Here is a 72,089-nt window from a genome sequence, read left to right as displayed (position 1 = left end):
TTTTGGATTTTTCTTTAGTTTTGACTTTTGTTCTTGAATTTTGTTTGCTTTTATTAGTTTTTGTCAAGGGAGAATCATCCCAGTGTGGAGGAGCGACTCCCTCCTCGGCAAGTAGGAATTCGGACACGAACCGCAGTCAGCAAGTTTCTGGCCAGGAGAGATGAAACCCCAGTGAACAGGTCTGATCTCTGAACCTCCAATTCTCCCCGGGCCTTTTATTGAGAATCATAAGTCACGTCGACATGTGCCGACACATTACAATCAATACAGGTTTACACAACAGTATCAAAGGTACATTCAATCTCAAAGGTATGTGTATTCTGGTCCTAGCCGATGTTTGTCCGGTCCACATCTGTCTCCTTTCATGTTTATTTCGAGTGGAGTTTGTTCGGTTGCCCCGACCTGAGTGGTTGCCTCAACCAAGGTGCAGGTGGCTGTGTTGTTTAGTTCCCAGATTTGTTGGTTAATGAATGAACCGAAATTAGCAACAATATCTCATAATATAGTGTTGTGTGGTGTGAGACTTTATTCTTTTGTAATGTTGAGTGATGTTTAGACTTTGTGTGATATTAGAGTGTTGTGATATTTGACTATGTGTGATATTAGGTTTATTCCTGATTACATTTGATAACATGATTGCTCCTATAATATTCTTCACAGTTTTCAAGGTCCTGACTGGTGGCGCACCCCCTATTACCCTGTGCACACCCTCAAACAAGGAAATGAAAATCCTGTTCTGAACTATTTTGTACAAAGGAATTACTCCTATTCAAACAATTCTATTTGTGACAAAACAATCCACTTTTAACCTCCTGCACCCCCGGGACAGCATTCACCTACCATAGTTTGCTTCTCATTGGACAACTCACCGAATGGACTTGTTCCTCGCTCTGGCTTTGGGCACCTCTGGCGTCAAGGGTGTGGGGCTGCCCATCCACTGCCACAAAGGCGACAGCGGTCCTCGTGGTTTCGTGTCCTGCGAGATGCAAAATGTTTTCCGACAGCGCACAAGATAAACCCAACTCCTTTTTTTTTTTTTTCCGTGGAAGAAGAGCAACTAACCTTTGGCGCGATGAGATTGACAATGTCGGCTATTTCCAAGGTTCTGCCATTCGGACCCGCCCCTGAAAACAAGAGGCAGTTTAGGGGACATAATATGGACAAATGACTTTTGAATAACTCAACTACAAATAGCTCCATCTTTGGAAGGCCTATTCAACATATACATATGTCAAGAAAATTGTGGATTTCAGATACAATAGGGAGCAAATTTATCAGTAATGATTGCACACACACACACAGACACTTACATTTTTGCTTTAGCACACACACACTTACATTTTTGTTTTAGGCTTTCATTGTCAGTAACTTTCCAGTCTTCTGATAATTAGTTTATGCACAGAATGTGTTCATACACTTGGTGTTCGTTTACTGTTCAGTAGATTTAATGCCAAAAGTGTTTTTGTGATTTACCAGCGTTGGGAGGTGACATGGCACCCCATACGATGTCTTGTGATGGCTCCGGGTCACTCGGAGAGTCTCCATGGTTGGATCCGCAGAATATGCTGTACCCTTGACGCTGAGGACTCTGCAGCTCTTTGTGGTAGCCACAACAAGAAATTGAAGATAATGTGATTTGGAGTAAAAAAAAAAAATCTTTCAAAGCAGCTTCTGTATTTCAAAGTGTGTCACCGCTGACGTGAACCACTTACACTCGCAACATGACAGTTAACAGAAAGGAACTACTTTCAGAGAACGATCAGGGTGGGAAATAAAAACGAAAAAAATATTTAACGCAGTAATTTGATGCCTAGGAATCGTTTGTTTACTTGACCGATGCCTGTTGCGACGTAAATGAGTAATGACGTCACACACAAAAAGTGTACTGTAATTAAGAACTTTTTTTTTATACATCTTGTACTTGGTTGTTGTAGCACTGTGGGCACTTGAGGAACACAATTTCAACCCTATGTATGTTTTACACATACTGCAAACTTGACAATAAATAAGCACATAATTCATGACTTGTATTCCCCAACGACCCTTTCCCCACCACTCCTGCTCTGCTGTAGATGCGCAAGCGACACTTAAAAAAAAAAACTTTGATTAACAAACAAGCACGTTAATTTAAATAATAATTACCTTTACAGACTGTCGCTAAGGGAACTACGGCGTTTTTCTTATCCTGGCTTTTTCCGTGACAAACGTTCGAAACGGACCTCGGCGGATCACTGGTAGAGGCGCACGGAGAAGACGACGAAGCGGTCATCGTGGAGGGCGTCCTCGGCTTGGACATGGTGAGTTAAGCCGGTGGGAGCGATGCCGCTTCTGCTCAACATTATTTTATTGCTCGATTCGAAACGATTCCAAATGGCGACGATACTTTTTTGTTGTGTTTTCGCCTTCAGTCAAAGGACTTCACGCGCGCCGCCATGTTTGTTTGTGGTGTCGTACGGAAGCCTCGAAGATTTTGGGACGAGCAAAACGCGAAGCTGAAAAACAGCAGTGGATAGGAACAATACCTTTATTTTATTTTATTTTATTTATTTAGTATTTTAATGTATTCAATTTTGTACTAGTGTCTAAGGTGCAGGGGATTGCAAAGTATTTCTTATGTTGACAACATTATTTACCATTTAGAATGACCTGAAAAGCAGTGATTTAAATCCACTATCCAATTTCAAACTAATTTAATGAAAAAGATGTAATAAACCGACATTTTTACCATTCTGCACAGCTATTTCCTAACTAAAGCACTAGATGGTGCTTGCAAACTGTATCTCTTTTGCTATTTTGTGCTCTCTTACAGTATGGGTGTTGGAGAAAATTACATACTGAAGACATGCTTGGTGACTTTCATTTTGATTATTAGTTTATATTTCAAAAAATATATTGTAATTGTCTAAATCAAATGCCAACTAGACATTGACTGACTGAGACTCATTTTGGGAAAGAAAATAACAAAAACGTTGAATTATATTGCGTATTATATTTGCATACAATTAAATAAAACAGTAGTGTTTTATTAAGTGCAATATATTTCATTGAAACATGAACAATGTTGTATTCGTCAAAGTAAAAAAAGAAAAGAAAATGAAAAAAGTTCTTATAAAGTTAAACATAAAACAGTTTGAATCAGTATGTTACTGTTTTAAAGAAGTAGCGATAACACATTGATAAAAATGCCAGAAAATGTGAATTTCTCAATCAATTGGCAACAAGGTACACTCTCTCATTTAATGAAATGCATATAGATTTATAAACTATCTCATATATTAAAAGTGTGTGTGTATATATTTATATATATATATATATATATATATAATCTATCAAAGTGAATATAGATTTATAAAATCTATTTTTTGAAGTCTTTAGGAGGCACCTCCTCTCGCTAATTTTCGCATTCATTAGCTACTGTACTCCTCTGCGATTTACTTTGAGATCTTTGCTGGTTTTGGTCCTTTTCCAGAAGCTTTTCTCGAGTCTCTCTACCTACGCCACACAGCTTCTTTTTTATCGTTGACGCCTGGCTTGTTTAGAGGCAATTAGGGAGCTAATTGTGCTAAATTTCTTTACGGCGGGCGGGCTTTGCGGCAAAAAAAAAGAAAAAAAAAAGTCAAGAATACGTGGCTGCTTGCCCGAGCAGCTGCTGGCGTTTATGGCGGGGAAAAGCGGGGACCACGTCGTCGGGGGATCGGGGCAGGTGTAGGTTGCGAAACGGGAAGAGGAATGTTTTGGGTGGACGCCAGTTCGTTGAGATGATAAGAAGCTAACAAATAATAACCCCTCTGTAGGCCTGCGGCAACGCATCCCCAATGAGTCACAGTGAAGGCTATGCAGTGAATTCTTGCTATTGAATAATTGTTGAATTATACTGCGTTTACATTATATTTTGTGATGTTAAAATTAAAGGTGCAATGAATATTTGATAAATTAATCGACAACTAATCAACTATCAAATTAATCGCTAATTATTTTTGATAATCGATGAATCGTTTAGATCCTATTTCTGATTTAAATAGGTCCAGATGCACAGAATTTCATCTCTAAACGATTTCTGTAGTCCCCTTTGAAGACAGAATGATTGAATAACAAGATGGAAATTTAAACATGATTTTATTTGATCTGACTCATTCACTGCCGGGCCCAGTAAAATGAATGTACTTTTTGGTTTCTATACACGTCAATGGCTGTGAATGTTAATTGACAGATTCCTTGATTATTTCATTAATTGTAGCTCTATTCAAATTATATGGTCTCTCTATTAGGGTTGAAACATTTTCACAAAACTAATTGAGATTCCCCCCCCCACCCCCTTCAATATAGCCATCGTGATTTAACGTGATTGTCCTACCCCATTGCGATGTCTATTTGAATTCGATTAAGTTTTCAGCCCTACTCTCTACCTACATTGTGGATTTTCTTCTACCCTGGGTGGGTCCGCAACATATCCCCCGCGATAAACGAGGCTTCTCTCTCTATCCCCACGTCGGCTCCGTCTTCGAGTGTGCCAACATGGCCTCGGGCTCTCGGGTGACAGCTAGCATGTGCCGTGGCTCCTCTGAAGTGGAGAGCTTCCAAAGGACCGCCACGTGCCAAGTCACTCTCCGAGCTGGGATTTGAGCCGTCTAGCTGCCAACGAAAAGCGTCGGAAGCGAGCGGCCTCTTCTTCCCCAGACTCCCCGTCGGGCGGCACGGTTGGACGCCTATAAGACGGAATCCCGCCGGCTGTTTCACTCGCGTGGAAAGGAAGAGCTGAAGGCTCGGGCAGCTGGCGATTGGGAAGGATCGGGAAGAGGGAATAGCCAAGCAAGTGTGAGGAACATTCTGAACAAAGTCAACGAGGACATATCTGTAGCCGACCTCTTACTTTTCTGCTACAAACCGGTGGTGTTCAAAGTCCGTCCCGGGGGACCATCTGCAGCCCGATGCATGTTTTTTATTTGGCCCGCCATATTTTTCTGTGTTTCCTCAAGTGACAAAATAAGTGCATTGCATTTGTTTCATGTGCGGAAGTCATGATGTTGAGGAACTACGTTCACTACGTTTGTCGCCTTCGGATATCCGTGGCAAAAAGATGGCGGCGAACAATGGGGAGGAAACTGTAGGGGAGGCGCGCCTTTTAGCTAAAGTGATTAGCAACTATTATTATTATTATTATTATTATTATTATTATTATGATTATTTATTATTATTATTGTTATTGTTATTGTTATTATTATTATTATTATTATTATTATTATTATGCTCTATTATTCTTGTTTATAATAGCACAGCCGATGATAAATGTCCCGTAGAGTGCTCTTGTGATCCAATATTCACATTTATTTACAATGAACCAATAAACTAAATCTTTGCGATCAATGAGTAAAAAAAATCAAAAATGAATAAAGACATTTTAATGAACAATTTTTAGGGGTATACTCAGATTCATGAACGCAACAAATTAATATTCTTTTTAACGCTCATACAAGTGTAAAAATAAGTTATTCCTTTGATACATGAGGCTTATTTTTCATGAAAATTCCCAATTTCTCTTTATTTTCATTTTCTGTTTTAATGTGTGTGTGTGTGTGTGTATGTGCAGGGGTGTGTGTGCGTGTGTGTGTGTGTGTGTGGTGTAAGAGCCCCCTTGCAGAGCCAACCCCCTCCCGGGTTAATGATGACAGGAAGCGGGCCAGATGGCAGCGGCGTGCGAGCTCCTCTTGGGAGAGACGGCAGCTGAGGAGGATGAAAGATGCCAGGTGAGTGCTAACAGTGATACATGACATCAGGAGCTGTGATTTATATGGTCACCTGTCTGGGTTTTACCACCCCCCTCGCTTAATTGCATTTCATGCATTTCATATCACATATATCATAATAATAATGATTATTATTATTAAAAGTTTTAAAATCAAATCAATTTGATAGAAGAAGTCAATATTTTAATATTATTAGTAATTTGCTGCTCTGCTGTTCTGCCGTTGAAATTATTGGAGATCGCATAAGCCGTTTCGGCTTACCAAAAAAACTCCAGCAATTTTTGTTTGATGTTTAGTTTGACAGCAAATGAAAACCTCGCATGTGGGTTCACACGTATCTCAAGGCACCACCGTGTTATTTTTCATCTTTATTTACAAATCACTTTGTGTATTACCATTCCTCCCGTCAGTCCAACAGCTCTATATTGCAATTTTACACTCATTCACGCCACTCGAGTCAACGCAGATGTGTGTGCGCGCGCCCTCCCGCTCAGACGCCAACACACAAACGAGGAAAACATCAAAATGTTAATTTGCATCCACATTTTGCCAAATTCACGCTGGTACAGTATGCTCTCCGTTTATTTCGTTTACAGTATGAGTGACCTGGAAAGGACACGACATCAACGACTTCCAAATTGGTCGGGAGAAAATGAATTTCGTGTTGCGATTAGGAACATGAAGACGTTTCCTTGGACAAATGCATACCCCGGCGTGACCCCCCCCCCCCACTTCCATCCAGTCTGCAACCCGCCTTGCCCAGGCTGCGTTTGATCTAAATTTGGCTCCAGTAACAGAAGTCTTGTACCCGCCGTGATGTTGATATTTTCATACGTCGCCTTTGATGGAGGGCCCTCCGCTGACTTTTATCATCCTGCCGAGCATATGGCACACTCCCCGCACTAGGAGAGTCCACTTGTAATGCACGTAGCCCAACTGATGCTGGAATTCTTGTAGTCATGACGACAACAGCCGTCCCTTGGTCCCTTTATGGGGAAAAGCAGAGTGGAGTGGATTTGGTGACTTAAGTGGACCTTGTGGTGCTCATTATGAGATGTAATTTCTCTCTGTGAATTGGACCCCGCCACCACCACCCCAAAAAGCAATGTAACTTTTTACAAATTAGAAAAATATGTTTTTTTTCTGTATCTACAGTTCATTTTTGTGTGCCTGAGTTTTAAAAAAAATATTTTTATTGCACAAATTGGAGTCATTTTATTTGTATTTAGATGAGTAAAAAAAAAAAAATCCTGCATCTTTTGAATGGTTTTTGTACAGTATTTGTTTTTAATTTTGTTCCTTAAGTTTTATTTTTGACATTTATTATATATATCACTATTTTTAAATCCAAAAGGAAATTACATTTTAAAATGCTGTACTTACTTTAATCACCACATAGTTTTTTTTTTAATGTTTGTATTCTTATGCTAATCTCCAAAGGCAAAATTAAATTTTTAATCTGTTTTTATTATTTTATTTTTATTTTTATTTTGTTAATTCTAATCTCCTAGAAGAAATCTATTTACCATTATTTTATAAAAAAAATTAGTCCTAAAAAGGCAAATTAACTTTTTTTAGTCTTTGTTGTATATATATATATATATATATATGTATATATATATATATATATATATATATATATATAAATTACTTAAATGACTGCTCCAGGTTAACGGCCTTTAATGGCCTTTATTTATTTGTAATTTATTTACAAAAATGATATAATGACATTTTTAATTCTAGACCAACAATATTTTGAATGTAAAACAAAAAACAAAAAGAAAGAAAAAGAATCATCTTTTCTACAATTCAATTACTAAAATTCAATTACATCCATTAAGGAAAATTGATATAAGATAAGATTGTAATTCATCAAGAAAATGTCCCCGTTGAATCTAGTGAGAGAGGGATTACAATTTAAACGTCTAAACAAGTGTACGCCGAAGGGGTTTCACTACTTATCTGATTAGCATTTATAAAATATTTACAGCCAATCACCACAAGCACACATGTGTGTAAAAAAGCACAAAAAAGCAAAAGAAAAGTGCTGCTGGGCTTGTTTTGTTGCTTCACTCTTTAAATACATTCGTGTCCAGATTGTGGAGCCCGGGAAATGACTCATTAGCATATATTAGCACCTGCGCCGGTTGCCATGTTTGATGTAATTACATCGCTCCCTTGTCGTCGCAGCATTCGCTCCACAAAGGAAGCCTGGAACCTCATGCCATGCATTTTCTAACAAAGTGAACTATTATTTGATTTTTTTTTTTTTTTTATTGTGGCAGGCTACTCAATAAAAAAACAAAAAAACAAAACACGTTGGACATGATGGTAAATGTTAAATCACATTTATTCTGCTCAATATGGAGGAGAAGCCGCAGAGTTGGCAATATTTGTAGCGATTTTCCTGTACGATCGCTAAATCAAGGACATTTTGTCGATTGATTGGATCTCCAAAGCAGAAAAAGTGGGAGAAAAGATTCTGCTCAATTTTTATTTTTTTTCTTCAAAGTTGAAGCCAAGTGGAGCAGTAACCCACCAGACCAACGGATGGCGCTGTGGTGAAAGAAGCTAGCTGTGTACGGCAGTTCACAACTAATTTATCCTTAGTTAGTTAGCTAGCTAGTTAGTTAGGCTTCACAATTTTAGCTGTAGATAAAACTATTGTTGTTGTTACAGTACACATTATTTGGACATGCGCGCCCCACAGGACAGGAGGTCAAAATTACTCGTTAAAGGTTTTTCAGTCAGTAGGGCAGCGAGCCATCAGCTGTGTTGAAAAACGGCTAGCTGTAAAGTCAACCCTCTGAATAATGCTAAGCTAGTTCAACAGACGTGCAAATACAGCAGGTGGTGCTCTCTTCCTGTTCACCGGCTCCTTCCCGTACCACACGATATTCAAGGCCCCAAAGTCGCACTCCAGCTCATCTTTTCTCCTCATGCTCATTTGCAACCCTTCGCAGCTTCTAAACTCAACGCGGCGCCGCTCGAGTCGAGCGAGGCTCCCTGGGCCAGATTTTTTGGCAGGTTGCGGCGGTTAATTTATGAAAAACAAATGTGAAATATGCAGATGTCTTTTGTTTGAAGCAGATGTTTGTTGCCATTGCCAGGTTTCAATCGGGCGGCCTCAGAGGAGGACCCCTCCGCCCCCTTCCTGCCCCCCCCCCATCTTTGATGTCTGACAGCAACGGAGGGACAATTGGATGTAGTGTGAGCCATCCACAATTACCCTACTCTCATGTGCGTATGCATATGTTACCGATAACAGATTCAAGGCCGCTTGGCAATACGGTGAACGCCAGCACTATGGATCCATACGATACGAAATTCTACACTCGAGTCGAGTCGTATGCAAATATTCAACTTGAGATGCAAGAATCACGCGCCCCATCACGAGCTACTGCACTCATTAACTATATCGTATTTGTCCTGGTAATTTAAGATTACATACAAAAATGTACAAATATTTTTCAAAAACATTTTAAGTGTATTGTTCCAATTTTTCTTGAAAGTTTTAATGTCTTAATCATGTGAGGAGTGAGGAGCAAGCGAAATAATGCCCTGTCAGATGACGTGCGCTTCAAAAAGTCAACAATAAGCTTTTGTTTTCATTGTTCTGACAAGGAGTCATGTGCATCGATTTGGCGACGGCAGCTAAAAAGTTCATCTCAATTATAAGAGGACAAAGCAACATTTTCTATCTGATATTGACGCATGGATATGCTAGCATCAGCGCTAACCTTGTGATATTATTCGCTCGATTTATTGTTGGTGGGCTTCAAACTTATCCTTCCATCTGAATAATTGTTGTATAATATTGAAATGATTCTTATTATGATAATGCACCTTTGCCCTTTTAATGCATGCAACATAACGCTGGTTCTCCTGATTGTGATTCTCTTGGTTCTCCTCCTCCGTCTTCTGTCAGCTGCGTTGGAGGCTAATTGATGGTGCTCATTAAGGTCGTGCGCACCACATAAAAAAATGGCAGCAATTATCATTTATCTTGATAAATTATTTAGTGGGGATCATTTTCCTGCTTGGAAAGCGTCATGGTGGGCAACGGGAGGCGCAGGCGGGACTGCCGAGCTCCCACAAACACTACGATACACCTTTTGGCTCTTTTGAGCAACGTGTAACAACCTAAAATGTTTGTGGTTATCGATGCTAACATGTAGCCACTTAGCACCTGCAAGAACTTTAAACCACAATGTCTGTTGTTTTATACAAGATTCAAAGATGACAATATTATTTTTTAGACTTTTCTCATGTTTACACATATATATCTGATCATATTTGTATAAATAAATTATACACAGACATGTTTTTAACTTTTGGCCAAAGACACCAGTCATAAATAAAACAACATTTTACTTTCTAGTTCTAGTTCAAACCATCAACCTGTAGTTATGGTAGTTATCGCAACATAAACGGGGAGTCCTCTCACCTGTTTTCTGAGTGGCGGATTCAGGACTGGAGTGAGTGTCGTTTTCATTTACTCTCTTGGTAGTCAACTATTATCGCCCCCAGCAGGACTTGAGTGGAATAGTATTGACCGTCGTACGAGTTATTGATTTTTGGAAAATGTGGCATTATTGCTGAGCCTTGGTGGAGGTTTGTGAGGGCTTTGGGTTATGGGTCTTGAAAGACATTCTTGCTGTCTGGAGGACTGTTAGTTGCAAAAAAAAAAAAAAAAACAGGACTGCTGTTTTTTTTTCCCTCATGTGGACTATTTCTTCCATCGTTTTCCCGCAAAGTCTACTTCCTTGTTGCTGTAAATTACTTTTGCATATTTTGCCATGTGTGCGTGCGTGTGTATGTGTGTGGGGGTGTGTTGGGGTGTGGGTGTGTGTGTGTGTGTGTGTGTGTGTGTGTTCCGGCGTTGACAGCGACGTAATTGAATGATGAATGTCCCTTTTTATTATTATTCTCTAAATGAGCTAGTGGCTCTTCTGATTGGCTCCCTACCTGGCGGTAGCGCCTGATTGGTTACGGGACAATGGCGTTGCTCACTTGCAACTCCGTCTCCATCTGTTCTCACACACGCACACACACACACACACACACGCACACACCCCCACACGTTATTGCAACCACCCTTCTTCCTACTTCTCAACAAATAGTGACTGTTGAGAAGCAAAAAAAAAACACATATACACACACACACATATATATATATATATATATATATATATATATATATGCTAATAATATAATAATTATAATAAATAATATTTTTTTTTATATAATATATTTTTATATATATTTTTTTATATATTGACATTATTCGTGCTATTATTGTCTTTTATGTTTTGCTCTTGTCAAGACTGGTGTTATTTTTAACACCCTCACACATGCCTTTAATCTACACATTCACACACAATAAACCAACACGCACACACACACACACACACCCCCACGCACACGCACACACCCAGGAAGCTGCCCTGAGATGACAAGAAGCCAACAAAGATGAATGTGTCTTCTGTGAGTGACAGGTGCTGCGGTGGGGGGGATTTTAAGGGCAGAGGGCCTCGTTAATCAACAGGCTGACAGGTGCCATTCAGGGCCTACCCGACAATCTGTAAACCACACACACACACACACACACACACACACACACACACACACAGCTGCGTATATGGCATTATGCTTTGTAATTTAAAGCCGCTGTTCCACCAAATGGTCGAGTACCGTTCGGTAAGTCTTTTGGATGCATATATGGAAATGAACTTAATAAAAACAGGACAGTCCTGTTTTTGGATTAAAAAGCCAAAATAATCTTACGTTTTGTTTTTTTTTTACTAAAATATGCATGCTAGGTGGCGCTTTACTTCACTTAAATAAAATAGAAAAATGTACATTTCTTCTAAAAAAATCCATCATCGGATGAAATCCCCAAATCACTGCTTTGTCCTGAAATGAGTGTAGCATGATGATATAACGGCCTACTCAACACCTGACTCCTATTTTTATGTTCATGTTTTCAAATTATGGATCATCATTAACCATGAACAATATCTTTTTAATTGGCCGGTGGAATATTTGAAATTGTATATGTTTTCATTTTTGTATTCGACGGGGAAATTAAAAAATCTTCTTGCTATAACATTTTCTATGAGACTAAAGCTAATTACTCTAACCTTACAAACATCACATGACCAAACCCTGAGCCCTTCGGCACTGTGATGTCATTTTCCGTCGACTGCAAGTGGAAAAATGGCCGTTCATTCCGAGATGGATAAAAATGGTTGGATTTTGCTGCTTAATACATATTCCACAAATCTGAATCACAATACCGTGTAGAAATTAATTATTGGCCATATTTAACTCATTCACTGCCATTGACAGGCATAGAAGCCAAAAAGTCCTTTCTTTTTACAGGGGCTGGCAGCGAATATATTGTTTGCATTTTATTTTTTCAATACAATATATATATTTTTACCACTTTAAAAATTAGAAGCTTTTATTTTGTTGGCTCACGACATGTTAAAAATGTCCTTAAAAATTATAATGCTAATTATGTTTTTAAAAAAACTCAGAACACACACAATAAATAAACATCTTTGCATTTCTTTTTATTTTCAAATTCGATATCGGTAAATAGAAATTATAGTTGTTTTTTTTTTTTTAACTGCAACATATTGTAAAAACGTACCAGCTTATTATATAATCACCTCATTATTTTATTTCATTTTATTTCTAATAGAGTTTTGAACCATCACCCATATTTTTACATTTTCCTTTGTGTAGGTGGAATGTGTCCCAATACTTTTTGTACTTGTACACATCACATCAACAATCCGATCTGTAGAACAGTAAGTTACGAGTGGCGTTCCCCAGGAAACTGTCCGAGGTCCACGTATCATTTATGAAGCTTTACCCAAATAGCAGAATAAATGATCCATTATCTAAGCCGCTTTTCCTCACGAGGGTCGCGGGCATGCTGGAGCCTATCCCAGTTGTCTTTGGGCAGTAGGCGGGGTACACCCTGAACTGGTTGCCAGCCAATCGCAGGGCACACAAACATAGACAACCATTCACACTCACAACAATACCGGTACATATTACTCGCTCGGGCAATGAGCAGCCTCCGTGTGTGTGGAAAGTGTACATGAAGTTGATATTTTATGAGCTATTAATTGTGAGGCAGGCTGCTAATTAGCACAGTTTCATGCATCATCATTAGACGTCGAGCGACATCTTTCATCTTCATTACCGAATCGCCCGCCCGTCGTTCTTCACACTCTAATTAGGCCTTTTGTTTTACTTTCACGTGTGCAGCCCCGCCACATATATGCTCGTTAAGAGGCGGGGCGATGCTCCCTTTATTGGCCCGTAGCATATTCATAAAAATATTGATATATATGAAGACAATTCTGAATAAATATATTAGCCTATATGACATAATAAAAGAACAGAGCGGAAAAGGACCCCAGCAACTACGTAGCAACTGATACATTAAGATACGTCGCAACAGTTTTTTTCCAAATGAAATTCCTCAACGCACGTCGACATAGTTCATTGGCGCCACGATTCCACCGGTGAGTTTTTCAATGTATAATGGAAAATAGGCTAAAAAAAAAAAAAGCGAAGGCCCTGCTGGTCCTGACCGCTCACCAATGGCAGTAATGCTACGCAGAAGTGGAGGGCGGTGAACCCCTAAACTTTTACGCCTTGCAAATTTTTATTTTTACAAACCCTCCAGCCCGTCCCCCTTTTGATTGTGCCCGATGATGAGGGCACGCATGACAGTGCGCACGCCGCCATTTCCCGCCGTGTTATCTTAATTGTCCCGCCAAGTATGTTCAATGGTTATATTATCAATTTATGGCCACTTTTGCCACCCCATTAATCCCGCTGTTAAAACAGGGTAACTGCACTGGCTCCAGCGCATAAAAAGCTGTCCCGCCGTCGCCTGCGGCTGCCTCAGCTTTTTTTAAAAAAAATTCTTTTTTTTTTTAAACTCATCTACTTGAAGAACAGTTATTGTATGCTAAAATAATAATAGGTAAGAGGAGATTTATGGGCATTTTTCCTTCTATTTCATGCTTATTCTTAAACAAACCATTGTACACATTATTCAAAAATAGACGCCTTCCTTAAATAACACAAATTCTGCCCAGCAACCCGACATGACGTGATCAGGGAATAAGAGGCTAATTGATTTTAAGGAGCTGTGATGCTCAAACTAACATATTAGTAAATGTTAAAAATACTTTCTAAATATTACAAACATTTGAATACAAATTCTAATTATTATTCAAACATAAAAATTGTACTCAAAGGTTTTTAGTAATTTTCAATTATATCTTGCAAAAGTGTGTACCAATTTTAAATAATTGTCATTCTACTTCCACATGAAAGGTATTTTACAAAACATCAGACAGTGCATTTGAAAGAAAACAATTTATAAATATTTTAGATTATTTATAAATCATGAGAACATTAAAAGTACTTAAAATAATGCATTTGAAAGAGAACAATTTATAAATATTATCCATCATATATCATGAGAACATTAAAAGTATTTAAAATAATGCATTTGAAAGAAAAATACCACTAAAAACTCAGTTTTCATTTGCCATTTACAAAACGTACTTATGAAATGTTTTAATAATTATTTTAAATCAATATATTGTAAAGCCGGACAATAAATTCAGAACCAATTTTAATCATTATTATTACAACGTTCAAAATATTGTACCAAAAGAAAAAGTATTTCAGTAGAACTACGTTAGACATTAAGCAGAGTGGCATTACCTGTTGTGCATCCCACGGAAAGTTTGCTTCCACAATTTCATTCAAATCATTAACAATTTAGTATGGTTGACGACATGTGATCATTATTTTTCATTTTTTTCAGCCAAAACTAAATGACCCTGACGTGATTTGAACACGCAACCTTCTGATCTGGAGTCAGATGCACTACCGTTGCGCCACAGAGTCTACTCCCCCATATTGCAGGCAAGCATCCCATGCCACCAAGATGCTCACCTTAACGTGCCTACAAATCATGGTAAATTTAGCTCCTCCCCCTCCAGTCAGCAGATTGACCATTTTCTTTGATGTTTTTTCGACATCTTTCCGACACACAAGCTTCCTGCCGATGTCACAAGGTCAAAGTTCAAAGGTGGTGGAAGCTTGATCCAATTACAGGCTTGTCATATACTGCACATGATCCACCTGTGCCATTTGCTGCCTCCTAATTTCCGCAACAACGACAAAAAAAGGTATTTGACACAAACGCGTTGTTGATCTTAAAAATACAGTGAGACACCATGTAGTTGCCGTTCACAAAACTTCAGAAGCTAAGGTTGGACGCTAATTTCAGAAGCGTATGTTGCGACTAACTTTTGAAGCTGGAGGCAATGTTGGAAGCTAACGATAACATTGGAATTTACTGTTAGCGGCAAAGTTGAAGCTAATATAAGCTAACATTAGAGGTGAAATTAAAGCAGACAATAGATGGGTAGATTAGAAGCTTATGGTGGGCAAGTTTGGGAAAATTCACTTTGATGCTTGTGCACTCCTCTGAATGTGTGTGTTTGGAGGGACTGAGCGTTAACTCATTCAATCCATAAGACATACATATATGTTTTCAAAAATGTAGTCCTTGCCTCCCAAAGACGTATTTATACGTCTTTAGCCTTTTTTTTTTTGCGTCCTAGCTCCGTGTTTTTATTGCATTAGAACACATTATTCTGTTGGCCTCGCAAAATCTGTCAAAATCCAGAAAAACGCTGGTATTCTGTACTGCGGCACACAATCCCCCCAAGTTGGAGCCCCCTCTGATTTTGTAAACTCTTGACTAACCGAATGGCACATTTCCTCAACTCCGAAGCGTTGCGCGATTGTAGTGTATTTCCAAACGCACCAGTTATAGGCAACGTTGGAAGCTAATACTAGTAGCAACGCCGGGAGCTAACATTCAACTTCCTTATCAGCAACCTTAGTGGCAGAGCTGGGCACTTGACCCTTGCCATTCAGTCCCCCGCCCTCCTGCCGCGATCTCTGTACCGTTCCGGCCTCGACTCTCCGGCCTTATTCATAAAAATTGTCTGGCCCCGACCCATGCCCCAAACACTTCAGATAACATTATAAGCTAATATTGGAGGTAACTTTAGAAGCTAATGCTAAAGCTAATTTGCGAAACAAACGTTGTCCAGTCGGAAGCTAACTTGAGGCTAATGTTGGTCGGCAGTCAAGTGAGGATCTTGTGGTGTTGTCAATGGAGAAAGCGAGTTGGTAAACTTGGCAAGGTGCAGAATCAAACATCAAACTCATTTGATATTTAAATTTTTGAGATTGTAGTTTGTTGTATATTTACAGTTTAAATTATTAATATAACAAATCAATTACTCATTACTTTTTTTTTTTTTTTGCGACTTGTGTCAGGGCTTTGTCTCTAACGTTACCCGTCACTGTGTAAATAAAGAGGTCATCAAACAGTGTCGATATATGTGCGTGCGCATGCGCTTGGCTGCGTATGTCAGAGGCGGAAAAACTGCTGCAGCAGTAATTGCCTGACCTTTACGGCAGGCGGGATAGTCTCATTAAGCCTGATGGATAATGATGGCGCTGCTACGTGAAGCACTGCGATAATGAAACAACACAACAGTCTTCATGCTGGAGGCTTGCTGGAGGTGGCGGCGGGGGGTCGTGACAGAAGGCTGATAACCCAGAGAGAGCGGTCCTTTCAGGGATAACGACGCGACACCGTGTGCCCCCACCCTCCCGGTGGTGTCGGCCTTTCCTCACACATGCGCCCAGGTCAAGGCCGTGTGTCAGTCATGTCGGTGACATCTCGCTTTTGATTGGACACCTCTGTCTTGCTAAATTGGCGGCTGTTGCCATTAAGGCCAACGAGTGGATGCGCAGCGCTTTTGTATGCAAATCAGCTTCCAGTGGCTGTAAAAAGACCCCCCCCCCAATATAAATTCAGTAATTTTATTTTCTATCTGTCTGTCTGTCTGTTCGTCCTAATCTATCTGAGAAAAAAATGTTTGATTCTATTTTTATTAGTGATGACCATAAAAAATGAAATCAAATAATACATTGAATGAATGCATTATATTTTTATTAAATAGTTAAAAATGTCCACATAAAAGGAAAACAAATCAACAAAATATCAGTACATTTTTAGATTATTCGTCTTACTATTAATATTATTAGTAGTGTCATACTTGTATATGACAGTTGATATGAAAATAATAATAAAATAAAATAATTTTTCTTAATTTAAAATCAAATTTTCATCATTTCTTTCAAATGTTTTCATGTAAATTAGAATAGATTTATAGACACGTATATAAATGTATTCTTTCTCAAAAAATGTAAAAGAAAATTACATAATATAAAGAAAAACAATCATCATAATTTTAGCACTCAAAACAACCACATAATTGGTTAATTTATAAGTTAGTAGTAGTGGTAGAAGCCGTAGTAGTAATACTACAGTAGTAATACACCAATTAATATACTAATATAACAAACGATAACAGATATAATAATAACTAAATATGATGAATAGAATATAAATACATATATTGTTTTTTAATGTTGCCTAGCTAAACGATCATTGTTCAAATAGTCATTTGCAAAAATAAGTATGATGGAATCATGTGCACAAGCTGATGTCATGATGGTGTTAATTTTGGCTTGTGGTGGGAGGGGGTCCACATGAGGGTCCCAGTCAGTCCAGTAGCCAAAACCAGCAGGGGGTGCTGAAACCCTGACAATTTCTCCAGGCTAACATCCCCCTTTCTTCTCATTTCTTTGCCCCTTCTTCCCCTTTCCTCTTCTTCTTCTGCTTTGTTTTTTTGCTTTTTTTAGTGTTGACACACACAATTTTGCAGCATGATGCAGAAAGCAAACATCCGAATTTATTTTTGAGCTTCTTTGAGTTGATTTCTTACACAAACAAAGCCTCAGGCAGCCAAATAGATGACATTTGTCAAATTCTAAAAATATCATAGCAATAAACTGGGGTGGGGGGGCAAAATGTGAGTGCACGTTGATGTGTATAATTTGTCAAATGTCACATCTCTCCGTCTCTAATGATTAAAAAGTGCGTTTTATTCACCACGGTGAACTATTAGGGTCACATGAAATGTCCCATTAATTACACAATCCTAATTATTATAACTTTCAATCATGCCCCAATTATTCAACTTGTATCATTGTGTGTGCTGGTAATTAATCCACGTTTTAATTATTATTATCCCCACAGTCGACACTCAAACGTAACTGCCGTGTGACATTCTAGATGATGATTTGTGATGTTGTTTAATAAGATTGATTAAAAAAAAAAGTAAGGATTAATTAATGCGACAAACTTTTCTACACGATAAACAGAAACACACAAAAAATAAAATGAAATGCATCTAAAATACCTTTTTACTAAATTAAAATGGAGACAATCAATTAAATAATAACTATAAAAGTACTAGCACCTAATATGTTTTTTCTAAGTAATAATTCAAAATGAGTAAAAATAGGATTTTTAATAACATCACCCTGAGGTGCTATGAAACAAGTTAAATAGTCTATTTGATATTTAAAATGAATTAACTGAATATAATAGTGGTAATACTGATCATTCCAACTATTATATGTATTGTATTTTTATCAGGCCAGTGGTATGAATATTAGCAGTATTTATTACTGATATTTAATAATATAATTTAATATGGCACTTTAATATAGATGGCGCTTGTGACGTCATTACATTAAAAGTGGTGAATTAATAATTAATTGAAAAGATTGTTTACCAATAGAATTGTTCATTTTTCTGCATAAGAAATATAAAAGTGACTTGTGTGTTTTTTTTATGGCATGATTGAATTGACCCGAAAAACAATTCATGACTCTTTAAAAATACATAAAAAAAAAAAAAGACAAAAAGTTTTAAGACGTAATTAATATAAGCGTCTCTATATTTTGCTGCCCTGCCGCCGCCTTCAAGGCCTGCGTTTGATAAATGTCGCTTCCACTCAAACGTGCACGCTAATAATTCTGAAACGTCTTCATACACACACGTCATATCTCTCATCATAACGTATGAACGCCCATAAGTGTCCCTCACGTGAATTATTTCAACGGTGCAAGTTCCATCCTGCTCTATTAATTGATGTTTGATGACAATATTACCTTTATGACTTCATTGGGCCTCATTTGCAGCAAATGTACACTCCTGCGCATGATTGATGACGTGCCTTTAATGGTGGCGCGTACATTTGCTAAACTCGCATTGTCAGACATGTTATATGGAGCGGTATCAAAAATGATGCACTGATATTAATACTCAGTGTTCAATGCGCTCAATTCACTTGTATTAATTTATGGTTTTCTTTCAATTGAGCAGGCCTACCTGGTTTAGGACGATATCGACATATATTATCGTATATTCTATATATTGTGGTATCGTCCGTATCGTGATATTACCATGTTGTTATGATTCTATCGCTTATCAAAGTATTAAAAACCATTTTCGCATTGTTGCTGTTGATGTTTTTTTGCGACACTCTCAATATTATGATATTAGATACATTGTGTAATATATAATATATATCTCAAGGCAAGTCTGCGTTGTCGTGACGTGTTTTGCAATCGCCGTGTCATGGTATCATCATACAGTTGTGAGTCCCATCAAGAATGTCAATACTGCGAAAATATCGTAATAAACTTTCGTCAAGACATTTTCACGCAATCTCTGTATCGTGATAATGTTGATATCATGCGCTTATTACCACCACAAAATTCCGTGATGGTCATACCCTCCTGTATCTTGATACCGTCAATAATATGATGATATCATGTTGTGAGTTGCCGTATTGTGATACTGTCATGATATTACCAAGTTGCTATTAATATTTCTTCTTAGCATTTTTTTGTACAATCGCGTCATGTCACGGTACAGTGATACTGTCGATATCGTGTTATATATACAACGCACGATCGTTTCCCACTGCTGTGTATTGTGACGTGAATTTTTTTTTTCTAGTTCTTCATCATGTTGCTAGTAAGATGTTGTAATATTTGGTTATCCTCCCATTTGCAGGGTGAAGCAGTGGGAGTGAAAGACAAGTCGACATCAGCTCATGTGGTAGGTACACCGTGTGCTGCTCCATGTGTGGGAGTTGGAAGGAGGGAGGGGGAAGGGGGGGGAGGTTGCACGGAGTGGATCAGCTCAGTGATAGCAGAACACACTGAGGACCCTCCTGCCGCTGGGCCTCACACCCCAGGACCCCAGAGAGGGTCACAAGTTCAGCTGCCTTTTGTGTGGCAGCATGTTAATGCAACTACACAATACTCCGTCTTCACCGTTGAGTCCACAGTCTCCACTTGCTGTAGTCTTTCCTATTCTTGCTGCCCATAGTCTCCTCTCGAATATAAAACTGGAGGGTCATTTCAGCAAATACATGAGTAGAAATGACGAAGATGCTAATGTTAGTGCCCAGTGTCTCCTCTTTATTGTTGCGTTAGCTTTCTTTGCTGCCCATAGTCTCCGTTGCAGTGTTTTGTAACACGAGCATAGTCGAGTAGAAATGACGATTAACCCACACGTTAACGTTACTATCCAAAGTCTCCGCTTTGTGCTGATGCTCCCTTTTCTTGCTGCCCTTAGTCTCCATATGGATAAACCATTGCATGTCATTGTACTATTTGAAGATGATTAGTCAAAAATGATCACAAGACCATGTTATTGCTGTATCCAACAATCTGCACTTTGCTGCACGGTATCTTCTTGGTCTCCTCTCTAACAGAATTCCAATGTCATTGTAACATTTACGGAAAAGACGAAACAAAGAATACATATGCTGAGGTTAGCTTAAGTTACCGTTTTGTCCACAGGCTCCACTTTTCTGCAGCACTCCCTTCCCTTCCTTGATCTCAAGTCACCATTTAAAAGTAGAGCCTCATTGTAACATTTGCGGATACTGAAGTAGAAATGAAAACGAGGAACATGTGCTATTGGCATCCGCAGTCTCCACTTTGCTGCAGCACTCCTTTTCCTTGCTCGCCTAATACTAACAGTCACAAAGCCACCTTGGAATTTTGGATGACATGCTGAATTTCATCATGTATTAGCACTGAAGCAGATTTATGTCGCTCGGTTCTCTCCTCAGTGTGTCGGACTTGCGGGATCAGACGTTCGCAGCTATCAATCTGGGAGGCTTTAACGGAGGCCACTGATGGATCTTCTCCATATTTCACGGGCCAGGCCTCTGCAAACAGAATAGCCTGCTGTGCTAAAGAAAACAACGTGCTTCTGAGCTGAAAAATATCATCCATCAACCCAAGGGGCGGGCAGGCAGGCAGCAGAACTCGGGTGGAAATGTTAGAGACTGTGAGTGGGGGGGGGGGGGACATGTGGCTTGGAGGGATACCTGCTTTTCACATCAGAGACGCCTCGGCGCACTCGCCAGCCGCAATTGGTCGCTTCTGAAAGCTCTGACCCGCTTGCGTATCCTGAAACCCGAGTTCCTGAGCAACTCGGACGCGCCAGGCCCGAGCCGGCCGCCATCAATCAGCCGTCGCGGCCTATGCGAGGAGGCATTCCGGGAGATTAATTGTGGCCTGATGTAAACAAGGAAAGGCTCCAGCTCTGAGGGATCAGTATGCAGCACTGGTGAGACGGGTGCTAGGGGGTGTTGCTGGTGGAGTTTGAAGTAGCTGAATAGTTGTTGAACAAAATGAGCGGATCGCTGGAAAATCTTATTTACTATTTACTCCAAAAAGGTTACGTTTTATTCTTCATGTTGTTGTTCTGAGTGCAAAATACCCACGTGGAAAGGGTCATGTCCTTTTCCACCTCACTGTTCTGTGTGAAAGGTACCAACACAGAACGGGTGTTGGGTGGGTCCAAATATATCACATGCAGAAAAATAAAAAGAAGCATTTTTTTTTACTTACTTACTTTCTTACTCAAAACAGTAAAATATGAAATGATACATTGTTTATTCAAAGTATATTTTTAAAAACTGATATCAAGGCTTTCTGTTAAACGTGATAATGCAAAGCTGAAGGTTTCCTTTTTGGTTTTGGAGTGTTTCCCACGAGAATCAATCCGCTCGTCTTGTGAGTAGCAGCTGAATTCCATCACCACATCCAGAACCGAAACAACAGAAATCGGACCTTGACACTATAAGCAAAAAGTGGAAGCAAACATTTTTGAATCATCTTTATTCGCCGCAGTATTATGAAAAGAAATTTATTTGTACCTTTGCATATTTAGAAAAGTTGATTATTACTTGTCGTGATAGTCTCCATTACTAATCTACACCGGACTTCCCCAGCTGTAGCCCGAATACCAGCCTCAAATTTCCCAAATCCAAAAGTCTTCTTGAGCAGTCCACCTTAAGGCAAGGACAAAAGTTTCTATTTGCATGAATGCTAAACTAATGAGCGTCTGTATGTCCGCTTTCTCCTTACATTCGCCCCCCCCCACTGCCTTGAATTCTCTTCCGATGACCTGCGGGGACAGGCAAAGACACCTGACACATTACACGATAACAAATCTATTAATGTTGACTGATGGCCTCATTAAAAGGTTCAAATATAAGTCTAAGCTTATGTGTTAATGACATGTTAATGTTTCTGTCAATTATGAGCTGGGCTAATGACACCTGCAATGAGACCATATCGCTGCTACCAGGCAGACCTGGATCTCCGTCTCCCACCCCGAAAGAGGTTAAGTGGGGCGTTGATGGTCAGGAAGACGAATGCGAGGATGTGTTAGGTTGTTCATGTTTATGGATAATATTATGTGAAGCATTTGAGTTGCCAGGGAAGGCAAACTAAGTGATGAAAAGATGGTTTGCAGGAAGGCTACTTTTCACCTAACAGTACCGTTTAATTCAGGTCCATACAATGCATTTTAAATTTTATTTTTTTACTTGTGGCTGGAGCTAAACACACCGCTATCTCCTGATTGTCAGTGGAATGAATTGTATTATGTTTGATCACATCTCATTATATTTGGAACGTCAATATTGGAACGAATCGTACCGTACGGTAATTCTCGTGAAAATTGGATTGTATCGCGTCATATTTGAAGTGATTGCTATTTTGTCATTAAATAGAATGAATTGACTTCTTTGTATAACATCGTAATTGTATCGGTATACAGTGAGATTGGAGAGGGCCCCTCTCCAGAGCGATATAACAAATAATTTAATTAAATATATCAATTGAATGAATTAAAAATGTTATCATTAAATAAATAAAAAATCAATGAAAGGAATCATTTTGCATCATAATGGAACTGAACGGTATTGTATCATTATTGGTATGAATCGCATAATGGCCATTGGAGTGACGGCATAAAGTAATTGGACTGAATCGTAATCGTAATTTAAATAAATTGTATACGTTCGTATATGGAGCGGATTGTATCGCATGATTTTGTATCATACGGTCTCATAGCTCATAGTAAGTGAAGTGACTCATATCTTAATTTTCACGGGATATTTATTCATGACAAAATCTTTGGGTGAAAATAGACTCCTCCCCCTACTACTACTACTACAGTTTTTCCTCGGCATACCCCTTGGCGCAACCTTGGGTCCTCTGAGTTTTCCTGGATATGCTCCGCTTTGTCATTTTTTTTTTTTAATCACCCCTGTTCAGATGGAAATTAAATGAAAATTACTGGATATTTTGGGGTTTTACAGAGAATCTTCGATTAAATCAAAAATGTTTCCTTCCTTTTGTACGTCGCTGACTCACACCACATTACTTGTCCAAGCAGTTTGACAAAGAACAGAGTAGGAAGGTTCGTACCGGTATGTTGTTTTCTGCCACGTGCAAATGTTAATTTCGTGATGATTGGGTTTGTATTCAGATTCCTCGTAGTGCGTGGTGCATTATCATTGATGAAGCCTCAGCACCATTCCAAGTCTCCCTGATGTCGCTTAGTGTTCATGTCACCTACCTGTGCCATCTGTGCCATCTTAATGCTACGCAACTTTGTCTCTTGGTTCCATGCCGTTTGAATGCCCAATGATGGCTAATGTGCCGTGACAAGCTGACACAACGCACAGTCCAGGCCCCGGCTCCATCTGCTTTCAATTGAATTTGGCGAGAGAAGTGGAGGGGGGCCAGTGTGGTAGATGAAGGGATGGCGGACTGGGACAAGATGAAAGCTCAGCGCCCCAATGGTCTCACCATCCTTCATTCTTCCCAAATTGTTCCCCTCACCCCCATCTTTCCCTTCCCCTCACATAGCGCATTAACACCCCCCCCCCGAAAAGTTTCAAATGATAGCTGCTGCATCAAAGGACTCCTCAAATATGGTAAAGATCTGCGAGGGTAACAGGCCATGATGTCACTCATTAGGCCTCTTAGAAGAAGGCTGTAGTGCCGGGGTAGGCAAAGTTTAACCCGCAGGTTACATGCGGCCCGTTCTTTAATCCGGTCCGCCGAACAATATCACAAGCCACATTATGTTTTTTTTTTTGCATTGATTCATATTTTTTTTTCTGTCCAAAATGGGTTAATTATAAATGGTAAATAGTTCATTGTAAATAATGGAGTCAGTGGAGAATAGTAAAAATAAACAATTAACATACAAGTAACCATACTTGCGAGTGTTTTGATTTATAAGCTGTCATTTGGTTGATTTTTTAATTGGACAGGAGCAAAAATTTAAAATTACATGCTCTATATAATGTAGTAAACTTAACATACTTATCGCAGATATTGAGTCATTCTTGGAAAAAGAGGCTTCAAGGTGTTTATTGCCATTCCAAGCTGAGGAAAACGTAAATACAAATATTTATAGTACATGAAATATCAATTTATATAAAGCGCTCTTTTATTATTTTCAAATATATCTTTTTTTCTTGCCTACAAATGAGAAGGCCCTTCCATCCGTTTTATCAAGTACAAAAGTTTGCCCGGTCCGGCCTTGGCGCTGGATGATAATGGAGGACATCTTCTTGCAGTTTGCTCTGGTCGCGGCGAGATGGAAGAAATGAGGCCATTACTACAAGAGCAATTTTCCTAATTACGCGGCACGGAGCGTCTTGTCAGTCGGTGGGCTTGGGGAGACAGAAAGTATTAACTCTTTAATGTGACTAACTAACAGGCCCTCGCTCAGGTCGGGCCAGGCCCTTAATGACTTAATGGAAGTCATGATGTAAGGTAAAGCCACATGTGCTCATGCTGCAGGGCCACGCTGGTGACGGCAGAGTACCAGGCTGGATTCACTCCAGCCGTCGTTTGTTCATGTGGCATTTTTTCCATCATTTCAATGTCTGGCCATTTTTTGTCCTCACTTCCATTTTAGCTGTGTTGATGCAAATGTATTAAAACTCCAAAGGCAGTTGATTTTTGTCTAATTTGGTTATTTCTAACTTTGGCTTTTGGGATGCAAAAATCAAACCACATCAAATCATTATTTTGTAAAAGTTGATTTCAATTAAAAGAGAACAGACCCAAGAGAAAAAAAAAAATCAAGATATATTTAGCGTATTTTCTGAACTATAGAGTGCCCCTACCAGTGAAAGAAAAATCCACAGAAAAGCCGCACTGCTATATTAGCGGCATGGTTCAAAATCCGGAAAATATGGTAATTGTCCGGAAAATAAGGTAATTGTCCTGCAATTGGCTGGTGACCAGGATTCCGTAGATCAGGGCTGGGCAAACATTTTGATTGACGGGCCACAATGGGTTCTCTAATTTGACAGAAGGAGCAGATGGATGAAGTGTTTTGGTAACCTCACCTCATTGGAGAAAAAAAAAATACATTTAATTTTAAATGAAAGTGAACAAAAGCATTACAACAAAATATATGTCTTTGACACGCCACAGTATTTAGAAAATAAAACAAAAAAAATTTTTTTTCAAGTTCGGCGGGACGGATTAAAACGTTTAACGGGCCACATGTGGCCCCCGGGCCGTAGTTTGCCCAACACCTGCCGTAGACTGTATTCCACCTCTCTAGACGGAATTCAGCTCGAATAGACCAAAAACAAGCGCTTTGTAAAATTGATGGATGGTGCGGTTTGTTAGTGCTTTCAAAAAAGAAGACTTTGAGATGACATTTTTGGCCCGCGCAATGACAGAATTGTCTTGTCGGGTTTTCTCACTTCATCGTGGAAAAGTCTCTTTAACTCATCAATTCATTTGTCGTATGCAAAAGGCAGCGAAAGCCCGGCAGACGAAGTGGGTGCTCGGTGACGGCAGCCACAGATCTGCAGGTGAAGCAACACGGCCTGCTTTCCCTGGCGGAGGTCAGGAATGCACGCATGCGTCTGCTGCTGATTGCGATTCACAACTCATCCATCACACTCGAGCCCATCTCGGCTCCGTCAACCAGTGGCGTTGAATGCTTCCGGGAGAGATTAATTTCACGCCGCCTCTCATTTACGACGCGTTTAACCGGCGCGGGGTTATCGAGTACCTTCATATTTAACCCGAGTCAAATACACACCGCTATTTCCATGCCGGGTTATCGGGTCAATAAAACCCGGCGACCTCGGACAAGCATAAAAGGCTCAATGCGAGAGGCGAGCAGGGCCCCATTGATTAAGTTCATAACTCCTTTTCAGCTGACACGATTCCCCCCCCCAAAAAAAACCACTATGAGAATAAATCTCCCACCACGACATAATCAGACGAAAATCAACATATAGTCCAACATTTTGTGAGCTTCTTGCGCTGTTTTCCCACCCGATGACTATTGACGTCTCGGACGTGCAACACAGCCATTTTCTGCTCTGAGTTGTGCTGCCGAATGAGAATGTCTAACGAGAGCCGAAACAGGATTTCTTTTGGGTTTCATTGTTGACTGTTGGAATATTCCATTGTATTGGAAATCATTGTTTTATTTAGTTACCGTATTTTACGGACTATAAGGCGCACCCGTATATAAGCCGCGGCAACGCTTTTTGGAGAAAAAAAAATATAATAAGATATACAAGCCACACCAGACTATCAGCCGTAGTTTTCTATTTTGAAATAAATGAGTTGTTTACTGCATGTTCAGAACGATTTTGGACTGTGCATGCACATAAAGTTACAACTTTGCTAATTAAAACAGAACAGACTCAAGAAAAAAAAAAAAAAAAAAAGATTTATTTAGTGTATTTTTTTTTTAACTATAGAGCGCCCCCGACAGGTGAAAGAAAAATCCACAGAAAAGCCGCACCGTTGAATTAGCCGCATGGTTTCTAAGAATCTACGGGGAAAAAAAGTAGCGGCTTATTGTCTGGAAAATTTGCAAATTTTTTTTTTTCAGTGGCTTCAATTGTTCAGTGTACATGTTTGCTGATGTGCACTGCTTGCATTAACAGCATGGCTGAACAGAAACAAGCTAGTTTGGTGATGAACTGGAAATAAAAGTTATCTTGCGTTTGACTTTTTGGTCTAGCACCCCAATTTTGTTCACAACTTTTGTTGCTAATCAGTCATTTTTTTTTTTTTATTGGAAGGAGGGGGGGTTGCATTCCTTGTTCCTTGAACATAATAAAATATCCAGAGACTATATACTGACACGTAGTCCACAAATGTGAATTGATGGAGTGACAAATATATTTTGGGACACATTTGTCCGCAGATCTGTGGAATGTCGCAGTGTTGAAAAATATTTCCGTTGACACAAAACAGTGAGGAATTTACAGCAAACACATTCCCATATGGGCCATTTGGAGGTGCGGTTGGCAAAGATGCGCCAAAGCGTGTGCCCGCTCGCCGTGCCCACTTGCCCGTTATCCACGCCGACAGATGGCCGCTCGCTCCGACAGCTTTCTGGTGTTTAATTATGATCGTAATGGAGGGAAATGAAGATCAATTAAAAGGCAGCCTGATGCTAACGAAGCAGACAGTTGTCCAAAATGTTTGTCGTCATAAATGCGGAATGTTTGCAATTTATTTATTTATTTATTTATTTTCAGCCCACATTCTTGTTAAAGTTACGACTCTTGAAAGTTTATTGTTGTTTGTTATTTATAAGACAATAAGGATTCAAATGCTTTAATTAATTACATTTGTTTATTTATTTATTTATTTATTTTGCTAAAACACGTCATATATTCAGTTTTTTTTTTGTATTAATAATTTTCATTGCTTACAGGCTTTGACGCCATTGTTTTTCCAGCGTCATAGTGAAGCGTGTGTGTAAATTGGTCATCCCACTGACCAAATAAACTTCCTTGTTAATTTCGAGGCACCCAGCTGCCCTCCTTTTAACAAGCATTCGGACGTTTTTGTCAATTTACTCCGTACGTCCGCTGGCATCGGCCCAAGTGATCTCTGCCAAAGAGCCGCGTGTGTCCACATGAGCGAAAAGGTGAGAGGATGGAGGCCTCGAGAAGACAGATGCGTTGTGGGGTATTAATAGTGCCGGGGTGCCGCCCTGCCCCTCGCCAGGTTTGTTATTGGACGCGAGCACCACACGCTATGCATCAAAATGAAAAGCGCGAGGGGGTGTGAAGGAAATGAGAAGTCAAAGGCAGCGCGGTCCGCGCCGTCAACATACATAACCGTCACGACATGCGATGCGTTGAACAATAAAACAGGCAGTATTCGTGGGGCACATCCCTTTGTGCCCAACAAATTGCATCTGTTGGTTTGTTTGGATTTACGGAACAGTGATGGCAACATAACAGATGTCATGTTTCTCATTTTTGAATTAGAACGTATTTGATTTGTTGCATTTTTTTGCACAAATGGTTATGTCCTTGCAAATTCTGCTCGGCAACAGGTGGCTTCAAATATACAATAGCGTCAAGGAAAGGAATTGTTTTCATGGAGATTTTTACTTAGTTTTTGCATTGGTTGCACTCATTAGGACCCCTCAACTGAGGACCCCAACGCTGTGCTGATTATCTGCTACACTTGTATTGCAAATAGCAAAAAAAAAAAATAAAATCTACTTTCACATAAACCCTACATATACCTTTTCAAAAAGGCAGTCCCCGCCTCCCAAAGACGTATTTATACGTATTTTTTTTTTTTTGGCGTCATAGCTCCGTGTTTTTATAGCATTAGAACACAATATTCTGTTGGCCTCGCAAAATCAGTCAAAATCCAGAAAAACGCTGGGATTGAGAGGGTTTCCTCTCGTGAAAATGCCTGGGATTAAATGAGTTAAAGGACTTCTTGCATAGTTCCCTGCAATTAGATCATTCTAAAGTTACGTTGGAGGCTCGCTGGGAACAAAGGATCTGAATGCAAGTCTCTACCACCGTGTTCAAGGTGCAAACACCAAAACGGCTCGGGCACAAATTATCAGGAGGAGGGTGAAATGCTGGCTGGGCTTGACAGGATTTTTTTTTTTTGGTGTGGTGTTAAGGTTGTTAGACGAGATGTTTATTTTCCTAGTTTTCCTAAAGCAGCTCGACAAACATCTCTCGCACTAGTGTTGCATTTAAAGATCCTCCCGAGTACAAAATGTGCGAGCCAGCAAAGTGTCTGAGTGGGGGTTTAAAAAAAAAAAAAAAAAGTCACAACGGGCCCCCTCACCCACCCTGCAGACGTGACGGAACCACGGCAACATGCGAGGGATTCACTGATGTCATGATGATCCGGCTTTGCCAACGCTGAGGGAGAAGGCATGTTGCTCGGATGCGGCCAACGGCATTCTCGCTGGAGAGGAAACTCTTGGAGGCTTGAGGAAATGTAAAACATATTTCAAGTTGGTCTCTTCCACATCCTGGCAAAACTAGGAGAGAAACTCTGAAATGTTCAGTATCACATTTTCTGGCTTATAAGATTGTTTGACTTCCTGTTGCAGTTTATTTTACCAAATATTTTAGTCAAGACAGAAAAAAATAATTTGGAAATATATATTTGAATAGCAAATAAAATGTTGGACACACTTAACTTGGGGTTGCACAGATTTCTGATGCCACTATATCCCATTTCTGACACTATTTAATTCACAGAACTCTTATGAGTAGTACTCTGGATCATGATTCGAACCGGTTTTATCGGGGTGAACTAAGTATACCAATATACCTATCCCGTGTCATAAAAGCGTCACAGATAGCCTCACTTTCTAATCGTTCCACTTCTGACATCAAAACCTCGACAGTGACCATCCAAGTGTTTTGGCAGGGTTTTTCGCTTTGGAAAATCCTGACTGACTCCAAAAGTTCTTCCAATTGGTGACGCCACATTATTTACCGCCTGTGTTTCATTATGTCATAATTTAGCAAGAAAATGAGTGTGCTGCTTAATATAACGCGGAAGTTGTCAAGCTGGTTTTTTTTGTTTGTTTGTTTTTTTTCAATGTGCAAATCCAAACAAGCCTTTTTGGCTCCCAATGAAAGCAAATCTGGTAAACAGCCTCTCATAGCACCTAATCAGTGAAATCCTCCAGGCAAACACACTTAGCCTCACTGATCCCAAAGTCAAACTCCGGGGATATGGAGAAGGGTGCGGGTGGGGGTTGAAAATTACTACCCAGCAGCCCACCCCTGGGCTAATCCCAGGGGAGGCACGAGTGGGCGTGGATGCGGGACACGTTGTCTCATCCGGACGTTAATGGGGGATTACACATGTTAACACAGAGCTCACAGTAGGCCCGGCCAAAGGGGCTGCACTGGTGCGGTTAGGCCTTTAGCATATGAATAAGGCCAGGAGGGCCAGACTGAATGGACGCTTGAGAGTGAGAGCTGACACTCGACGTGACCACCGGGCAAATACGCACGCACACGCAAAACACATCATTATAGGTTGTCTGTTTGGCGATGAGAGAGAGAGAGAGACGGTACTAGTTCAGGACAGTACTATAAAGTATATGAAAAAAGGCTATTTAATAATAATGATAATCAGAATAAACATGTCACATCAAAATATCAATTTGAAAATAAATAAGAAATCTGCATATTATTTAATGTTAAGACAATTTCCCCATTAAATCTCTCTCTCTCTCTCTCTCCCTCTCTCTCCCTCTCTCTCTCTCTCTCTATATATATATATATATATAATTCAATAAATGTATAATATTAAATATTTGACAGTGAGACATGGATATCAAGAATAAAAAAAACGATGGAAACTGTTTTAACTTGCAATTGTAATTTTTGAATCGAGACATAAAACTCAACTATATTATTTACGAAAATAGTTACAAAAACAGTTGATGTACAATATACTTATGGTACTATAATTTTAGGAGAATAATTTAGTATTATATTTCATGCAAAGCCAAACTTCCTTTTCATTTATATATATTTTTTTTATTCATAGCCTGCGCGTTTATGCATCTTATATGCACGACAAGTAAGAACAGCGCAACAACCGATTCTCATTAACATGCTCTGGTTTATTTGTCATTTTCATCGTCAAATATATACAAAATACAACTTTTGATGGATGCAAATTCTGAATCTCAACGATTGCGTCTGTTGAGTCATTAAAATGAATGGACGCAGTGCAGTGTTTGGTGAAGGTCGCAGGCGACTTGAAATCCAGACTCAAGCGCTATCTTTTGCTCATGCTTTCATGTGTGTGCACTTGTAGGCGTGCGTGCTCATGACCATACACTGTGTGTGTGCGTGTGTGCGTGTGTGTGTGTGCACCCCCCAATCCCACGCTGAGATGACTGGAGTAAGCGTTGGCACAGCACGTGATTTATGGCCCTCTCTCGGCGCACTCTTATCAGGCTCAGGCTGCTACTGCTGCATGCGGCTGAATGACAATGGAGGACCGCTCGCATTATGCTGGCCGGCCTCGCCCCTTGCATTCTGGACACCGCAGATTACATCTAGCCCAGTGATTTATGGAGCCATTTTGAGAGAGAGAGAGAGCAAGATGGAGGCTTGTTGGGGGTTTTTCCCAAGGCCGTACGGCGGCTCCATTTGCAGAAATAGCCGGCCCCAGGTGGGATTTGGGTTAAGAGTAAAAATTGACTACACTGATATTGGATCCAGTTCAATCAATGATTTGGATTAATTTACTTGTAATTACAAATGTTAAAAAGAAAGTTGTTAACGTTAATTTGTAATGTGTTACTTTGGCATCGATGCCCCATTATATCCGTATGTTCAAGTTGAATGTCACACTAATCAACAACATTTGACGTTCATTATGCAAAAGTCAACATCTCCCCCATCTTGGCTAAACAATGCGACTGAACACACACACACACACACGCACACGCACACACACACGCATGGCTCAGAAGGGGTCCTGGACACTGTCATGGGTCCACATGTCAAATGAGCCAAACAACAACAATAACTACAGGAGTCTGTGAAGCATATGGGGCTTTGCACCAGTGAGAGGGGCCACATGGGTCCCCTGTGCGAAAAATGTGTGTGTGGGCGTGTGTGTACCCCCTTCAGAAAGAGTTGTTTCCGCATCGCACAGGTATCCTCTCAATGTCACAAAGTCAAGGATCCATGTGTGCATCATCACCTATAAGGCTAATATATAATATAATATGATAAAATAAAATAAAATATAATATGATATCATATAATGTAAAATAAAATATTTTACTAAATATTATATGTATAATATAATATAATATCATATAAGTGATGAGCCCAGTCAGGAATGAGGTGTGTGTGTGTGTGAGGCCGTTTCCCACACAGTGTAATCTTCACACATTTACACTTGTGCGTGCAATTCCGCACATTTGAAGCGAGAGGCCCACTTGTAACACTATCACTTTTTTTTTTTTTTTTTTGCACCCATAATCCCAATTAGTGGGCTCATTCCGCATGATGGATAATGGGCCTACGGAAAACAATTTGGGCAGTGTGTAGTATGGCGGAACTTTTACGCCCGTTGTGTTTTCCAAAATGGAGGCCACCGAATAGAAAGCAGAATGTTGGAAAAGGTGCATCGTGGAGCGGGGGTGAGCCAATTGCGGAAAGGTGATCAGGCCCACCGAGCGTTTTAATTCTCGATATTCCTCTGTTATTTGTCGTTGTTGTTTCTCAAAGTTGGTCAGTCCTGTTAAATAACTGGTGAATTAATTTGGCTAACTAACATATTAAAAATTGCGTTCATGTGAATGTTTACAATTTTCTTTTCATTTTTAATATTTTGGTAAACAACTGGTTTATTGATTAAATAAATTGATTTATTGAAAAGGATCAAGTGAGAAGATACAATAAAGCATTTTTTGGAAATGCATTTTCTTAAATGATTTATTTTTTTCTGGCAGATGATAAAACATTACTTTTAACAACTTTTTAAATTGTACTTTATTAACTCATTGTTGCATGTATTCACTTTTTTTGGCATGAAGATCAAACGTGTCCCTTGTGCGGCAACTTTTTCCGAGTCCTGCTGCGGAGGAAGAGGATGCGGCTTGCTTAGCCTAAAAAGCTTTCTACGCACGGCACATGCGGCTAACACTGCACAAACGGAGCGTGTGAAGTCATTCCCGCGGTCCCGCTTGGCGACCAGAACGTTCGGGTTTGGCTCCACCGCCAATGTTTCCGTGTGATCTCCTTCTCCTCCTCCTCCGATGCACTTTGACTAACTGGCGCAATTTCCCTCTAATTGTCGGAACGAGTGTTAGCTCATGTCGTGAAACGCCGCAATTTTTAAAATGCTGTCATTGGGTTTGGAAGGCACCAAAATGGTAACGAGTGGAAAACTTGAGGAAAAAGTCACATAAATGTGTTTTTTTTTTTTTTTTTGGTTGTTGTTGTTGTTTAATTTCCTAAGACACCAGCGCAGCATTTTATTTCGATTTTGTAAATAACGTAACTGATGCATTTGAAGTGCCTGCTAAGCATGAGAAAGTGTCCAACAGCCGACGTTTATGGCTGTAGTAGCTCGTATATATTTAACGGCAATACATAGCAAATATATTATCCACTGTAGTTGAGGTTGATGTTTTCTAGCGTGGATTTTTTTTTCCTGTTCCCATCTATCTGTACTTTTCGTACACTCTGCCGCCCTGAACAAATATTAAAAAAAAAAAAAAAAATAAAATAAAATTAAAAAAAAAAAAAAGCCAATATGCAAATCCACGGGTGCTTAACCGCTAATATGCAGTGGTCGACTGTAGCTAAAAGTTGTAACATCACCAATCACCAGTAGATGGCACTTTCACTGTCTTATACTGCTGTATACAACATAGTGAGTTGGCCTAATCATTTATTTTTTTTTTTGTGGATTTGGAATGACACGCAGGACAAACATAGCACCTCAATAATCTCAACATTTTGAGTGAGTTAATATTTTGTGAAAAAATACACCAAATGAGTTCTTGCATTTTCGGTTGATTTCTTGCGCGGCAGTTTTGTACAGTCATTGAATGGCAATTTATGCACGAGAGCCCTTTGCGCTGAAAATAAATAAAAATAAAAATTCACTATGTGGTTCGATTGTTTGCTTCAAATCCTTTTATCGGTGTCAGTCGCACTGATGAAATCGCGTGTGGCCCCCTTGCAGCATTCAGCTTGCCTATCCCTGCGATAGAATTTTCGATGCAGGAAAGACGCTCATCTGAATCGATCGAAAGATGAATATACAGATCAATGAGAAATGAACAAATTGTTTATTTTTGGTGAAATATTCCACATTCATGACTTTTTTTTTTTTCTTTTCTTAATCCCGTTTTTTGCACTGTCGCTTCTTCAACGACCTGCGTACCTCCGCCCCTCCATTTTAGCTCACCTCTCTTACCCGCCCTTGCTTCCCATTTTCGACCTCATCCTTCATTTTGCCGTGTTTTCCCTCTCCGAGCGTATCCCACCGAGTCTACCTGGACAGAGCCCGCCCCCGCGCACCTCCCCACCGTTATTACTCCACCCCATTCCCTGCGTCCCGGCGGCCGTTCCCCAGGCGGTTGGGCGCGGAGGGCGCAGGCTGGCGGGGGTGATGGATGACCATTAAGGCAGCTTATTGGAAACAGTCTGATTTATGGCCAAGCGCTGCCTCGGCCTAATGGCTTCATTTCTTTCTGCCGCCACATGATGTCACAGCCAAGGTCACCGCGCCAACGCCGCCCCCACCAACCCTACCCAGCCGAACCCCCTTTGTTGTGGTTTCTCCGGCTGATGACCTAAGAGGGATGGAGGGAGTGGGATGGTCGGGGGGGGGGGTTTGTTTGCCAACGCATAGAAGTGATGAACGAGCGTACGGAGGCGAAATGCTTTGCGTTTGCAGAAATACTTTTGTACAAATTCTGTTTGCGAGGGTAAATTAGTTTTTATTGCCCACGTTCCTAAAGTCTTACCGCCCCCCCCCCCCAGCCTCACTATACTCTGCAAATTAAAAACTCCATCTCTTTTTTCCCCTTCTTTCTGCTACCACATCCCAATGACGATGAAAACGCACACACATGCGCACACATGCGGCAGGTTTTATGGCTTTGCCTCAGACGGCCATTATTCATTTCTACTTTAAATGAACACCATCCAGTATATGAGGCCGACCATTAAGCAGACGATCAATAAGAATGCCATTACAGGTGACGTAAACGAAGAAGGGAAAAAAAAAAAAAACGCTGATATTAGCGTGGCACCAAACAAAATATTTGATAGCAAGCGGCCTCCTGGTTGTTAGTCGGGGAAGATCCATGGATGCGGTTTGGAAGTCTGCTTGTCGATTGAGATTATTTATTTACTCCCAGATGCTTAGTCAACACTCCCGTAGAACCTTCGGCTTTTCTTAAATCTCTTAAACATGTTTGGAAATTAACCAATGAGGAATGGCTGAACAAACGGACTGATAATGGATGGTTATGATTTATTAATAGATTATTGACCGATGGGTGTACTGTATGGAATGTTAGATGGACTGATCAATGGAGATGGAATGGATGTATGGATGGAAAACCGATGGTTGGATTGTGATAGATACGTCAACTGATCGCAGATGAAAAAAAAGCTTAGTTGATGGATCAATGGATTGATCAATGATTGATGATTGACGGTAGATTTGGAATTAGGGATTGGATTCAGTCAATCAGTTGATGGATTTAGATCTGGCAGAAGTTGAATAACAATGAAGAAGATGACTTCAAAAAAATAAGAAATAGCCAAACTCGTATTGTTTAAAACAGCACAGATATACTCAACTTTTGCTCTTGTTTCTGCACGCACACACGCACACGCAGAGGCAGAATAGCGGCGTTTGCAGACGAAGCAAACACTAAATTTCAGACTGCTGCTGCTGCCGAGCAAGCACTTTGTGTTGGGCTGCTTGTGATTTATGACGAATCCTTCTCTCCATTTGTCACTCATGGCAGGAATGTATAATTCAAAACATTCTCCATTTTGTAGACTCCCACCAGACCCCCCCCCCCCACACACACACACACGTCCAGACCACTTCTACCTGCAACGTACACTCTTGCCGTATTACTTTGTAGCTCCATGCTGAGGTGAGAAGTAACAAACTTTGTAAATGATGATTTTGAAACTCTAAATTGAAACCCTAACCACAATTTGAACCTTAATTTGGAACACAAACCCTTTGCAACCCTCACTTGAAACTATAACCATGATTTGAGAGCATAATTTGACAATTTAAACCAGTGCCCTTATTTGGAGCCCAGACTCGACCCAGGCTTGAAACCTTAACTTGAAACCCTAATATAAAACACTGACAATGGACTTTTAAACCCTGACTTCAAACTATAAATTTGAATCCCACCCCTGACTTGAAACCCTAATTTGAAACTCCTTGACCTGAAACTCTAATTTCAAACCCAATCCCTTTTTTGAAACTCTAAGCCTGACTTAAAGCCCTTCTTTGAAACCCTAACCCTCAGAAAAAACTGTTGACTTTGCGTGTCGCTGATGATTGACAGATTTTTATGCCTTTTTGCCAACCTGGCAAGAAAGCCGCGGCGACGCAAAGGCTTGAACACCAGGCTCGGGGTCAACGCGGCATCTACGACGCGAGGTGAGCTCCAGAACATCAGCAGCTGACGAGATGCGGTTTCTTCCGCGGGGAAAACTCGACAGCCTGGGAAAGTGCGTAGCGGGCCAAGCATTGTGCATCCTCTCAGCACGGGCCTGGCGTCAAAGCTCTACTTGACAGTGGAAGACGCGCATGCTACTCTTCACACTCTCCCTGATGTGTTTATTGGGGGCGTCACATTTGGATTACCACGAGTCATCACAGGACAGAAGAATTTAAAACCTCATTTGAATCTCTAAACCAGACTTGAAACCCTAATTTGACACCCTAACACGGGCGTGAAAGCTCTAACTTGAAAACCTAAACTTAGTTAGAAATCCCTCTTTGGAAGCTCCTCTGAGCCGTCTTGCCCTGCTTGTGTGCATGTTTGCGGAACATGTTTCGCTTGGTGAGTTATAAAGACACACACACACATTCTGTGACCGTAACCGAAGCTGTGATGAAGACTTGTCTTCTCTGCTGGCTGCACTGTGTTGATTTAAAGAACTGACATTTACGGCCAGAGGCTCCATAATTCACACGCGTACACAGTGGCAGCAGGAAGCTAGGCTAGTAGCTAAGCTAATAGCCTAGCTAGTGTCGCTAAACTATCAGAAGCAGACAGCAGGAGCTTGTGGACCAGGAGGTTCTGTTTTGTGAAAGCCGCCGGCTCTCCCGACGCTGGGCGTGGATTCACAACGTTTCCAAGAAGTCAAGGCCAACTTGAATGCAGGAGAATGCAGCTGCTTGGTCAGTCATCGGCTGGCAACACTCCGAGGTTAGACAGGCTACAAACTCAAAGCCTGGCTTGACATCCTAATTTGAAACAATAACTCTAGCTTGACACATTAATTTGATACCCTAACCATGGCTCAAAACCCTAATCCTATGCTTGACATCTTACTTTTGACGTTCAACTTAAAACCCTAAATTGAAGCCATAACCTCAACTTGAAACCTTAACTCTGTATTGAAACCCAAATTAGAAACCGTAACTTTAATTAGAAACCCTAAAACGAACTTAAACCCCCCCAATATGAAGCCCTAACTCCATCTTAAAACCCTAATTTGAAATATAATTTTCTATCCTATTTTGAAACCCTAACACTGATCCTTATTTGAAGCCCTGACTGTATCTTAAAACTTTGATTTGCAACATTACCCAGGTTTTACTCCCTGATTTGAAGCTCCAACTCTGGCTTGATACACAAATTTGAAACATTCCTTCAAACATTTGATTTGAGACCCTGACTTGGCCTAAAAACCCTATTTCCTGATTGGGCGTGTGTTTGAGTGGCGTTTAATGTAGTGGAAAGCAGCTGTTTACTCGGCGACATCCTGGCATGCGTGCATCGCTGTGCCGCGTTGCCGTATTGTCTCGTTTTCTGCATAAATTATGAATGCTTATCAATTTCAGCCAACTTGGCCCCAACGCTGCATTTTCTCGCACTTAACTGTTTTTCCAGAAAAAGAAAAGACCTTCCGCCTGCCACCAATGCCGTAATGGACGTGGCGAATGACTATCTGTCGGCCATAATAGATGACAATAATGGGAAACTGTCCCTGAGCACTCGTTTGGACTCTTCCTGCCCATCCGCTGATAGCCTTCATATTTAATTCCCCGCCTATCGGCAGGAAAACAGACACTTTCCGACCATCTACGGGGAGTGCGTTTACAATAAAAGGCCAGCTGAAGCCTCGGCTCACGTTTCCGTCGAACGGCGGTGGGACATAAACCTCCGGGCCAGACCTCATTTTCTCGGCGCCACGGCCCTAACGCGGCAAGAAAATAAAATCAATACGGCTGCACACAAGTCGCTTCAAAAAAACTAGATTTGACATTCAGGGCTTTTGTTACGATACATGCGCACTTGTTGCGGAAGTTAGCATTCAGCGATGCTCATGTGTTTCGTCACGGCGTGCTTTGCTAGAGGTTAGTGTGTCTGTTTTACAATTTAAATCTTTCTTGTCATTGCTTTTGACTTTCCTTCCACACATCAACTGCCGACTTTAGAGAATGGCGGCAAGAGGCTTGCCGATGGCTTTTTGTGTAAATATGTGCCTCCATAAACACACGTGGACTAACACACGCATATACACACACACACACACACACGCATGCTCAGACACCAATTGTAACCACATCAATCCACAACCCGACGCTCAATCCTAAAATACACTCTCGAGAGCGCTTGGTGGTGGGGGAATTACGCTGGAACCATTGTGTTGTCATGTGTGTGTGTGTGTGTGTGCGTGTGCGTGTCCGACCGCCTCTAAATGAGCTCCATGCAATATTAAAGAATGCGAAATTAAGTGAGGATGTGCTGGGAGCGCAATTGGTGTGACCGCCCCGCCAAGGGCACCATGGGAAATAAGCGGTCCAGGCGTTCCGTTTGCGGAAAAGCAGACCGCTGGATATTATTATGATCCCTCGCTCGATCCGTCTTCGCTCACCAACCTGGTAATTCTAGCAGGCCATCCGGAGGGGCCATGTTGGACATATTGAACGTATCGCCATGGTGACCATTAATAGTCTACATCAAAGAGCTGATGAAAAAAAGGAAAATAAAATCGTTCCTGCTTGGAACGCGCTGTGGCTTTGATGTGAATCTGTGGGAAACACGTCGGCATTGAGCGCATCAGTCAGTTTGACAAACAACAATAAAAAACAGGATCTCCTGTCTCTGTGGAAATTGCATCCATATGGAGACTAAGGGCCGTTGAAGCAGGCAGCTGAGGGACAGCAACTGGCTGAGCTAACAGGCATTTTTAGACGTGTATCATCAAACGCAGATAAGACAATTTTATATCCGAAAGGAGATCAAGGGCCACTACAGCAAAGTGGAGACTGTGGAGTATAAGCGGCCGTGTCCGGAATTGAGGACCGTAAACGAATGCGAACATTCTGTAGTACGCAAACGTTAGGACGGGGCAATTATATGTCCTAGAAAAGAGTGAGAGGAGCAAATAAACTTTGCACTGCAGCAAAGTGGAGACTGTGGAGAAAGTCCACAGGAACAGATAAAAATAGCATGCTTGTTGTTGTTTTCGTTAGAGTGAAAGTATTTTTATTTGGGCCACTGCAGCACGGTGGAGATTTTGGTGTAGAACACAGCAGTATTTGGAACTAAAGCGCAACGTAAGGATTGTCTTGCATAAGCGTGTGTTCATTTGTGGAGCAATTCTTTTTCAAAGAAATATTAAGGGCAACTGTAATTGTGCCTCCTGGAATACTTCACATCTGAGCAGAGGGAGCCCGACGGCAGCAAGAATGAATTTGCGGAGTATTATACTGCCGATTCCAGAGCTAAGGCGCAACATTAGCATATGTGTATATTGTTGTCCTTTCACGGCGAGTGGAGACTAAGGACAGCAAGAAAGAGACTGTGGAGTATCGTACACATACTCAAATTGGGATTTTTAATTTAAAATCTTCTGTAATGTATTTCGCTAAGGCACATTGAAAGGCTAAGATAATATCAGCATGTTTGCCATTTCTAGCCCTGTAATCACAATATTACATCCAAGAAGAGACTGAGGGCAGCAAGAATGACATTGTGCAATATTATACCGGAGCCCCAGCACGGGTCAAGATCACGTTAGCGTGCCTGTTTATCGTTGTCATTTCTTGCCGCGTACCCTCCAATGTTACAACGACGGGGCAATTTTACATCTTAGAGGAGACTGAGGGCAGCAAGAAGGAGACCGTGGAGTAATAGAGTGGTGAAAGGTTCGCCATAATGCGGTGAAGTGAAGGTGGGGGCGAGCTATCAGCTTGTCTGCTAAACGGCGAAATGCATTGTGGGTTGTCGTATTTCGTGGCGACGGTGCCCCGTATAGAGACAACGTAGCGTATTTCACGGCGACAAGGAGGAGGCATGAATGAACAGTGAGAAAAGATGAGGCGGTCGGGAGGCAGAAGCAGCCGCGCCGTCCAGTGTGGTGCTTTCATTTTTACGAGGCCATTCTCAAAGATGAGGAACATCAATCTTTACTTGGCCACTGGGATGAGCCTGCCTCAAGGCGGTGGATGCACAAATATACGAACGCTAACAGACTGCATATGAGTCATAAGAATAGATGTGTACAGTATATCGAAATATTGATATTAGCCTTTTATTCAAAATGGTGAGCACTTAGGCTTTAAACACGGGTTAGGGCTTCAAATGAGGGTGTAAAATGAATCTTAGCGTTCAAAGTAGGGTTTGAAATTAGTTTTTTTAAATTAGTTAAGGTTTCAAGTGGGGATCTGGGTGTCAAGTTAGATTTTGAAAGTACGTTTCAAGCCAATGTTAGGCCTTAAAGCCCTGGGTAAGGTATTCAGGTTCAAGCTAGGGATACTTCAGGGTTTGGAAGTAGGTTTTAAAGGCAGGGTTAGGGTTTCAAGTAAGAATTTCAAATTGGGGTTTCAAACTAGGGATGGGGTTTAGTAGGGTTTGGAAACGAGTTTTAAACCAAGTTTGAAATGAGTGTTTCTAGTTGTTTTTTTTAAGTTTCAAGTTAGGGTTAGGGTTTTAAGTCAGGGCTTCAAACTTGGGTTGGGGCATAATATTAGTGTTTAAAACCAGAGATGGGGTTTGAAATTAAGGTTGCGAAGTGAGGTTTAATCCGATTTAAAGGTTTCAAAAGGGTGTTGCAAGACTAGGTTAAGGTTCTAAAGTAGGGTTTTTAGTCACGGTTAGTTTTTCAAATTAGGCCCAGGGTTAGGGTTAGGGTTAGGTTGAAATTAGGGTTTGAAATTAGGGTTTCAAGCAAGCCAAAATCCACTTTTGGGTTAACGTTTCAAATCCAGGGATAAGGTTTCAAGTCATGTATATGGTTTGAAATTAGGGATTCAAGCCCGGAATAGGGCTTTAAAGTAGGGTTTCAAGCCTAGTGAGTGCACTTGTCTTAATTGAGACTTCGATGAAACCTCCAACGTCCTCTAGTCTCTTATTGCTTGTGAAAGACAGGACGGGTGGGGGGTGCGCAGATCAATGATATGGATCTGCATGCGCGCGTGTGCGTGTCATTATCGGACACCTGAATGAGTGATGATGTCGTCTCGGGCCGGCCAATTACTAGCCAGCCTCGTTTATTACGGGATGTGTGTGTCGGTGTGTGTGTGCGTGTGTGTGTGTGAGAGAGAGAGAGAGAGAGAGACTCCATCAGCAGCTGCTTGGTGATCAATGGAAAAGAAAACAAATGGTGGCCAAAGGAATTTGGGTTTTGAACTTTCCCCGACTGGGAGTCGGAGGATCATGCCAGCCGTGGAAAGCCGAGCGAGCGAGCGAGCGAGCGAGCGAGCGAGCGGGCGATGAGCTCGTCTTTTAAATCTCACCACCGTCAACACTTGTGCTGTTATTTTTCGGGAAGATACACACACGCTCCATTAGCACGCGTTCATGTAAATCCGTAAAATTTTTCATGAAAGAAAAAAAAATGAAAATAAGGTTAAAAAAGGGTCTGCGTTTTGAAAAATCGATTCGGTTGATGGTTTTCAAGTCTGGGAGTTTGAAACTTGGTTAGGGTTTCAATCCTTGCTTAAAGTTTTCAAAAAGGGGTTTCAAGCAATGGTTAGGGTTTCCAATTTTTTCTTTCAGGCTTGATTAAAGTTTCAAATAAGGGTTTCAAGTCTTGGTTAGGATTTCAATTTCAAGGTTTCAGACCATGGTTAGGGTTTCAAATACAGGTTTGGGGCTGCTAGTTCGGGTTTCAACCCTGGGATTATGGTATTAAACCCCAGTTAAGATTTTAAGACATGATTGGGGTTTCAAACAAGGGTTAGGGTTTTTAAATATATTTTTTAAAGCCTGTGGTAGGGTTTCAAGCAAGAGTTAGGTTTTCACACTCTATCTTTATGTAAGTTAGAGATATGAGGCCCATCATTCATATCAATCATGATACCTTTTCCCCAGTTGAATTTCTTCTGGCTTCCGATTGGCTGAAATGGCCTCACCATGAGAAATGATATAAATTAAGGCTCATAGGGCCACATTTTGACCCGCCACGTGATTGTAATATTTGTTTGGACCCCATCGAGACATGCCCGGCGGCTCATGACTTCAACCGCCAGCCCGCGCTATTTCGTTTCCCCAATGCGGCGTCCGTCTTCCTCGTCCGGAGCTCGCCGGCTGTTATCGCACAGAGGCTACATTGTTGGCTTCGTCTTGACAAACAGCAGAGTTCAAGGGCGCTGATAGCAACAATGCGTAATTGCACCATCCCCTCCCTCATGCTGCAGGCCTCCTCCACATCACACTCATTCCACTTTTTTTTTTTTGAAATATTCCAGCTGGGAAAGTACCACTGACAAAGACGTGACTGAGACGTCCGTTTTAGCAGTCAGCTGGGCTGCATTATGTGTTTCTTCTGAGCCTTGTTTGCACTAAAACACAGAACTGAACAGAGCACACTCTTCCAACAAACAACAAAAGGATAACCTCATATCTCAAATCGTCTTTCACCATTTTAATGTATGGAAATGCCAGTAATATGTTCCAGCCATCCCAAACCTCTCCAAAAATGTAGTATCATATTTTTTTTTAACTCAATACACAGCAAAGAAACTATTATTTATGTAGCGCATTTTGCTATTGTGACAATTGTGGGCGGAGCTAGCGCAACGAATTTAGGCAAGTGTGTGCCTCGAGTCTGCAAAGAAAAGATGAAGTATTTTCACTTGCACGGGCAGCACTTCATCATCAAGCCTCTAATTACACGTTGTCAAGTCGCGTAGCAAATCTGGACATGCGGCACATGCGAGAGACACCTTGGCAAATGATGCGTGAATCATGGAAGCAGTGTGCGCGTGCGTGCGTGCATTCGAGCATCATGGAGAAAGAGGTCACATCCATATTCATGGCACCCTTAAACCAACCACCATAAACCAAGACAGAAAGGAAAATTGTGTCAAGCAAGGAGAACAGTGTCTTCATAATAAATTAACAAATGCATATTATTTCAGTATATATATTATTGTCTAAATCTATATAATTGATATATGCGTTAAAAAAAAAGAAAAAAAAAACAACAACAGCAACAATGCCATAAATTGCGATGCAGGAATTTGAATGCATTAATGAATAAAATGAAATAAATAATGTCGTAAAATGCCACAATACAATTAAAAAAAAAAGTAAAGAAATTGAAAACACAAATATAATGAAATATAAGATAAAAACATTCAAATAAAAATCGAATATAAATCAAACGCATAAAAAGTCAGGAATAAAAATAATAAAATAAAATTGTAAAATTGTTCATAGAATGAATAAAAATGAACCAATAAAATACAGATAGCGTCCAGAAGTGTGCTGTATTGCTAACTAAACTAAAATAAAAATGTTTAAAAAAAAAATAAAAATAAAAATCAAACTTATTAAATTCAAATAAAATCGCAGCCTACAATAAAACTAAAAATACATTAAATTAAGCCAACACTTTGAAACAGTCCCCTACTATTGAGCAAACCAACACTAAAATACTTCAAAAACATGGAATGTGAATAAAGTCAAAGAGTAAACCCAATCATAAAATAAAATAAAACACCGTTAGTGTGATATATTGATAGTCCGCATGGAAGTGAGCTGGTGCGGCAGGGGTCCTCCTCAATCACTTTAAGCAGACACGGTCATATTTAAAACAGCGGGCCCACTTGGCGGGCTGCTGAGTAACGGCCCGTCAGCGTCTCTCCAACATGGCTTCTTATTGCTACCGACAGTGTTGTTCTCCGTCAGCAGATTGGACTTCATCATTTCTCTCACTTACTTTTCACAGCGTGAGGGCCAAGAGGAGGATGAAGATGAAGCAGGAGGAGGAGGAGGAGGAAATGGAGTGTCTGCGGACGACGAGGAGAACATTCCAAAGTGGTGAAGAAGACGTCGGAGCAGATATTTCCGCTACGGATGAGCGAAGGACCTTTTCGGATTGAGTGAAGAAGCAGCACACGTCACTCACACACGAGAGAAGGTCCTCCTGTGAGATCTCTTTTGCTTTCAAATTCACGTCATATCCGTAAAAGTCTCGTCAAATGTTCCTCGTTGTATTTCTCAGAGGTGACATAATGTAGCACAAAAGGTGGAGATTTAAAGCACGGACAGTTGATCATTCAAGGACAGATTTGTTCTAAATATAAATGACACAGATCGGATCGGCAGATTTTGAGCATTTTATGCAAAATTCGTGATCGGTTATAAAGTCCTGACATACCGATCGATCGATGGCGCTATTCATCGGATCCCCAAAATTACAGGAAACACAATCATGTTTCCTCCAGGATTTTTCTGTGCTGCAATGGTTAATCATCCAAAGATTCTAAGAAAATACAAAAAAAAAAAAAAAATCCTGTATTTTAGGTTTATGGATGGGGTAATTTTTTTCCCGTCAGTTTAATGTTTATCAGTGTTTTTTGGGAGAGTTTAATTGATGGGTAAGAGGTTTTAATTCATTATTTTTCTCCCAAATCTTTTCACTTGGTGTCAATTGTGCACAAATTTTGGGCCGGGCCTGATTGGTGATCAGCTCCAAAATCCTGATTGAGGAAAGCCTACTGCTCGTTCTAAATCCATTTTCCACACTTTAATTCAATTAATAATGTGTGAAAATAACACACCACATGGAGACAGATCAATTGTATATTTTCTGAAAGGACATCAAATTGACCATATTTGGAGAAATTAAGTTTATGCCCAAGAAGGACAATATGTTGTCGTGGCTAAAAAGCAAAGTGTGGAGAGTCTCTGTGGACAATTTCACAGGTGCAGTCAATGAAAGGGGGGATTGGTCATTGCCGTCACGCTCTCAAAATATTCTTGCCAGTTTCTTCTCTTTGTGGCATTCCGCTTCGTCCCTGACAATTGCGCCATGTTTTTGTGGTTTAATAAAAAAAATTTAAAAATTAAATAAAACATGCTATAATTATATTGTATGCAGTGCCACAAATCCCTTTTCTCAAAAGTTGAGCCAAGGTCAAATGAAGTTCACCTGTAAAGTTTACAGAGTATTTTAGGTCATTTCCAAAGCCCGACATCCTAAACTTTATGGGAGCTGGGTGGGCCTGACAGCTGGAATGGTGGCCGCCTTCCACATTGCTCATCTGCGTGTCCATCTCCTCCTCATCCCGTTCTCCTCCGCTTCCACGAAAACACATGGTTCCCACAGGCCGCCCGCTGTGGAGGTTAGCACCCACTTGAGAGCCGTGACGCAGCGTGCACACAACACCGCAAATGTGTTCTTACTGTTCCCAGGCATCGCCTAACTCCACGCCATAGCACATAAGTCTGTCAAGGCGCTCAGCAGGGGGGCGCAGGCAGACTGCTGCTATCATGTGCCAACCTATCCACTGCTCTTGTCCTCATTTATATATATATATATATATATATATATATATATATATATATATATATATATATATATATATATATATATATATATATATATATATATATATATTTATTTATTTATTTTAGGAAGTTGGCATCACTCAGAGCGTCTACATCCCACGGGAATGCCAAAATCAAGTTCACGCATTTATTTTTCTATATATTCGGTGATAGTCGTTTCTAATTCTATTCTTTTACAAATGTGTTTTGTGAACTTTATACTGACTGCTGTTTAAAGTTACTTTTAATTCCGTAAATACTGTTAGATAGCTTCGTCATTTGTGAGATTTTTTTTTTTTTTTTAATTTTTTTTATTCACATTTGTTGATAGGCTGAATTTTCTTCCACTTAAAGTCACAAAATGGAGGAAAAATGGAAAAGATCCATGACTGCTTTAAAGTAAAACTTTTAACAAATATCTTGCAAGGGGTTTATTTTTTGGTAACCAAACACAATAAAGGAAATAAACTGCGACAAGGAAGAGGAGAATGTGGTATACATGTGTCGACAGACTTTAAAAAAAATCAGAAGTGGACATCGTCACGAATGCTCACCTCTGTAAAAAAAAAAAAAAAAAAAAAATGAACGTAAGTAACTAAATCTCATTCCCCGTTGTGTTGTCTGACCACCATTTTGTGTTTCACTGCAAGTTCTGGGATTGGATTTAGACGTGTGCAGGTGTACCTAATAAAGTGACCACTGAGCGTACACTTCATCTCAAAATCAATTTTAAACATATTTGGACTTTTCAAGCGTATTAGCAGCAAGCGTCGCTTATTGAGTTGCCCTGACGGTAACGATGACAAATGAGGCACAACAAGCAAAGGTCACCACAATATAAAGTGGAAAGGTTTTTTTTTTTTTTTTTTTTTTTTTTTTTTTTACATGAGCTTGGCCTGACATTATCAAGGGGAGCTGCATTTGTTTTTTCATTGATCTCAACGCTTACGTTGACTTCCTCTGCCTCTTTTCAGATCCAACCACATGGTACGAACCAACCCGCTGACAAACATCACAACCAGCATCATTTATGCAAATGTAATTAGTGGCGAGGAATATGATATGGCAGCGCTGGGTGATAGCGGAAATTTATCACCGAAGCCGCGCGCCATCTAAACATTCAATTAAAATATTGGATTTCATCGAGTTTAATCTGGAGGTGATAAATTAAACAGCAGTGGGATAAAAAGGAATGCGTTCCGAAGTTCACCCCCTTGGTGAGATGGCTTTCGATTTTGAACGCATTTTGGCTCACAGCGCAAAGCAAAAAAAAAATAAAAATATTCAAGCGACAATGTTCTTTTTAAAATTTTAAATGACAATTTGGAAGACTAAATAATAACCATTATCTCTTATTTCCGCTCAAAAATCTCCAAACCAGCTTAAATGTTAGCATCTATCTATTAGCACTAACCTTGGCTAACCATGCTAACTTGCGTTCATAATTTGAACTTGTTTGTTTTTCCAATAAACCAACTATTTGATTATTTTGTTTCTTTTAATCTATCGTATGTTAAAGAATGATTAAATGTTGCCAGTCCGAACCAAGTAATTGCCGCTTGTCAGTTTAGTTAAGAGCCTGATTCTTAGCGGGAATTGAACTTGCTAGTTGCAACGACCAAATCGTTAAGTTGACTTCACTGACTGTGTTTTGTAAACTAAGTCCTCTCCGTTCACAGTTGTGATATTAGTGTGAGCACTTGGCGAAATTGCAAAATAATCTTGTCAAATTGATCCGGACGAAAAAAAAATAAATAAATCAGTTCATCACCAAGCCCTTTGCTCAGTTCGGCTACGTCAGAATGGGACTTTCCCGCGGCCTCCCGCCGGTGATCCGACTTCGTCCCACTTCTCTGAATGTCACATTACAATGTTTTTTTTCTTTCAAGATGGATGCCAAGAGGAAACTGACATTAAGGTAGAATATTAAATGTGACCTTTTTCTGACCACATTTAAATAACACCCCTCTTGATCCTCCTGATGTCTTGACCTACATTTTATTTCTATTTTTTGCGCTCTGCCTCTATTATGATGTAGATTAAATTGAGGACAGAGAAAGCGGGGTGGTTAATTTGTAAAAAATCAAGCACGGAGATTACTCTTGAAAGTGGTGGAAGTTAACAGCAATTTAGTTCTCCCGAAAATCATGTCGTCAAAACTTGAATCCGTTCGCGGGATTCCTCGAGTGTGTGTGTGCGCGTGCGTGTGCGTGCCCGACAGCTGGCTGCCAACATGGGTGCTAAGGTGGCAGACAATGTTGTTTGTGTCTTTCAGCAAGTGCCTGAAGACGCAACCGATTAGGCACGAGGGTAGTGTGTGTGCGCGTGTGTGTGTGTGTGTGGGGGGGGGCTTTTGTGCTATGTTCATTGAGACGTTTGTATGCGCGTGTTCGTGTACGTGTGTGTTGACGTGCATGACAGGTGCCAAATCTTATGTCAGTGGCGAGGTCGCACCCTCATCTCCCCTTCCAAGGTGTCTCCACTAAGTGTGCATGGCGTCAGCAAGTGCGCACCTTTCACCCCTCAACATGCGTTTGAACGCAACACACACGTGCGCACATATATAGGTCATTAGCCTTTGCGCTAACAACAAGCCCGAGACAAGTTGAAAACGCGGGAGGCTCGCAAATGTCAACGTTGCGCATTTGTTGCTGGGATGTTCGTAATGTTACGCAGATTTCATCCAGGCGTTTGCGTGTGTGCGCGCGCGTGTGTGTGTGTATCTATCAGATGTTGTGAATAACGTGTTGCCATTTTAATTAAACGGCATCTGGAAGCATGTCAGGCTGCGATCGCACCTCATGTGTTTTTCAAAGACTGACGACGATGGTTCTGCAATCGGGTCGAGACGAAACCAGCTGAGCAAGTTGCAGAACTTCAAGTCCAAAAAAAACTAAAATATTGAAAAACATTGAGCCGCAAAATTGCAAGTGTGGACTCACGAGTATGCGCCGGTTGACTGTATGGTTAAAATGTAAAAAATACAAAAATAAATTAAATATATATATATGTATATTTTTTTTCAATATTTTTGACAGACATACAAACATAAACAATACATTAGCATCATAGCAATCGCACATGTGGCTCACACGTTTTTTTCTTTTTTTGAAGACATCTCTTAAAACCGCTTACTGCGGCTGCTTTTTCTTTTCAAATTTATTGAATTTATATTTAGCAAGTGTTAATAGTGCTCGTGCTGCCCTTTGTACGTTCTTTGACCCAACCTTCACCGGTGCGTCCCCACACCACCATCGGGATGTCGATGCCAAAAATATGACGTTAATTCTTCCAAAAGCGGAACCCTCCTCCTTCTGACAGACCGCAAGCTCGGATCCCCAGCGCCGGCTTGATTATTTTTCTCTAAACGCCGTGAGCACATGTGCAAATGTATATTTAACATTTCACTAAACGTAACATCCATCAATTGATCTGACGTGTGAATGTGTGCGTGTGTGTGTCTGTGTGTGTGTGTTGCAAAACAGGTGGTGAAAATCTCTCCAAGATCAATTTTTAAAGATGTTTCTGCAGTATTTATTTATGCTTCAAGAACTTTCCAGGCCTTCAGGGCATCGATTCAAGGCCACCGTCAAATCATTTTTTGGGTGAAGTTTGGGGCGCTGGCTTAGCGGCGATAAGAACATGTGAGTCGTTGGGATTTGATTTCACTATCCGCTATTTTGGATCAGCTCCGATGAGAAACAGTGAATCCTGTAAAGAAATCAGAAAATTGTTAAGATGCGATGTACACAAAAAGAATCTGACTATTTTAGGACAGATTTGGCACAAACGGCGAACTGGCAAGAAGGATTTTCTAAAGTGCCCAAAAAATAAATAAATAAAATAAAAAAAATACAAGTTTCATGCAACAGATTTCCTTTCACGTTATTTCACTTTTCTGCTTTGACATCGAACAAATAATTCTCAAAAACTTGAATAACATTTCGGGGAAATAGTGGCTCCTCCAATCCTGGCAACTAATAAAATGTGTCCGTGGCGCTCAATTCCTGATTCTCCGTTGAGCCAATATTAATGAAAAGTTGAAGCGGATTGGTTTGAACGTGGTGGCTGCCCGAGTGCTGACAACAGACCAGATTTGAACAACAAAACCACATAAAAAAAATTTTTAAAAAATGAGTTCATATCTATTTTGTCTCAATGCCGCCTTCCCGTGACCTGAGCACCTGTCGCATGACCCCTCGTTGGCGCCCCCCACCCGTTAGCCCAAGGACGCGCTACGGGTTTCCCCAATGACCTATCGGTCGCTCCAATTAGCAACTGTTGAAGATGCTGCGTTAACCTTGTGTAAATACGCTGATGGAGTTCAGCGGCCATCATGGCTGACAATTAAATTGGGCTGCCAGTGGAAGGCTTGCCATTAATCTCAACTTGTCATTCTTGTTTATGCTGCTTGCAATCTGCGTGCGCGTGCGCGTGCGCGTGCACGTGTCTTTGTGTGTGCAACTCATTTTCTGTTTGTCTGTGTGCATGCATGTTTATTTTTGTGTAGCCGTGTGCTTCTTTTGTACAAACGTGTTTTTGTGCGTGAATGTGAGTAACTGTTTGCGTAACCACTTGTGCAACTGTTTGTGGGTCTGTTTGTATGCGTGTGTGTACATTTGTGTATTTTTTAACACTGGGCATTTTTGACTGCATTTGTGTCCGCTTGTGCTAATGTGTGATTGCATGTAACCATGTGTGTATTTCAGAGTACCATCAGTTGGGGTGTGCGTGCGTGTGTGTGTGTGTTTTTTGTGTGTGACTATGTGTGGGTCTGTGCATGTATGTAACCATGTTTGTGTGCGCATGTGTTAGTGTGTATTTTGTGTGTAACAATACGCTAGTATTTGTGTGTGTAGGGGTGTGTGTGCAAGTGTTAGTGTGCTCGTATTACTATCCTTCTTGAGACCTCGACCAGTAAAAACACATTCTGTATTAGTATCTGTGTGTGTATGCGTGAGTGTGCAAGTGTTAGTGTAACTGTGTGTGTGTGTGTGTGTGTGTAGCTATGTGTTTAACAGTTTTTTGTGTGTATATATATATATATATATATATATATATATATATATATATACACGTGTGTGGGGGTGTGTGTGTGTGTGTGTGTGTGTTCATGGAAATAGAGATAATGATCTGTGATTTCAGGCAAATTGTATATATTCATGTGTCATATGCACATGTGCGTTTATTTGCACGACTATGTGCAGGAAGCGCCCTTTTTTTTTTTTGCGGGTGTGTTTTAATAGGTGGATATGTATTTAATGGAAAGCGTCACGTTGAAGCCAGTTGGCACGCCAAGCGATGACCTCACTTGTCCTTGACTGTTTCCGAAATTGTTGTGAGATGTTGAGAAGTTCCTCCGAGCGGCTTTCATCATCACGGTAGACGTTTTACGCCAGATGAGAGAATTCCGGCTCACTTCAACACGCGTTTGCTTTGATTGGACTTGGAGAGAGACGCTGTGTTGAATGTATTCTTCAATCCGTAGGCAGTTTTTGTGTTGGATTTTCCTTATTGGCTTGTTCTGCAAACCGCTCGCCGTCATCTTGCCCCACTTTGACTCCCGGCATTCCTCGTTGTTTGTGTCTGACTGCACACAAAACAAAAGCGTTGAGTGCGTAGGCGCCGGCGGATGTAGACTTGACTTGACCCGCATTTGCATAACAAAGAATGTCAACACTTATTTTCATACTTTTCCATCACATGATGAGTGTGCTGTGCACTGGTTTGTGTGTGATGAGAGAAAGAGACATTATGACTCTGGGCTCCATTTTTGTAGACGGGTGTTTTGGTGCCGGGGCAAGTTTAGTTTAGACCATTTTGCACTATGATGGGGATTCCGGTCGAGCGATTTTCTTTGACACGCCCCCGGCGCTCCTGACGATTTGATGACAGAAACTAGGCTAGACTTTAAACCAGGTGAAGTCAGGTCTAAGTTGTGGTGCGGCAAGTCTTGTGGATTTGATGGAGGCGCAGGCAGACATTCAGTGCTCTGTGGACGTGTGTGGCGGATTTCATTGTATATCAATCTGCATAAATTGAACCATCTTAATCACTGTGCAAATCATTTCATTCAAAGCATTATAATTAGCATTATTGTTATCGAATACTCTGTATTTTGAATAGCACCTCCATACTGTGCCACAACTAGCGTGTGGGCCACGTTGAATTCATTTTAAAATGATTTGGGGTTCATGGCGCTCCTTAATTGCCGACTTCATAGTAGCTAACTTTACGTCATCCACAAATTTATAATGCACTTGGCGCTCACCAATCTCCTGCCACGGACTCCAGTGAATCCGTTTTTTACTTTCGCAATGTAGACCGCACACCTCGCCTCTCCCGGCTGAATTTAAAGGAAAAGATGCTCAGATTGGCGGGGAGTCAATTAGGCTGTGTTCACTCCCACAACAGCGCAAACATCCATTTCTAACTGCCGCTGTCTACGAAGATACCAAAAGAAAGAAAACTAGACTGCACTTTGCACGAGACTTGCACTGGGCCCTGCGTGTGTGTAGCTGAGTGTGTAATGTTGAATGTTTGGGCTTCATTAATTCAGAGGAAATGATCTCAACACGTCTTGTATTTCAAAACATCAAAACAAACATCATTGTTGCGTATAAAAACAAATTATGGCTAAAATGAACACTATGACTTGCACCCCCAAACTCACTTTGAACAGTAGCATGGTGCTATGAATTAATTGGTGTTGCTTTAATTGCTGCCATAAGAGCAAAGCAGGCTTGATAAAGAATTGAGAATATTTGCACATGGCCAGCAAAGTCATCCACCTTTCATGCGTGTATGCGTGTGTGTGCAGGCGCGTATGCTAACCTAAGCCGTAATTAGCACGGTGTCCACGCTTGAGTGGTCGCGTGTTAAGCAAGTGGAGTGGACAGTCGCTAATTAACCGTCTCTCGAATTAAATGCGTGTGTCTTTTTGTGAGTGTGTGTGTGTGTGTGTGGCTGCATTTCAGTTGTTTTCTTCTCGCGTTCATTCTGTTTGTACGTTTTTGTACTTATGCGTATGTCAATGAGAGAACATTCCCGGGGTTCTGGTTCGTTCCAACAATGATTATGTAGGGGAAAAAAAAGCTTCAAGGCCACTAAACTATAAAATGTTAACTTTTTTCAAATTATTATTATTTTTGGATTACATTATTTACAATAAAAAAAAAATACCAATGGGTTGTATTTGGCTCATCACATAAATTGAAATCATCAATGACAGGAAATAAGCAAAATAAAACAGGTTGAGTCACCGAGTGTACTCATTCTTGGAGATCTCTCGCTCTCCCGCACACGGGGACGCCTCCCTCGCTGTTCCTGGTTTCGGCTGAGTGAGTGCAGGCCTGCACCGTGTCACCTCAGGGTGCTCGCCAAGGTCAGGGGTCGTGTGTAATGGTCCGAACCATCTCTTGAAAAAAAGAAGAAGCCTTCAGTGGGCTGCCAAACTTCTCACACTCTGTGACTACAAACCCTCGTGTGTGTTGGTGTGAAGACGCTAAAGAGTGTTTTTGTGTTGCTAAAGGACAAGCTAAATGGGTAGTGGTCTAGTGGGCATGCCTGTGTGCTATTTTGTATTGTACCGGGAGATTGTTTTTTTTTTTTTTTTTTTATGAATCAATTCTTTCATTAATCAAGTTAACAATCACTAAAAATGGAACATACGTTGAATATTGGTTACTGCTGAGTAAACTGAAGTTAGTTTTTTTTATACATATATATATATATATATATATATATATATATATATATATATATATATATATATATATATATATATACACTTTATTTTAATTATGATTGAGTTCTCATCCTGAAAAGTGGCATTTTTTTAAATAAAATGTTAGTGATGTTATTCCGGAAATAATAATTAAATATTTTTAGCATTTTTCATCGATGATTATTTTGTTGTTATATGGGGAAAAAATTTTTAACGTTGTCAAAACGTTGCTGTCTTTTAACCAAATAATATTTAAAAATCCACCTGTTGCTTATTATTATTATGAGTTTTATTATTATTATTATTATTATTATTATTATTATTATTATTATTAAAAGCTGATGTGCTAGAGAAAAACTAGTGCGTATTTGGAATCAGCGTGAAAATTTAATCTGTAAAATTTTACTTTCCTTGCAGATTAAAAACGTAAGTAAAAATTTACTGCTGAGTGTCATCAGCGATACTGTCGTAGTATTTACATGGTATCATAACGATACCACATGCACACTACTACCTTTTATGATGACAATAAAGCTATGTCAGTAAGGAAAAAAATATTTAGATTAAAAAAAATGATGATACAGCCACCATCATTATTACAATGTATAAGTGTTATTTATTGGCGATACCGTCCCTGGTATTAACTTGTTATCGGATTGATACCAACTCTCACGGTATTGCACAATTACCTTTGACTGTAAAGCAACGCTTATCGTAATAGCGTAGCTCTCGCTTTCATTCCTTCGTCTTGAGAAGAACTTAGTGTGTATGCGTGTGTGTTTGTTAACGTGTGTTTGAGTGGCAGTGATGTCACGGTCGCTGTGTTTTCACACGGCAACCCGATAGCTTTGAACCGTCCAAGTTGCTGCAATTTTGGGCTCAAATGCACTTGACACAACAGAGAGATAATTGGACGAGTGCGAGCCTCCGGGGAGCGGCGTTTTTGTTTTTTTTTCCAGACACTTTGATGACAGGATAATGGCTGGCAAAAGCTTTTCCCGCCTTGCCGAGATCACACGTGGAGTGATGTCAGCACGGGAGATGATGTCAAGATTTTGGATGATGGTCTGGAATAGTTGCTCTAAACTGTTGCCAGGCTGTCAAGCGTGGAGAATACGTTCCTACTCTTCGCCACTTTTCACACCTTTGATCAAGTCTTTTAAATGACTCGATGATTACATGTAATTTAGCAAAGGATGTCCCGGAATGAGTCACTGGCTTTGCTGGGGTCAAGTCCATCGCTTCCCATTTGACGTGAACACGTTACTGGACCACACCAATACAAGTACTGCGTAAGGGGTTCTTTGGTTTGTCAAGGAGTTACTTGAACTTGTACGGAGGTTATAACACACTATTCTAACACTAATATATGGTAATGCAAGAGTAAAGTCAGGTTTTTTTTAAACTATGAAACTTAGGGATTTTTCTTTTTAGTTTTTTTGCTTTGACCTTCGAGGAATCTATAAAATACTCAAAGGCATATATTATTTTTCCTCTGCAAAAAATGATCTTTGTTCGTTTGTGTCTACATGACTTTATTATACTGCCCCCAGTGGCCAAGACATTCAGGTGTGGTACAATTAATAAATGATTGTGCACAGATTGTTTAATTATTAACATTTTATTTATTTATGTTAATAAAAATATTACTTTAGCAGCTATGCTATTAGGATAATGACGTGACATTTATTGTAAAGGCACATGTCGTTAGCCTATTAGCATAGTAGCCAGAGTCATATTTGTGATTTTGGTAAGCAAAAAAAACAAAACAAAGAAACTAAAAATATTTAGCAAGCAAGTTGTTTTTTTTTTAATTGTGAATTTAAGTTAAAAATAACTTTTGCAATTATGCTATTGGGTGAATCATAGCATAATATATATATATATATATATATATATATATATATATAATATATATATATATATATTTATTTTTTTTTTTTTTTCAGAGTCAGTCTCGTAGCATTGCGGCAGCTCAGAATTGATGCGGGCTTTTGCCAATTTGGAGAAAATTTAAGACTTTTAACTCATTTAATACCGCAAATCTTTACTCAAGGAAACCACTCAATTCCAGCGTTTTTCTGGATTTTGGCTGATTTTGCGAAGCCAACAGAATATTGTGTTCTGATGCCATAAAAACACGGAATTATGACGCAAAAAGGCTAAGACGTATAAATACGTCTTTGGGAGGCGGGGACTACATTTTTTAAAACGTATATGTATGTCTTATGGATTGAATGTTAAGTGCGCCTTCTGGTCATGACAGTGTACAGTAGTTGACAGTAATCGCGTGTCAGTAAAAACATTTGACCAACCCTCTACATCTCCACATCTTTTTTATCTGTCCAGAGCGGTTCTGGCCGTACCCGGCCGGTTTGCGCAAACGTGGCCTCTGCCCCTCTTCTCTTCACACCAGTTTGGTTTGACCACTGCCGACACGTTGGACCTTCACAGTTTTCTGTCAAAAGAGGTGGAAAGGTTGTGTGTGATTTCCACAAACGTGTGAAAGCTTAGCAGGAGAGGAATGGTGCACATCGCTCGCTTCCTCCTCTCGCTACATTTTTCTCTTGACTTCCAGTCTTCCTTGTCCTTACTTCTTGTCTAAGTGCTCTCTTTCGTTTTTCCTATCTGGTTTTAAACAGGAACTCTACAGTTACATGCCAAAAATGGTTTTATGCAATTTTATTTTTATCTAACATGTGTTGGTATATTTTTATGCTCATTTTGCTTTGTTATCTAAGCCTTGGTGAAAGACTGACAAATGAATATTTTGTTTGTTTGTTTTTATTACATTTGTGAAGAAGAAACTTTTGTTATCAGAGAACTTTGTACTTCAGGGGAAGTAACGACTTTGTGTTTTTAATGATTAGAAAAAACAAAACCTGTAGCTAACTTTAGGTTGAGTGCCAGTGAGTTGTTTTTTTTTTTTTTTTTTACTTCTGTGGTGATCATCACCTTTAACTTATCACTGATAACCTCGTGGAAAGGTTATATACACAGAGAAAAAACGGGTAGCCTTCTCTTGTTCTGGTGTTGCCCAGTATTAAGTATCGTGAGCCATTTAGCTTAGCTTAGCATTAGCATTAGCGTCATATCACAGTGATTCTGCCTGTAAAAGAGGACTTATTATTAAATATTCTGTTTCTGTTACACTTGATGACTCGAGGCTCACGTCACATAAAAATGGAACTGCGGGAGCTTCAACCAATGATACATAATCCTCCACCACTATCAACGCGGCTATTGCGAATATAACTTCTGCTAGTAATGAGGCCTATGGAAGCATAACCACAGAAAGTTTTATAACCTAAAGATAAAATTAACTTTGCTATTGGTTTCTAGAACTATAATTTTTACAATCCAAACAACAGTTGCTTGTGGACCGTGACGGTATTATTTCATAGTTACACACGTTCAAAAAGCAGCGTGTGGCTTATTCCACCGACTCAAGTTGAACACTAACAGGCGTACTACCCCAAAGTTTCCACTATCAACTTCTCCCACACCTCCTCCATCACTCCTCTCTCTCTCTCACCGCTGCTGTTTGGAGAGCCGAGCCATCCGATTGGCCGGCGGGAATAAATGCAGCAAAGTTGCGCAGAAAGGGGTGTGTGGGTGGGGGGCGGGGGTGGGGGGAGTCGCGGTGTTTTATGAGCCATTAAAGTTTTATTCATCCCTGCACTGAGGCAGCCATCGGCCACGGGGTCACTGTGCTTTAAATAAACTCCCATCATTCCTGCGCTGCCCCCCCAATCCAGATAGGAGCCCCCCCCCCCTCCCCCCGCGCACTCCTGCCACCCCCACACCCCTTGTTTCCCCACCTCCTCCCCCACTACCACCGCACACTTAATGGACTGTTTATTGTTTGATCCTCAAGTCCAACTCCATCACACGTTCCCTCCGTCTTTCTGCTTGTGGTCGGCGGTGTTCCGCTTCATGTGGTTTGTCTCCGCCTTTGTTTATATCAAACAAAGTGTTTGTTGGTGTGTTTTCGTGCGTGTGGAACCACAGTACCTATTTGAACGAGTGTAAAAATAAATTGTGTACATTCCTTACAATCCACAAGTCAAACGTGTATTTTTTCCCATAACTTTTGTGCTTTCAAAAGAATCGATAAGATGAAGTGCATAATAAATATTTACGACTTTTAATGATGAAATGGGATGTCTAATGCCAATCTTCTTTTTCGCAAGATGATTTTATGATGTCTTAGTTTTATTTTGGCAAGTGATTTTATTTACCGGACTTTGGAATGGGCGGCCGATTGACAAACTGGCTTCACAAACCGCAACATTTTTTTTTTCTTTTTCTTTTTCTTTTTTTTTTTTTTTTTTTTTTTTTGTGAGGTATCAGCTTTGGCTGTACCAGAATCTATTTCCATTTGATATCATATGTTGTGAAGAGATACTGCGGTACAACTTTTCTCAATAATTAAATTTGCAAGCTGTAATTATTAACTAAGAGATATATTACACATATATCGTAATTCCAAAATCAACTCCACTTGGTTTCGTATCAATAAATTATTGTTTGGTATCGTTTATGATGAGCTCATTTTGAGCCAAGCAGTCACGCACATTAAACAAAGTTTTCCTTGACACATGTTTTTGTTCAGTCTCCATGATTTTGTTGATTTTGGTTCGGTCTCATCCATTTGCCGGACAATTTGAAATGAGCGGCCATGCTGATTAAACAAAGCGTCAACATTTTCTGCTCCAGCCTAATGCATTTAGAGACTCTTTTCGGAAAAAAAGTGATATTGTGTGTTGATACCGTGTTTGAGTGATTATATTGGTAAGCTTTAATGATTCTCATGTTAGGAAATGTGTGGTATCGCTAATTAGCCACCAGAGAATCATCATTTTCAGATAAGCACTGTATACATACTTGTTCAAGTGTTGAAAATTGCTGTGTCAATTTACGATTATATTGACACGCTGGAATGACGATCATATGAAGGGTCCTATTTTTTGCCTGTAACCAAATTTTGTAAAACATCGGAGACACCCGCGACTTGGAATGACATCAAATTTGCGGTATCGTCTGTCGTCAACTCAGCAGTCAAGCTTTTAAATGCAAACAACTTCCAAAGTGTTGAGCCTAGCCTTAGCGAGACCAAGCTCTTCTTCTCCCAGCTTCGACTACGTGTTTACATCGAGTCGGCGTGTGAATTATTGCTTTTCGCCGAGCTTTTAACGGCCGCGAGAAAAATGTCTGCAAATAAGTAAACATTTGGCGCTGTGCTTTGTTTTGGGGGGCTGTTGAGTGACGTAATGCCAGAAAGAAAAAGAAACTTGGGGAAGGGGGGGGGGGGGGTTGAAGGAAGGCATGCGGGTGGAGAGTTTGCAGAGTACAACAACCCCCGTCCCCTCGCCCCCCACAACCCTTCGACGACCCGGTCCTCAACTTTGACCGCCGACCCCGCCGCAGATCTGTCATGAGAGGGTGCTGCTTAACACAAAACGCAGCCTGGTTCAAGAGTCACGTATAGAGCCAGGCTGCTTGTCGAGTGGGGAGGGGGTTACACAGAGGGCTCATTTATCCTCCCTCTCTCCCTTCGCCGCACTTCTCCTCGGCCTTTTGTTTCCGCCAGCCGCAATTCGTCCGCGGAGCATCTAGCAGTCCAGCAGCAGCGTGGATGTGACAAGCCAGGCCTCGTCAGGGTGCTGAAAACGTATGTAAATGATATGCGTAAGATTAAAAAAAAAAGGATCCCTGACAGGCGGCAAGGCCAGAAAAATGCCGGCCGAGCTCCCGAGGAAGACGAGCAGCTCAGGTCAGGAGAACGCCAACATTAAGACCAAAATGTTTCTTTCGGCCTGTGTGTGAGCAGAAAAATTATGTTGCTAGGTAGATTTTCTTGATTTCAATTTGCCGCCTTTTTATTTTCACACGAGATAACGTAACGACTACAGAAGTGAGTTTGTTTTCTATGTTTTTTTTTTTACCTAAGTGTTATAAACTGTTTTTTTTTCTCAAATAAAAATAAAAATTACATTTGTGGAAAAAAATATTTTCATTTTTCTTGTGGCCTATTTGTTAAATGTTGTTATATATGTTTGTGCACAACGAATTGTCGTAATTTCAAAGTGATTTGACAATTCAAAATAATTGTGTGTTTTTTATTTCATGTACATTTTTAGACACGGTGAAAAATAGACTTACTATGATCTCAACATTCCTGCTTTACATTTAACATTGTCAACATTTCAAATCCTACATTGTGTTTATTATTTAGTATTAAAAATAATACTTCAATATAACGTTGTTGTTTGGCTCATTTCTCTAGATAAGTGCGAATTTTAATTTCAACGTTCGACACGAATCACTATCTTGCTTTTTAGGGTTTTATTTTGTCTGATGTTGAAATCGTTCCATCTTTTATTTATTTATTTATTTATTTAAACGAAATTAGGCACCTTTGTGCTTTTCACTACATACAGAACTAGAGTATGATCCTTTATTATTATTATTTTCTGGCCGGATTACAAAAGACGGTGCACAAAAATATGGCTGCGACTAAAAACGTCGTGAAGTAAAGGAGAGAAGAAAAAAACAAAGAGCCAACAGATAATGATCCTGCTGGGGTAGCAGTTGTGTTCGGATTCCTTCTCACATCGAGACCGTCCTCCAGCAAAGTAGGTCCGAGTGTTTTGTTTGTTCGGAAGCAGAATTCGAGTGACATGTGATGGTGTGGACTGTGACGCGTGTTAATTGAAGCCCTCGTCTTCTCATTAGGATCGCTCTCCTTTGACAAGTTGACGCCGCGTGCCTTGTTTACTTTGCGTTTCCTCTCCACCACGCTTGCCTGATTCGGGTTTTATTTACGTGCCGAATTAAAGCGGAGTATTTAGAAGTCAAACGTGGACGCGTGCGTGGCAAAACGCACTTGGCCCAGTGACGAAAATTACGAGCAAATCGTAAATGGACACATTTCTTATGAGTAATTTGGTATTTATTGCGGGGTTTTTATTTCGCAAGAATTGTCATCTCTTTTGTGTTCTCAATTAGCTTTCCCTTAAGATATTTATTATTTGATGCCCTCACTTGTCATCCCTTTCTCCTGTGATTTTCAGTCGCCTCGTAAAAAAAAAATATAAAAGTACACCGACTCGATGAGATTCTCTGATCAAATGGCATCATCAATAATGACAACAGTGTTGTATATAACGCAAGCTTTCCTAAAACCTTGCAGTCAATTTGAATTATCTCCAGTAAACTGCTCACAAAGCAGGGATTGCCAATAATGGATATGATGTCACCTTTTATAGTAGATCATTTTAAAAGTAATTTTTCACAAAATGAAATTCCTTTAAAATATGTTTAACCATAAAAAACAAACAACTGAGTAGAAAAATATAAACCCAGACCGAAAACACTATAGCTTTTTGGTTATCTGCTTATTTTATTTGGTTTTTGTGTGTTTTCATGTTGTTTTTGTAGTTTTTAATTGGGTTTTGTCTGGATTTCTTTTCTTTTTTGGCCTGGCATATAAGGTTTGGGAAATACAGTTCAGCTATTTTATTCATAACATTAATTCACAAGACATTTTGTGATATATTTATTGTTGCTTTTTTTTGTTGCACATACTCAAGCGTCATCTGCATGTTATTTTATTTTTTTTACATGTAATTTTTGCTACTTATTCCAAACAAAGGCGCCACCGCAACAAACTGTTTTAATATTAGAAAAAAACACAGTACCTTTTATATTCATCTCCAACAACAACAAAAATTCAATTCAGCGTTTATCTTGCAGTAGTCATGTCTTGCCTCAAAATAAAATGTGATTTTACTTCCTTTTTTTTTTTTTTTATAGGGTGTGTAGTGGGTGCACCGTATGTCAGCATGTTAAGGGGGTGAGTGGCTTAAACAGGGTGGGAAATGGCACGATAACCTATTTTGTGTGTCTTTTTAAAACCCATTTGACACCATCACCCTTCATCACTTGTTATCCAAGTTAACGTAGTGGAGGAGTTGTGTAGTTTTATTTTTTTTAACAATTTAATGTCACAACATCAACATTTATCCATGCAAAGCTATTTTTCTATGTTTTGTTTTAAGCCTTTAAATAGGAATTTGAAATGCATTCAACACATTTTGTCATGTTTGGTTCTTTGTACTTATTTTAGTACATTCAGGGACCAAAATGTCTTATCTGTGCTGTAAAAGCATGGGAAACCCTACCCCAATGCCATAAATTCCCCTCTTATTTGCATTTCAATTTACCTTGGCAGTGCCCCTTGCGTGCATCCCTTCTGCGCTGATACCTTGTTACCTGTTGGTGTCTGCACGCTGAATTAGAAAGGCCTTTTGTTGCGGGTGCGCCACTTGTGTATGACACCAGTAATGGCGGTAATTGTTATTGTTGAGATTACCTGTCAAGAGGAGGCGCCCCGGTCTTGACGAGGGGTGACACAGGGGAGGTGTGGTGGTGGTGGTGGTGGTGGGGTCGACAGGCTGTGGGTGCGAGGCGGCGGGACACCCTGATGACTTCTCCGCTGATAATCAAGCGTCGCGGCCTGTGGGATAATTCAGCTGTCAGTGGCACCTAGCGGGACCCGGCATCAGCCAGCCGAAGCCCAGCTGGCGTGGAAGAGGAGGCGGAGGGAGGGAGGAAGGAGGAAAGGGGGTGGGGTGGCAGTGATGGGACAGAAGAGTTAAGGCAGCGTCTTCTGAGTGTCTGAGCCTTAAATTAAAACCATCATGAAGCACTTTACAAGCGACATTGATCAAATTTGAGCAGGCTTCACTGTTCGTTTTGCACAAGGAGGCCACTTTTTACATGCAGTTGAACATCCATCTATCTACGGCCTCTACCATATTGAATCATATCTATGATATCCATATATCTACATCAATGCTTCTTAAATTGTAGTACACATTCACACTGAAGTTTATTTTACTCTAAAATTCAATTGAATTGCATTTAATCTCTAAGGCTGGTTTGTTGTGCAATACGTTTTAATTAAATGATAAAGTAATGTTTTATTATTTTTCTTTATTTAAGGGCAGTGTCAATTTCACGCTCTGCATAATGTTAGAGTAGCTTCCAGTAATATTGGTCCTAATTTTGAAGCCTAAAACGGCTGTCCCGTTTCCATGCTCAAGTATACTTTTTCATGCTTCTATAATATTTTAATAGATAGATTTTTTGGAAAACAAACTCCCTACAGATTTGTTTAAAAAAAAAAAAAAACGATATAGGGATTCTTGGGCCTTCTGATGTGGACCAAAATTGCATCAACATACCAGTGTGTCGCAATATGTATATTTTCTTATTTAAAAAAAAAAAGCATTTGTCCCTCACACACAGTTGCTTCATCTTTCAGAGGATTTTCCTCCCAACAGCCTTCTAACAAGTGTGATATGTGTTTATAATTAAATTCAAAAGTAGACGCGGAGAAAAATGTCTATCATTCACTCTGCAAATTGTTGGCGCTTAGCGCAGAGCTCAAAGCAATATTTTATCATTAAATTAGGAGAAAGCTGGCACTTAAAATATAATGTAAACTTGTACTGATCAATTTTAATCTTTAAGACGCATAAATGTGACTTGGTTGCCGCCGTGTAAGCCGTCTTGTTGTCTCCCGACACACATGTCCATCATAAGGAGCTTAAATGGCCGGCGAATCACTTGTGGAGAAGCTATCAGAAAGCTTGTCTTTATCAATGATTGTGGCTGATACTGATACAGAGGAGGAGGGGGGGGGGGGTTGGGGTACGGTGGCTTATTTCTCAGTTAAAGGGCCAGGAGGGACTACTTAAAAACTGTCGAGAGAGCTGCTTGTGTCTGTATTCCACTGAGGCGTCCCGCAGAGTTCTGACACGGAGCCCCTGCTATTCCACTGGGATAAAATGTTAAAATTGAATCGAGATTTTTTTATTTTTTTTTTGATCTCTTTCCTGGCAGGATCTCTTATTATTCTGCTTTTATAGGCTTATAAAATAAACACAAATTTGTCTACTATGAAAGATTTTTAGTTTGATTTTTTTATTTTTATTTTTTTCAAATTTAGAGACTGTTTTTTGGAATTTGGGGTTGGAAGGATATAAACGTAAAAGTCAGTGACCATTTTTGCCTAAGAGAGAATTGTATTGTTTTCTCAACACCTCCCCAGTCAAATTGAAATGGAAATATTGACTATCCAATAACAGTCTTCAACCTGATACGGGAATGGGTTAATAGGACAAAATAGCTACGCTTTGGCAGTTTTTGTGTGGTATTACCCCTCGACTCACAGCATCGTACGCCCCGTAACCCAAAAATAAACACCACCCTCATTCAGTTAGACATCTTTAGGGTTGTTCTTGTCGGATATTTGTAAAATTTGTCATCATTTACCCACTAAATCAAACTCAATTGCTCCATAAACTCATTTGCCATGCCCGTCGCTTTTATTGCCGTGACGGGCCGACTGATAACATCATCATCATCATCATCATCATCATCTTCACGGCAAAAACGTTATTAACACGATCATTCCTTGAGATTTAAAAAAAAAAAAAATAGAAGAAAAGCAGCGCTCTCATTTCCCATTCAGATGACGGCATTAGTCGCATTTATCACCTCGCGCAGGAGTGAGGTGATAAACAATGCCATTCATTATCTGGCCCAGATGCGGCGATTGTTGATTAGAGGGCTTTGAATGTAACACACACACACACACGCACACACACACACAGATGGGTGGACATTAAGGAAGGAGAGGGGGGCCGCGTGAATAGGCTTGGAGGGACATTAACGGCAAGCATGATTGATACTTGCCGCGCAGGCTTTTTAATGGTATTGTTATTCCTCCGAGTTATACACCCACCACCCCCCCGGCCCCCCCGTCGCGTCTCCTCTCGCAGATAAATGGACGTGTAATAATGAATAGAGATCATACTATGTTTTTTTTCTTTTTGTTTTTTTTTCTTAGCGACTCTCAATTAGATGAGAGAGTTGCCATTTAAATACAAGAAATTGTCAGGTAAATCGTGACAGTTGGTAACACGCCCCCGAGATCGGAAGCGTTCGCCTCAATAGAAAACTCAACAAAGGTCGCGCAAAATGTTTTGCTACCATTTTGCTTTTTTCTTTGGCTTTCTTGCAACGCTTGTACTACACGGAGCAGCAACGATTTTTGTTGTTCACAGTGGTTTACTATTTTTCTTAAACTATTTTCTTTGAATGCCAGAAATGACTCTTTTGCTTAGTTTGGCAATTTTCTTTTGCTTTAGCTTTTTCCCGGCACACGTCGTGGTGACATGACATTTTGCTTTAAACGGTGCTTCACTTCTATTTACTCTTACGTGAAGAATTGAATAATATTTAAAGCTGAAATGAGCAGCTTTATGTCTCAGGGAAGCTCGACCTTTTTACGAACAATAGCGTTGTTCAAACATGAGCGTTATTACTCCTTCACCATCTTTTTGTTGGAGTTGCTCTGCACTGTTTTGCTATAAGCGTTGGTTAAATTCTTTTTAAACGTGCATGAAATATTTAACATTTTATGTTTTATACGTAACAGAAGTTGACTAATTTTAACATCTTTTTTCAAGCAAAACATGCGCTTTTTTGCACTTTGTGTAACAATAAAATATATTTTTTAAATGACATGCGTCACATTACACTTTTGTCATGAAACATGTTTTTGCATTTTTCTTAACAGTGACAGTTAAGAATGCTCAACATGTTACCCTAATCATTGCACAAGTAGTTAAGAATCTTTTTTTTTTTTTTTTTTATAATTGCCACCGTTTGAACTTAAAGCAAATTATTTCTATTAATATTATTGCCTGTGGATATATATACCTCTCTGTAGAAAAAAAAAAAAGAATTTGGTCACACAATCATTTTTATGCTATTTGAATTGACCACGCAGTTTACGGCATAAATATGGAGCTGAGGCTGCCAAAGTACATTATGTCGCATTTGATGTGCGGGACCAGCTTGTCCAAAGCACTCGTGTTTATTACGCTGGCCGGCATGGCACACGATGGCTGCCAGCACACGCACACACATGCACACGCACACACATGCACACATACACACCCTGGATCCAAATGAGGTCATTATCACGTGTCAGCTGTACGACAGAATTAGCGAAGGCAAGCTCACGTCTGCTAACCTTTCACACGTCGTGAACATTTAATCGAAAGTGTTTCTGGCAGCCCGGTTTGATCATCTTTATTTTACCAACTCATCTTTGGCGGCGACAGAGGCAATGCACAACACGCAGCAGCAGAGGCACACTCCACACTTTATGATATTGATTTTTATTTTTCTGGTGACTTTGCTTATAAAGATGTCACCGTTGTGTACAGTACAAGCCGTAAAGATGTAGTTGACTCCTTTTGTGATGGGGAATGTTATTTTCAACAGCCGGCTTGAGTTGTTTAGTTCCGAGCTTTTTGATGAAATTACATTTATTATGTAGTCTTCCAATTGATATAATTTTTTTTTTGCGGTGTACTAATTGAAATACGTTTTGCACAGTCTGTCATCATCAGCATTATATTTAATCACTGTCATCCAAGTGTACAAAGAAGTTAAGCGCTGTTAGTAAATCAGTCGGGGTTCAATTGCCACTCAGTGACAATATGAATTTGGTGTGAATGGTTGCCGCCGTCTATATGTGCCCAGGGGGTGTCGTTTGCCATTCTCACTTCCAAAAAAAAAAAAAAGGCCAACTATTGAAAAAGAAAACATTCTTCTCATTATTATTCAATAGAACGTCCGCATCAATCATTTCCTAAAAAGAAGACAAACTTTTGATGTTGCACTTTCGTAAATAGAACCAAAAATAAATAATAATAAAATAAAATAAGCTTTTTTTTTTATTTAACAGAACTGTACAATTAGTTTATTTTCAGAGCTTTCATTGGAGGCTTTACAGTGATCATTTTAATTTCATTGCAAAGATCATAAAATGTATTCCAGTTTACACCAAAGAAAAGAACATTTATGATTTTCATTTTGTTCCGCTAGCAAACCGTCTCCTTCAAACTTCCCAAGTCATCGTTTGCGGTTTCACGCCTCTCTCTTTCAGAATGGTCTAATTCCGTGCGACTGTTGTCATCCTTTTTTTCTCGCGAGAGCATCGCATGATTTCTCCGTCATAGCTGTCGCTGCTTTTGATCTCTCGTTCTTAAAAGCAAAGTAGGCGAGTGTCAGTGTTTACGTATTTGTCACGGTCTATTTTTTTTTCTTTTTCTTTTTTACACCCCGCGTGTCACTTCCACTTTAAAAGCTCCATCCAATGCTAGTATCATTCATCCGGACCTCCCAATGCGACCGCGCTTGTCCTCACCTTGTCCTTCGTTTTCTCTCCTCCTCCATAGCAACATGTTGTGCGCGCATCCTCCTCCTCCACTCGGCCACGCCCTGCCACCCTTCCACTCTCTCCCCCTAATCAGGGCCAGATGGAGGCAGGGATGGAGTGATGGAGGATGGGGAGGTGATCGGGTTTGGACCCGGCCGCATCCCCCGCGGTGGGGAGCTGTCAGCCCTGCAGCGAGAGAGGAATTCTCCGGCAATAAAATGCGGATTTATCACCACTCTACCACAGAGAGCGAAAGAAAGGAAGGGGGATGAGATCAGAATCGCAAAGACAAAATAACAAGAGTGACTTTCAGAGGAGGATGGGAAGATGGCGGCCGGTGGACCCCGTCGGTTCCGAGTGTGGGGCAACCGGACCAACTGGGCCGAATCAACCTGCTAAAAACGAGCGCGCTCAACAATGGCCTGTGTAATTGAAACCAGAATGTGCAGCATTTGATAAATTGCTTGACCCCGCAGGAATGTTCAGCCCGTAAATTTTTACGGCATTTTGGACGGCACTGAGGTGTGCGCGACCCTGTGTGTGCAAGTGTGTGTGTGAGTGTGTTTTTGTGTGTGTGGTTTATTACAACAAGAGGTTGTGTGTCCCCCTGTCGTTATTATTCCAAAAAACATAATAGTCCCTCAGATGTGTCTGCTGCATAGATGGATACAAGACACTTCCTTACATGTGTACTCTGGAGAATCTTTAGTTGTATATCCCGCAAAAAAGTGCAAAGTGTTATATAAATTTATCCATTACTTTTTAGTAGAGCTACTCCAGTAACTCTTTGAAACACTACAACTTGTAATAATTTGAAATACAGTAATTACATGGTAATGACTGTGGTATACACTCTTATAACAGTTTGGTCAGAAAGGACCGATTTGCTAAGTCGGGTCAAGTTGACCCAATTAGAGAATCGGCCCTTTGTTTTTTTCCAAGTTGGGTTACTTTGGACCCGCCTGTCTTTGGAGTATGTTTTGCCAAGTAAAACGTTTCTACTAATTATGGCACGATTTTTTTGTTTTCAAATTCTGCCTAAATTGGGTGAGTTTCAGACGAGGATACAATGTCTAGTAACTGAATGCACTGTAAAATTGCAGTTCAAATAGAAAACAAATTATAGCATGTTTTTGCGAATTGCCACAAAATTTTGCAAGTTTACTTATCTATAATAATTTAATGAATTGTAAAAAAAATTTTGCGTGAAAAATCGTAATTATGGTAGATGCAATAGCTTGGACCTTGTTGGAAAATGAATAAATTACAATTTTTCTCGTAAATGTTGTGAGGGAGGACTGCAATAAAAAAAAAATGTTACATTTACTAATTTTTTAAAAATGCAATGCAACATTTTTTTCAAATAAAATTTGAAAAATGTGACTATAAAAAAATAAAAATACAAGGCAAAAATGACAAAAATGTGACAAATAAAAACACATAAATAAATAAATAATAAATAAATAAAATAATAACGGAGGCAAAAAATGGGAACCAAAGAACAAAACACTTTAACATAACGTTATGATGACTACGTTGATGACTTCCAGTCGAAATTTGAAATATGGACCTATTTACTCTGAAGTTGAGCGTCTGCTTGTACGTGAGCGCAAGCTAGCACGTGCACGTACGTCAACAGTTTGGAGGATCACGGCAAGCTGGGCCCAGAGAGCACCGCAAGGTCAGCGCAACGTAAACAGAAAGCGCGGCCAGATTTACGATGTTTGCTGAGCGCTACGACGACGACCACGAGGGCTCTGCACATTCTCACGTTCAGAATTGCCTTTTGCAGCTTTTCCATCAACCTGACTGCAGAGAGACTTTTTTTTTACCCTCCATCAGTAGCTATAACAACACTTGAACTTTATTTATTTATTTATTTATTCTGGATGCAAGCATCACTCGCGGTTTCAGAAAAGTCTCCATTGCCAGCATGGAACCGCTCTGACTGTCTCTACTAAAATGATTTTACTATTTTGTGTTGAAGGAAAATAGCACCTACGGTGAGAATCTTGAAACTGTAAATGCCATAAATGTATTTTTCGTAGTAGCTTGAAAACGTTTCAAAAACTGTCTGTGTTTCCAACACATTCTTGAAATAATGAAAGTCTCAAAAATAATCATGGCTGTTATTTTTCATGCCGTGGGCAACAGGATATCAAATTTTTATCCAAACGGTGGAGAACATCAAAAATAAATTTCCGAATTTCCCACCGACGGTCCGGATTAATACGTTTAACAGGCCACATGTGGCCCCCGGGCCGTAGTTTGCCCCCGCTTGGGTTAAAACGAGCAAAACGCGCCCTCACATCTGGCGGGACCCCGCCGCGAGCCCCCACAGCGTTTCAGCACCCTTCCATGGCCTGTTGACAGTTGTTACCTGTGCCCCAGCGGGCCCTCGCTGCCCCGAGATAAAACAACCTCTATCCAGCGCCAGACACATAAATAATTCTCTCCCTTTCTCTGTTTTCCAAAATAGCTTTTAATTGTACAAGTTTTATGAGCTGGATATTAAGTGCATATGTTTTACAAGACTCGCTGTCCTCCGCCTCACCCCGACACTTCGGCAAATGTTTTGATTTAGTCGTCTAGAAGGAAGACGAGCAAAAGTTAATAAGTGAGGGAAAGGTATGCCAAGGATGAAATATATTTCACTTGAATCCATGTGTCTCACCACTTGTCTGCTAGTGAACGACATATACATGTCGTTTTTACGATTCAAAGTAAAAAAAAAAATAATAATAAGAGACGGGCGCCGGGATACTTTGTCACAAGTCAAGGATTAAGAAATATATTGGAACCGATGCAAAACAAACAACAATCAGCTTTCATCTTGAATACGCCGTGTGTTCGTCAAACGGAAACGAAATGAGCGAAGCCACAAGTAGCAGAGCAGCCAAATCAAAAACAAGACATTTAGTTCGTCTCCGATGGACCGGGGATGTTTGAAGATGGGACATCAACAACACCTGCGGGGATTTGGTTGGGGAGAGCTAAAAACAAAACCAAAAAGCTTGTCTGAAGGTGAAGATAAACAAGGAGGGAATAAAAGCTAAAGTTGGCATCTGATTGGTGACGCAAGGGTTAATTGAGGAAAAAAAAAATCAACAACACCTGTTGGATCCCTTGATTTAAGGGGGAGGTTAAGATAAAAAAGAAAAATGAGGGCGGCGAGGGGGGTCATAATTGTTAAAACAGTCATTATTCCACTCCTCGGGCAGCCTCACTTAAAGACAAAACTTCAAACCGCTAACATTTCGTAGTAAAACGCAATTGTGAATAATGTGCTTTTCTGGGGTCACAAGGTAACGGGTCGGCACGAGGCCGCGCGGGTGTGCACGCGGGTGTGCACGCGGGTGTGCCATCAATGATTGACACATGGTAGTCACCCTCCTTTGTCTCTGATTGGTTGTTTTACTCCGGCTTTCAATTGGAAAGCACAAAGCTCTGATTTCTTTCACCGATCATATTTAGGTTGCACTGTCAAGTTGTGTTTTAACCAATATGACAAAAATGGATTTAAAAAAGAAAAAAAAAAAATTGCAAATTCTTCCTTAAAATAAGAAACGACTACGACTATTGGAGAATTTGGCAATAAAAGCAACACACGTCAAAATTATTCCAAAATTAAAATAAAAATGTCCACAGTGCAGCAAAATGGGAACTTACCACTACAAACTCCTAGTTTTTCTTTTTCTAATTGTTTTTCCACGTGCTGGTAGCCTCTCTGTGACCCCCCCCCCCCCCCCCCCCCCCCTTCTTCTGCACCTTCGCCAATATCAGCCACATGTGTTTGGGTGACCAGAGCACCGCGGCGACGTCGCCATTCGTCTTCGTGCTGCACGTTTTAGCTCTGTCGAAGACATCTGAGATCGCTATTTACGGTTCCCGTAGTTTGAAGCTCACGGCGCTCTTCGGTCGTCACGTGATTTATTGGGAAGGCGCGATAATAACTCACGGGAAGAGATGCCAGATATGACTTTTATTTCAAGTGAAGCGCTTTCAAGTTCTAATCTTTTATTTTTGACTGCGGCCTCCATTTGCACTGCGCGCTTGTTTACATACTGGGAAATCTCATGTCAAATTGACTTTTTAATTGCTTGTTTCCAAATAGGTGCGTCTCTGGAGTGCCTGCCCAAGAATTAAGTATGACATTTAACAACCTAGTAAAGTTTTGGTTAACTCCCGAGTTTGGAAAAAGGGACTGCGCTTGTGAAATGCTTAATTTTGCTGGATTGTTACATTACATTTTCACTAATTAACATAACACTGAACCCACGTGGAATTTATCCGTTCACGTCTTGACACCTGGGCTGGAGGCCAAGGTAAGCAGAGCTGCAAGGAGTTTGGTTGTTTGTCGATTATGATAAGTGGCAAAAATGCAAATGACAGCTCGTCATGCTAACGTAGATGACAAGTGTCTGAAGTGCCGCCAGCTCCGATTGTCTTGATGGGCGTTCGCTTTTTTTCCACACTCTTAAATTTCCCTCCCACGAAAGAAAGCTGCTCGCCTTGTTTGAATGTCATGGTAACAAAGGTTTGACTCACAATTGGCCAAGTATTCCAGTATATGACCGGGCCACACTCAAAACAGGTGCATTTCAGCAAAACAAGATTTTTGGGGGTACTTTCAAAAAAAAAAAAAAAAAACATTTTGACACAGCATGTAACAAATTGTTAAAATGACATTAAAACATAGTTAGGGTTCCCAGGTAGGATTTTGAATCACCGTTAGGGTTCCCAGGTAGGGTTTTGAATCACAGTTGAGGTCCACAGGTAGGGTTTTAAAACACAGTTAGGGTTCCCAGTTAGGGTCTCAAAGGCATTTTCCCCCCAAAAATGAAATGCTTGCACAGTATCAACAAATGTCATTTCATTTGATTTATTTTTCAGAAACTGGCAGCGAACAAAAGATTGACTTGGTTGTTTCATTTCACGCTTGATGGTTTGGCAGCTTTTATTCGTATTTATTTAAAAGTCACTTCATCATAGTATGTACCCTTTAAGACACCTTGGAACTGTTTAAAGAAAAAAAAAAAGCTCAATATGTCAAATTTCCAAGATATTTCAGGTGCTTCCCGCAAGCACGTTGCTGGCAAAACCTCCAAAAGTCGGCTTGACGCT

At 40.3% G+C, this 72,089-nt stretch overlaps 1 protein-coding gene, 3 long non-coding RNA genes and 1 other non-coding gene across 5 annotated transcripts in view; 3 read left to right on the top strand and 2 right to left on the bottom strand.

Annotated features, from left to right (window-relative positions):
* The window catches only part of LOC148330013 (uncharacterized), a 36,797-nt gene extending 34,500 nt beyond the window's left edge, over window positions 1-2,297 (top strand). The window contains exon 3 of the long non-coding RNA XR_015845179.1: window positions 2,151-2,297. This is a non-coding gene — a long non-coding RNA (uncharacterized LOC148330013). The remainder of the gene's footprint in view (window positions 1-2,150) is intronic.
* The window catches only part of LOC148330012 (uncharacterized), a 3,985-nt gene extending 1,505 nt beyond the window's left edge, over window positions 1-2,480 (bottom strand). Inside the window, exons 1-4 of the mRNA XM_088305656.1 lie at window positions 2,143-2,480; window positions 1,474-1,596; window positions 1,063-1,124; window positions 870-976 (exon numbers count right to left, since the gene is read on the bottom strand). Coding sequence (XP_088161782.1) covers window positions 870-976; window positions 1,063-1,124; window positions 1,474-1,596; window positions 2,143-2,296 — 446 coding nt within the window. The 5' untranslated portion in view covers window positions 2,297-2,480. The remainder of the gene's footprint in view (window positions 1-869; window positions 977-1,062; window positions 1,125-1,473; window positions 1,597-2,142) is intronic.
* A 12,141-nt stretch (window positions 2,481-14,621) lies between these two features.
* trnaw-cca (transfer RNA tryptophan (anticodon CCA)) lies at window positions 14,622-14,693 on the bottom strand. Its single transcript has one exon. It is a non-coding gene; the product is annotated as a tRNA-Trp (tRNA).
* A 144-nt stretch (window positions 14,694-14,837) lies between these two features.
* Window positions 14,838-44,901, top strand: LOC148330010 (uncharacterized). Its single transcript, XR_015845106.1, has 3 exons — window positions 14,838-14,977; window positions 19,807-19,851; window positions 44,330-44,901. It is a non-coding gene; the product is annotated as an uncharacterized LOC148330010 (long non-coding RNA).
* Window positions 44,902-60,145: 15,244 nt separating this feature from the next.
* LOC148330009 (uncharacterized) lies at window positions 60,146-67,970 on the top strand. The gene is made up of 2 exons (XR_015845134.1): window positions 60,146-60,297; window positions 66,985-67,970. It is a non-coding gene; the product is annotated as an uncharacterized LOC148330009 (long non-coding RNA).
* The last annotated feature ends 4,119 nt before the right edge of the window (window positions 67,971-72,089 follow it).

This window comes from Idiotropiscis lumnitzeri, chromosome 9 (genome assembly GCF_059441095.1).
Source record: "Idiotropiscis lumnitzeri isolate Australia: NSW breed Sydney's pygmy pipehorse chromosome 9, RoL_Ilum_1.0, whole genome shotgun sequence".
NCBI lineage: Eukaryota > Metazoa > Chordata > Actinopteri > Syngnathiformes > Syngnathidae > Idiotropiscis > Idiotropiscis lumnitzeri.
Note: the sequence above shows the minus strand (reverse complement) of the source record. Positions and strands in the feature narration are given on the sequence as shown.